Source organism: Bos indicus x Bos taurus, chromosome 15 (assembly GCF_003369695.1).
Source record: "Bos indicus x Bos taurus breed Angus x Brahman F1 hybrid chromosome 15, Bos_hybrid_MaternalHap_v2.0, whole genome shotgun sequence".
Classification (NCBI taxonomy): Eukaryota; Metazoa; Chordata; class Mammalia; order Artiodactyla; family Bovidae; genus Bos; species Bos indicus x Bos taurus.
Window position 1 is genome coordinate 10,698,503 of NC_040090.1, and position 72,089 is coordinate 10,770,591.

The following is a 72,089-nucleotide window of genomic DNA, read 5'->3' on the forward strand; positions in this document are numbered from 1 at the left end:
AGTGCCCAGTATGTATCAGTCACAATGCCATATGTTTGTATACGTTATATCATTTAATTCTCACTGTGTTCAGTCATTTAGTTGTGTCCTACTCTTTACAGCCCCATGGACTGTAGCCTGCCAGGCTCTCTGTCCATGAAATTCTCCAGACAAGAATACTGGAGTGGGTTGCCACTTCCTACTCCAGGGGATCTTCCTGACCCAGGGATCAAACCTACATTTCTTGTGTCTCCTGTGTTGGTAAGCAGATTCTTTACCACTAGTGCCACCCGAAGGGAAGTGAGGTGAAGTCGTTCAGTCGTGTCTGACTCTTGGTGACCCCATGGGCTGTAGCCGACCAGGCTCCTCTGTCCATGGGATTTTCCAGGCAAGAATACTGGAGTGGGTTGCCAGTGCCCCCTGGAAAGCCCCTTAATTCTCACTGTAGCCCTACAAAAGAGGTAATACTATTATTCCAACAGCCACAAGCTTGTTAGCTGTCCTATCACTGGGCGTCCATCTAACTCACTGAAGGCAGAGGACCCAGCTATGACAATAGCTACTATCTTTAAAGTGTTTCTCATGCATGTATGCACCAAGTCCTTTCTTTTATTTTATTATTATTTTAAATTTAATTTATTTTCTTTTTTGTATTATTTTATTTTATTTAATATTTGCAACAATCCTATGAAATGAATCTTAGTACTATAGAGATGAGGAAAATTAGGGCCCAGAAAACTCAAATAACTTGGCCATAGTCACATGGCTTAAAAGTGTCACAGCTAGTATTCAAGTTTGTCTGACTTCATGTCCTGGACTCATTAAACTAGCCAAGATACCTTGAAATTATACCATGAAAATGCCTCTGATTACCAGTATGCAGTTCCTAATGACATGAGATATTATGGTAATTTTGTTGTTAGAATTTTGTGATCCAGTATTACTTTGTATAAAATGAAATTCTGTGGCACTAAAGGGACTTTCTATATATCCATCATATCTTTTGATTTCTACTATATAAAAGGTCATGCTTAGTGAAACATGGAAAAATATTAGATATGATCTCATTTGCTTAATAAATCAATTTAGTACCCAGAAAATGCAAAACATACACAGAATCCAGGAAGAAAGAGGCAAGAATCCTCAAAAGGGATAAATTAGGAGAGCTGTGGAATTCTACAAAAGTGATAAACACATTAGAAAAATGGCTTAAAAACTTAGACAGATGTGCCCTTAGACTAATTGAACAAAAATCCTTGAAAAGCTCAGTGGTAGGCATAACTGGAAAAGATAGCTGAAGGAATGAAAAGGATAGACAAAAGGGACTCTACAGAATATTTTGTATATAAAATACATTGTATCCATTAAACAGGAGCCATATGCTCTAAATGCGAGAATGTTCTCAGATAAATTGAGGAAAGTTCCTTGAACAAAGCAGAAGGGAAAAAAAAAAAAAGAAACCTAAAAGAATGAATGTTCTCAAAATGGGCTGACACTGTCATCTTAAGTTTTGAAATGTTAGTTTGTTATTTAGAATTTTAGGCCAATGTATTAGCATGAGAACTGGCTTCAGGTAAATTGCTCTGCTCCCCTTCTGCTTCTCAATCTCTCAAATGTGTCCCCTCCTCTCCACATTGCCACTATCTCTGTTTAAAATGGTTGTTATTCTTAGAGCAGTCATCTACATGTAACTTCCTTACCTCTTACCTATCTTTCTCATTGCACAAAACTGAGTTGTTTTTAATGAGAGGTTGATAGGACGCTGAAGAAAGTGAAAATGTTAGTTGCTCAGTTGTGTCAGATTCTGCAACCCCATGGACTATAGCTCGCCAGGGTCCTCTGTCCATAGGATTCTCCAGGCAAGAATACTGGAGTGCATAGCCATTCCCTTCTCCAGGGGATCTTCCCGACCCAGGGATCGAACTTGGGTCTCTTGTTTTGCAGGCAGATTCTTTACCTTCTGAGCCACCAGAGAAACCCTTCTTTTCTTAAACTCTGGTAATGGTTTCCCATCACCTTCATGATAAAATCAGCCTCTTTAGCACAGCGAAAAAGCTTTTTGTGATTCGGCTCTTGCCTATTTTCTATTCTCCTGGCCTGCTTCTTCCTCACATGTAACTTCAGTCCAACCATAGTGAACTGGTATGAAATTTCTATATCCACTATAAGGACATGCTGCATATTCTGAGGAGGAACTGAAAATATGCCAGATCCTAGACAAATTACCACAAATATGGACTGTAAATGCACCACTGGGCTCCATGGGTTAAGGAAAAAAAGTGGGTGGAAACTTGAACAGTGAAGGATTATCTGACATAATTATTAGTGATACCTCATTTCATTCTCAAATATGATCTATTTGAACAATCAACTATATGGTAATTTTATTAGTAAGCTATTGTGTAACAAGTTTTTTCATAATCAAGGAACAAAGACACCATATTCCCAGTTTAAGAGCAACAGGTTCTTCCTCCCTTTTTCTTTATCTTATCTATCCAGCCAATTCCACATTTATAGATTCATTATTGATATTTCCATTTGTCCACTTCTGGTACCATGCTCTGTATCAGTTAGGAAACAATGTCAAAATTCACACCGTCTTAGATAATGATTTCCTGATTCACATAGTGGCAACATCCAGACTCAACTGTGGCTGATCTAGCAACTTAGTGCTGTTATTGAGGACCCAGTATCATTTTTTTCCTTTTTCCCTCCTATATTCTGCGCTTTACTGTGTCAGCCTCATCCCACAGGGGGCCTGACATCTGATGGTAAAAAGGCTGTGGCGGTTCCAGGCTTTGCATCTGCACACCAGGTCCCATTAGCATTCAAAGCAAGAATCTTGAAACTTACCTTCATAGACGTATTTGGATTACATGCCTTCCCTCATCCAAGCATTCTGGCCAGAATGATGGAACATGCTGATTGACTTGAGTAGATGAGGTTTAATCCCTGGAGCTGTGGGATGGAGTCAACCTTTCCTCAACTAGTAAAACATGGGCTGCTTGGAGATATAATCTGTAAGAGGGAAAGAGGACTGGATACTGGATCAGTAATCAAGGTTTTAATCCATGGTAGAAGGGCTTAGTGGGCCTACCAAGCCAACCTCACCAAGTTATCCAGCCTCAGACAACACTCACTGTGGAGGTTACAGTACAGGATATTTGATTTGCAACTGTTTTAGGCCATGAGAAGAGTTTGGGAGCCAATGAAGTAAGTGGATGTAAAGAGCATTTATTCTGCTCCTGAAGCCAACAGAGCTGAGCCTTGAATCAGGGTATGAACCTCTTAACCGGGTTTGAATCTGGGCCAAAATAATTATTTTTTGACCCTCATTTTTCCTTATCTGTAACTTGGGTATAATTCTTCTTTCTTATTCAGTTTCGTGAGAAATAATGATTATGCATATAAAGTGCCTAGCATCACGTGTGGTACAGCGTAGATAAGTTCCCTTTTAGTTTATAATCACTAAACTGACTCTGAAATCATAGCGTGATGACTTTTTCTTGGGTCATTTAGTCCACTGTGGCGGCTTTTTTGTCCCTCCTTATATAGTAGGTGGAGACACGCTGTGAGATAACTTGGTCTCAATCTCCGTATCTCTTCTTTGAATAATGGGAAAACCCAATTTCTTGAAGTACCTAATAAATATAAATGTATTTTAATATTAATAATAAACACTGAGCAGACCCCAGATCTGGAGGTCCTAGAGTAATTTTCCTCTCACCTCTGGAAGCTTCAACCATTTTATTTTGACTCAAATGTTGATCCTTTTTTGATGCCTTAGGAAACTAGCTGTTTCTTCATTTCTCACCAGGACCAAAAGCCATTTTGCTCCAGGGGAGCCCATTAACTCATTTGAATTAAGTGTCCAGATTCTAAGCCAAGAATCTCAAGGTCAGGGCAGGGAACATCAGCAAGGTGTCTATCTTACTCTTGATTCCTGCTTTCATCACCAGATTCTGACAGTGTTTATGTATACTGCTACCCTTTCCCCCCAATGAATCATTAGCTGACTGGTCACCTCAGGCTTGCAGGAAAGAGCAGCATAAACAGTGTTTTAGGTGAACTCCTCCAAGCAGTCAAGACCATGAGTAATTCATCAGCTTGCAGTGGCTGTCTTAGCCCCAGTGGTCCTACCAAGGGTTACAAGTGACTAGGCCCCAGAGAAATCCTCTCCCCAGACGATTAGTCTTCCTTCAGCTCCACTGAATTACCACTCCTACTTTATTGTACCCTTGGGTTACAGGAGCTTAAAAGTTATAAAACAGCAAAATATTGCTGAAGGCCTGCAAGCATATTATTTTGAAGCCCTTGCCACTGTATGAATGGGATTAAAGTTATCAGGGAAGTTTAGTCTGTGGCCTCATGTTTGGTGAATGTTTAGTGTTTTTTAATTTTCAAAGATAAAAATTTAGACATATTTCTTTCTGATCATAGAGATTATAAAGATAAATGTCTGCATACTAAACAATATAGAAAATCATAGTGAAGACAGCAACTCTAATCCTAAATTCCAAGCCCAGAGATAATTATTGGTAACATTTGGCTGTATGTGGTCCAGACCTCTTAATCCTTTTTTCTCTTTCATTTTACATAAATGGAATCATATTATAAAAGCAATTTAACAGTCACTGAGTTATCTTTTATGCCCATAAATTAGATCAATATCATCATTTTTATGACTAAATAGCATCGTGTTCATTTGTATACCAGATTGTATTTATCCAATCCCCTGTTGATGAGTATACACGTGTTCCCAAATTGTTCCTACTAGCAATAACACTGCAGTAGACCATCTTAAATACTTTTGCATTCATATCAGCTCATCTCCTTAGGATACATTTCTGAAAAAGTGGAACTGCTAAGAGCATCTGAAGCATCTTTGATTCATGAAGCTAAACTGCTTCTCAAACACAATTTGCATGTTGACTAACCGTACCTGAAAGCTGGCCAAAACGTCTGTTATACGCAACCCATTGGGAAGACGGCCTTCCAGGTCCTAAAAGTAAGTGGAACAGCTTGGGCTTCCAGCAGCCCACTCCAAAATCAATCTTAGAGAATCTATAGATGTAAGGATCCAGGACAGTGGAATCTAGGGAGAAGCAAAACAAAGTGTGAGAAGCCTTGGGGGACTGAGGACTATCTTGAGTGATGAGCATAAGAAGTAGCTGACTGTGGACAGAGACAGAGGGAAGCCAGACTGTGTCTGGAGACTGGAGAAAATCCTTGGGGATTGTTACTGGCCCAAATCTTGACTTTCTGTGCCCAAAGCTGAGTAAAAAATACGGAGACAGAGTTTGGAGGAAATAGAAAGTGGCTCTAACTCTCAACTGGCAGAGAGGAGGGGGAACACAGTTGGCTTACGCCTCAAGAACTGTGCACCCCCACCCCCATGCCCTGCACTCCGCCATGAGGAGTCTAGGAGCTTATACAAGATGAGGACTTGCAGTCAGGAGCCGGTGATGAGGAACAAATGTGGTAAGATCTTGATTTCTTTCTCTTGTATTGTTTCGAAGATAGTCAGAGCCTGGCATCAGCAACCAGGTAATTGAAGCTGGCAGTTTGGTGGCTCTGTGGCCTTCTTTCTAATATGTAACTACAAGGGGAAGGATGTTCTAAGGGTGAACACCAGATATAGGATGTATTTAGCATAGAGTCAAAGGAAAATAATTGCAAAGTATAGCCCCTGTACAGTTAGGGGGCAGAAAAGCAAACTTAGTTATAGACATACAGGGTTAGGAGCAGTTAAAGGTAAAAAACTAGGGATGTTCAGGCCTGCTCATTGTTCTTTTTACCTTTTTTGTTCTTAAGAAAGGGAAAGAAAAAAGTTCCTCTTTTTTTCCTTTTCACTGCAACAGTGAAAAGGAAACACCCATCTCCCTACTTCTGCCTTAAGACAAATTGATGTCCAATTCTTCCAGTGCTGGGCTAAGGTTTGCCGTTGTCAGGCAGAGACATTGGGACACTGAGACTCTGATCTTTAGGCCCTGCCAAGCTTCCCCACATTTTACTACACCTAGCCATATTCTTTGTAGTTATCTCTGGTGCTGGTTCTCTTCCTGGACAAGACCTCTGTCTGAATTCTTGTGCACAATTATGGTAAAAATCTCTCCAGGAGTCCTGTGGGCTTTCACTGACTTCTGCTCTAAGTGATTCAAAAGTGGCGCGTGGTGGGGTGGGGTGGGTGGGGTTGTTGCAGGAAGGGGGACCCCTTCCAGGGCCCAAAACTGGGCTCTCGTCTAACACTCGGGAATGAATTGTCCAAGGAGACACACGTGCTGACAAAGCAAGAGATTTCATTGGGAAAGGGCACCTGGATGGAGAGCAGCAGGGTAAGGGAACCCAGGAGAACAGCTCTGCCGCGTGGCTCGCAGTCTCAGGTTTTATGGTGATGCGGTTAGTTCCCAGGTTGTCTTTGGCCAGTCTCTCTGACTCAGAGCCCTTCCTGGTGGTGCACGCCGTGTTCAGCCAAAAAGGATGCCAGAGAGGATTCTGGGAGGTGGTTGGACATGTGGTGTCTCCTTTTGACCTTTCCCGAACTCTTCTGGTTGGTGGAGGCTTATTGGTTCCGCGTTCCTTACCAGGACCTCCTGTCATAAAACAACTTATGCAAATGGTTACTATGGTGCCTGGCCAGGGTGGATAGTTTCAGTCAGTGTGCTTCCCCTAACAGAGTTATTTCAAAAGTCTTTATTCCTAAATAAGGATTTAAAGGTGAAATTCTGGCCAGAGATCTCTGGTGAGGTGGCAGCAATCAGGAATGGTGGTTCTTCTTATGTACACACTGCTATACTTGAAATGGATAACCCAGGATCTACTGTATGGCACAGGCAACTCTGCTCAGTGTTATGTGGCACCCCAGATGGGAGGGGAGTTTAGGGGAGAATGGATACCTGTATATATGTATGGCTGAGTAGCTCTGCTGTGCACCTAAAATTATCACAAAATTGTTAATTGGCTATGCTGCTGCTGCTGCTGTTGCTAAGTTGCCTCAGTCATGTCCAACTCTGTGTGACCCCATAGATGGCAGCCCACCAGGCTCCCCCATCCCTGGGATTCTCCAGGCAAGAACACTGGAGTGGGTTGCCATTTCCTTTTCCAATGCATGAAAGTGAAAAGTGAAAGTGAAGACACTCAGTTGTGTCTGATTCTTTGTGACCCCATGGACTGCAGCCTACCAGGCTCCTCCGTCCATGGGATTTTCCAGACAAGAGTACTGGAAAGAGTACTGGGTTGCCATTGCCTTCTCCGTAATTGGCTATATTCCAATATAAAATAAATAGTGAGTGTGTGCATAATCACTCAGTCATGTCTGACTCTTTGTGACCCCTTGGACTGTAGCCTACCAGGTTCCTCTGTCCATGGGATTCTCCAGGCAAGAATATTGGGTGGGTAGCCTATCCTTTCTCCAGCGGATCTTCCCAACCCAGGGATTGAACCCAGGTCTTCTGCATTGCAGGCGGATTCTTTACCCTTGGGGCTTCCCTGATAGTTCAGTTGGTAAAGAATCCACCTGCAATGCAGGATACCCTGGTTTGATTCCTGGGTCAGGAAGAGCCATTGGAAAAGGGATAGGCTACCCACTCCAGTATTCTTGGGCTTCCCTGGTGGTTCAGCTGATAAAGAATTCGCCTGCAATGAGGGAGACCTGGGTTTGATTCCTGGGTTGGGAAGATCCCCTGGAGAAGGGAAAGGCTATCCACTCCAGGATTCTGGTTGGAGAATTCCATGGACTACATATACAGTCCATGGGGTGGCAAAGTTGGACACAACTGAGCGACTTTCACTTTTCACTTAGAAAAAAAATGGTGACTCTAGTGCTGGGGTTCTCTACCCCATGACTCATCATCTTGTCATCCTTAATCTTTTTTTTTTTTCATCCTAATCTTTGTTGTGACAAAGACACGGCCTCACCTCTGGGCCTTTCTCAGTATGTGTGGCCAGAAGAACTTGCTGATACTCCCAGGAGAACATGAATTCACCAGCCAAAATAACCAGACACCGGAGTAGAAAAATTTCCCCACAAAAGAGATGACACAAATCTGGTTAACAGTTACCATCTGAAGCAAAATTATTTGAACAGATAAAAAGAAAATTTAACAGAAGTATGACAAATACACTTAAGGAAATAAAGGAAGATATTAGTAATCTTCCAAAATGGAACCAAGTGAAAATAACAGGTTTGAAAAAAATGTAACAGTTTAAAAATAAAAGAAGAAGCTATTACTTTCTTTTACAGCAGAATCTGGGTATGGATATGTTGTAAAGAGATGAAGTGGGAAGAAGAGGAGAACCAGAGAAGAGGAGAACCAAAGCAGGTACCACATAACTGCTCATTCTTTGTTGCCTGTACATGGCATGTAAGCTTTTGCCAGTTAGCTTACATGCTCCAACCAGAGGTGTTCTTAAGTGAGTCGACTACCACCTTGGCTAAGTTAGGAGATAAGTTAGTCTGACTTACTCTCTACCTTCTATTGAATTTATCATCAATATCATATCATTTCACCTTAATTGGATACATTTTGCACTTGTTTTATTGCAGTTAACTCACTGGTAAAAATAGGGCTTCCCTGGTGGCTCAGCAGTAAAGAATTCCCCTGCAATGCAAGAGATGCGGTTTTGATCCCTGGGTCGGGAAGATCCCCTGGAGAAGAAAATGGTAACCCACTCCAGTATTCTGACCTGGGAGGTCCCATGGACATAGGAACCTGGCAGGCTACAGTCCATGGAGTTGCAAAAGAGTTAGACACAACTTAGCAACTGCTGCTGCTACTGCTAAGTCGCTTCAGTCGTGTCTGACTCTGTGCCACCCTATAGGCGGCAGCCCACTAGGCTCCCCCATCCCTGTGATTTTCCAGGCAAGAACACTGGAGTGGGTTGCCATTTCCTTCTCCAATGCGTGAAAGTGAAGTCGCTCAGTCATGTCCAACTCTTCGCGACCCCATGGACTGCAGCCTACCAGGCTCCTCCGTCCATGGGATTTTCCAGGCAAGAGTACTGGAGCGGGGTGCCATCGCCTTCTCCAACTTAGCAACTAAACAACAACAAAGCAGGATAATACCTATCTTGTCTATTACAGGCACTGTTTATTCCATCTAGCCACCCAACACTCATTTGACGGGTGCTGGAGCTGGTACAGAATTTTAAAAAATGAAATACTACCTCTGCTCTTAAGGAATTATTAATATAATCTAGTAATGGAGACGAGCACACACACATGAATATATCATGATGATGTTGTAATGAAGGTCATACAGCTGACTACTGTCAAGGTTAGGACTCAAATATGGGATATTTTGACCACTAGACTCTGTTCTTACCCTAGTGATCAGTGCATTGTATGTGTGTTTAATGAAAGATGCATACATTTATGTATTTCCAGTAGTGTATAATTTAGGAGCAGAAACTTAAACATGTTTATTGCTTATCTTGCCAACTGCAGCTCTCCATGAAGACTCATAAGGCTTTGTGTAAGCAGTCTTTCAAAGTTATGTGCACACACAGAAAGAATTATTCTTCTGCAGGAGTTTCAGAACCACTGGAGCAACATTTGAACAGATTCAGTGCTCTAAAAAACCCACATACAGTAACAATAAATTGAGTCCAAAGTCACACAAAATTTAGCTGCAAAATTGTAATAAAGTCTCATACTCACAGGGTATTCATGGTAGTTGGATTCCTACAGATTGATGATTGCTACGTGTTGCAATCTGGGAGGGCTCACTTCTGATTAAGAGAGATACTTCACTAGGTTGAGATTGGGAAAAAACTAGGAATTATTGATCCCTGCTATTTCCTCATTGGTTCATTTTGTTTGAGTTCCCTAAAGTGATTAGCTTCACAGGATTTTGCTGGTGCTTTCTTCCAAACTTTCTCAGCATATATGAGTATCGGAAACACAAGACAATCTTCCATCAATGTCACATTGTTTAACATATAGCAGTGTCAAACACACATGTCATAACACATCAGGTTCTTTTTTCAGGCCTTTCACGCATACTCTTCTCTGGCTGGAGTTGTCTTTCTCCCACTTACTATCCCCAGAGATAGCTGTGCATCTCATGCTTCAAGTCTCAGTTTTGATGCTACCTCCCATCCCAACATTCAACCTTGACCTTCTTTCATTCATTCATCCTTTTTACTGAACACATTCATAGATATCTCAACTGTTGAATGACACGCACTGTTAACTTTAAGTGTTAAAGGACACAATGGTGGGCAAAAGCAGAAAAGATTCTTGCCCTCTTGGGGCTTACAGTGAGGAGATGAAAGAAGACTAAGGAGTATCCATGCAAGGAAACATAAAGTTGCAACTGTGAAGGCACCGTGAAGAGGAAGTGTCCCACGCCATGAGAAAGAATCAGCGTCTAACCCTTCAGGCTGGATGGACAGGACTTCCCCGAAGAGGTGAGAACAGCACCTTGCTTTTCAACTTCATGGCTGTTATGGTTTTTAATTGTGTCCTCCTCCTCCACAATTTGTGTGTTGATGTCCCAATCCCTACTTCCTCAGAATGTGACTGTATTTAGAGATAGAGCCAAAGGTAATAAAGGTAATTAAAAAGGTAATTAAGGTAAAGTGAAGTCATATGCATGGGTTCTAATCCTATACAGCTGATGTCCTAGTATGAAGCGATTAGAGCACAGACAACACAAAGCCAGCCGTGGGACGCAGAGGAAGGGGACACAGCATAGGACACAGAGGGACGGCACTCTGAGAACCAAGGACAGAGGCCCCAGAAACTAACCTGTTGACATCTTGATCTGCGACTTTTATCTTCCAGAATTGTGAGTCCCTTGGACAGCAAGGAGATCCATCCAGTCCATTCTAAAGGAAATCAGTCCTGAGTATTCATTGGAAGGACTGATGCAGAAACTGAAACTCCAATACTTTGGCCACCTTATGTGAGGAAATGACTCATTGGAAAAGACCCTGATGCCGGGAAGGACTGAAGACGGGAGGCGAAGGGGACGACAGAGGATGAGATGGTTGGATGGCATCATCGACTCAATGGACGCGAGTTTGGGTGAACTCCGGGAGTTGGTGATGGACAGGGAGGCCTGGTGTGCTGCAGTCCATGGGGTCGCAAAGAGTCGGACATGACTGAGCGACTGACCTGAACTGAACTGATCTATATGGTTTGCGATATTTTGTTAAGGCAGCCCTAGAAAACAAACACAGTGGTACTTAGAATTTTTAAATTTTATTTAATTTTTCTTTTACTCATTTTTTTGGCTTCCCCCATTGACTTGGGAAGGTTGAATCTGTCCTCTTCACTATTGTATTTCAGCATCTAGCACAGAGCTGAACATAATGTTTCCTCAATAAATATTTGTTGCACGTTGACAAAGGACATGGATGTGAGTATCTCACTTTGTCACTGAGAATTCCTGGTTGACTTGGGACTCTGCATGGCCACTCTCTTCCTCTACTCACATGGATACCCTGTTCTATCTGTGAGACCTTGGGTTACATGTTTCACCTGGGTCTGCTCTTGGCATTTATTGAAACTCAGAGGAAAGTACTCACTTCACACTTTTTCTTGGAGAAGAAACATCTGGATGAGTCTCCATTAGGGTGGCTTATTCATTCCTTTTCCAGTTTTTGCCCACAGCACATTTTGAATTTTCTGATTCAACAAATTTTCTGATTCATCTACTTTTCTGATAGATCCCTGTGGAAGTGCTGTTTTCTCACTTCTGCCAGCTCCATCTCCAGTTATTGCTGGGGTCTGCTTTGCTGGTTCCACTCCCCAGGAGTCCACGGGCCTCATGTGTATCTCCAGCTGTCACATTACTTCTAGCCTGTACTTTGTTTGAAAGCTGCTTACAGTTTTCACAGAGAAGGAGACATTTCTTTCCCCTGGAGATTCAATTTTCCCCCTTTCTCCTTTGGAATATCTTAAACTGGTAAAAATTTGGGGTCCTGAAATCTGCAGCTTACAAGGAATATGAATTTGAGAAACGTATGTAAATCTCTTTAAGCTTAAGTTTCCTCCTCTTCAAAAGGAAGTATTAATAGTAATTTCATGAATTAAGAGAGAGGTTGAACCTAGACAGCTCAATATATTTAGCAAATAATGATAGGATGATAATGAAAAAATAGCTATTTTTGGCTTCTTGTTAAATTTTTTTTTTTTTTAATCATGGAAAATTTCAAACAACCCTATACACATAGAGAGAATATAATCACATAACCATCACTCACATGGCCAGTCTCACTCTCCATATACCCTCAGAGGACAATATGTTTACTGGAGACAGAGATTGTTTTCAGGCTCCTTTAGAAACCCTTTATCCTACAGTTAATCTGAAAGAAACTTTTGCTATGGTCCTCCAACATTTGGATTTGAGATTTCTGTTTCTTCCTTGTTTAACTCTTGCACTATTGGCATTGTGATAAATCCTTACTCGTTGAGATAAATTAGAGGAAAGAGGTTGAAATCTAATTTATTTAAGAACTTCTCAACCATTTCAAGACAATTGTAGTTTTATGATTTTAAAAATCTTATAGTAACTCAAGTTAAACTAACTACTGGGAAGCCAAGGTCTTAGGGGATCTATCTTGATGGCTATTAGAGAGATGTTTAAAGGAATGTTTTAATTGTTTGTAAACATGTGCTTATAAAAAGCTCCTTTTTCTTAAACGAGGAGGTTAAATATGTTCCTTGGAATTTATCTTTTCAGGAAATGTTGTTATCTGAAAATTTCAGAATATAGCCAATGGCGGGTCAAGATAAAATTGCCTTTCATTCACTGCACAATTATGCAAGTAGTTATAAACATTTCTATTATCTATTGAATATATACCCTCTGTCAGGTCTTAACCTAATCTTATTTCATTTAAAATTTCACTGCCATTTCCTCGTGGCATTATCCTTATTTTAAACTCATAGAGGAGCTTCCCTGGTGGTCTAGTGGTTAAGAATCCTCCTACCAATGCAGGGGATACAGGTTTGATCCCTGGGCTGGGAAGATGCCACACGCCACAGAGCAGCTAAAGTCTGTGCACCACAGTTACTGAGCCAGCGCTGCAGCTGCTGAAGGTCACATGTCTACAGCCATCACTCTGCAACAAGAGAAGCCACTGCAGTGAGAAGCCTGTGCACTGCAACGAAGAGTAGACCCCGCTCTCCATGACTAGAGAAGACTGACACACAGCAGCAAAGACCCAGTGCAGCCAAAAAAAAAAAAAAAAATCACTAAAAAATTAATTAAAATATTTGTCTAAGTTCATAAGTCTACGGAAGAATGGGAATCTGAACCAGTTCTTACTAACTTCAAAGCCCATGTCTGCTCTTCTATGCCTTGCTTCAAGCTAACAGCAGATGCAAACTCACATATGACTGACCATGATCAAATGCTTGAGAGCTCCAAGAGAGGTAAGCGTGAGGTGTTTGGGGACTCTAGGGATGGACAGAGCAGGGTACCACTAACTGACTGTAAGGCTTCCTTCAAGGTTGATGGGCCTTGAAGGATGATTAGGGGGAAAAAATTAAAACAATCTGTGTTCAGTGAAAAGTGGTTATGTTTTTGTGGGGCAAGAGGTGCTTTTGATAAAAGTGTATAGAGTGAATAGGATAGAAGTCTGTGCCCTGGGAGCTAACAATCTGGGTTCAGATCCTAGCTCTCTGTCTCAGCCAAGCTTGTCAAGTGCTTTAACTGCTGCAAGCTTGTTTCCTCGGAGGTAAAATGAAAGTAATGATAGTTCATATCTCATAAGGAATAAGTTAAAAGAGATGACACATATAAAGCATTTAGCACATTGCCTGGTAAATTTCAGTTACTTTCATTATAGGAAAAAAAATAATCTTAAAAAATGGTTGGGCAATTTGTTTTCTTAAGGATTGGTCACAATCTTAAAACAAAGCTTCTATGTCATCCTAGCTTTTTAAAAATTCTTTGGTGTTCCTAAGCAATACGTGAACCGTGAACTTCCAGATGTTCAAGCTGGTTTTAGAAATGGCAGAGGAACCAGAGATCAAATTGCCAATATCCACTGGGTCATCGAAAAAGCAAGAGTTCCAGAAAAACATCTATTTCTGCTTTATTGACTATGCCAAAGCCTTTGACTGTGTGGATCACAATAAAGTGTGGAAAATTCTGAAAGAGATGGGAATCCCAGACCACCTGACCTGCCTCTTGAGAAACCTATATGCAGGTCAGGAGGCAACACTTAGAACTGGACATGGAACAACAGACTGGTTCCAAATAGGAAAAGGAGTTCGTCAAGGCTGTATTTTGTCACCCTGTTTATTTAACTTATATGCAGAGTACATCATGAGAAACACTGGGCTGGAAGAAGCACAAGCTGGAATTAAGATTGCCAGGAGAAATATCAATAACCTCAGATATGCAGATGACACCACCCTTATGGCAGAAAGTGAAGAGGAACTAAAAAGCCTCTTGATGAAAGTGAAAGAGGAGAGTGAAAAAGTTGGCTTAAAGCTCAACATTCAGAAAATGAAGATCATGGCATCTGGTCCCATCACTTCATGGGAAATAGATGGGGAAACAGTGGAAACAGTGTCAGACTTTATTTTTTGGGGCTCCAAAATCACTGCAGATGGTGATTGCAGCCATGAAATTCAACGATGCTTACTCCTTGGAAGGAAAGTTATGACCAACCTCGATAGCATATTAAAAAGCAGAGACATTACTTTGCCAACAAAGGTCCGTCTAGTCAAGGCTTTGGTTTTTCCAGTGATCATGTATGGATGTGAGAGTTGGACTGTGAAGAAAGCTGAGCACCAAAGAATTGATGCTTTTGAACTGTGGTGTTGGAGAAGACTCTTGAGAGTCCCTTGGACTGCAAGGAGATCCAACCAGTCCATTCTAAAGGAGATCAGTCCTGGGTGTTCTTTGGAAGGAATGATGCTAAAGCTGAAACTCCAGTACTTTGGCCACCTCGTGCGAAGAGTTGACTCATTGGAAAAGACTCTGATGCTGGGAGGGATTGGGGGCAGGAGGAGAAGGGGACGACAAAGGATGAGATAGATGGCTGGAAGGCATCATTGACTCAATGGAGATAAGTTTGAGTGAACTCCGGGAGTTGGTGATGGACAGGGAGGCCTGGCGTGCTGCGATTCATGGGGTCGCAAAGAGTTGGACAGGACTGAGCAACTGAACTGAACTCAACTGATACAAACCTTTGTTGAGGGGCAGTGAAAATTCCAATGGACATGTGTTCCCTCTTTATTTTAGAAATCCTCCAGACCACTTTTTTTTTTTTTGTCAGCTCAAAGGAGATACTTCTTATTCTTGACTTCACTAATCCCTTGGCACTCTGTCCCCAAGACATTCTTGGCATGTTTCTGTGGTCCAGCCTTGGTTTCCCTCAGACATGATCGTGGGTATTCCTCTTCTGTGGCTGTGGAGTCCTGCTTTCATCACAGCCTCTCTATTAAGAGTGGGAATAGACAACTTCAAGGCTATGCTGGGAGGAAGTCCCAGCCTGAGGTTTCCTCTGAGGACTTGCTCCATATGTTATTCCCTTTCTTGTATATTTTTTTTCCTGTTTTTAAAACTCTCTCTCTCTATGTTCTTCTCCATAGCTCATAAATATGACCTGGTTAAGTTGAAAAAAATTGTCCCTTGACCCTGCGTGCACTTCTAGGCACCTCTAATAATCTGTTTTCTTTCCAATACAAGATCTATGCAGGCATGGTCTATAGATGCTGGCTCCACTTACCATCTTCTTTTTTTAAAAAAAATTATTGAAGAATAGTTGATTGACAGTGTCATGTTAATTTCTGCTGTACAGCAAATTGATTCATATATATATATTCTTTTTCATTATGGTTTATCATGGGATATTGAACTATATGAATATAGTTCCCTGTGCTCCACAGTAATATCTTGCTGTTTATCCATCCTAAATGTAATAGTTTGCATCTGTTAATCCTGAACTTCCAATCCTTCCCTTCCCCAAGCCCCTCTGCCTTGGCAACCATAAGCCTGTTCTCTATGTCTGTGAATCTGCTTCTGTCTTGTAGACGTTTTCATTTGTATTGAGTTTTAGATCCCACCATCCACTTTTATTCCTCTTGATGAATTTCGTCCCTTTCTTCCAGTTGGAATATCCCATCACCACCTCCTCTCTTCTCTACCTCAACTCCTGTGTATCTTATATTCATCTTTCATGATCTTGTCAAGCACCACCTTCCTATGAATTATTTCCTAAACCTATTGTCTTAGTTGATTCAGGCTGCTCTAACAAAACACCACAGATTGGGTGGCTTAGAAAGAGCGCACACTCATTTCTCAGCATTCTGGAGAATGAGAATTCCAAGATCAAGACATTGGTGGATTCAGTGACTGATAAGGATTAGTTTTCTGGTGCCTTCTGTCCTCAGATAGCGGAAAGGGTGTGGCAGCTTTCTGGAGCCTCTGTTATAAGGGCACTAATCCTACGCCCCTGCTCAGTAGTGTCTGACTGCGGCCCCATGGACTATACCCTGCCAGGCTCCTCTGTTCATGGAATTTCCCAGACAAAAATACTGGAGTGGGTTGCCATTTTCTACTCCAGGGGGTTGTCCTAACCCAGGGATCAAACCTGCAATTCTTGCGTCTCCTTCGTTGGCAGGCAGATTCTTTACCACCAGTGCCAGCTAGGAAGCCCTAATCCTATTCATGAGGGGTCCTCATTAATGGCCCAATCACCTCCCAAGATCTCATTCAAATACCATTGCATTGGGGATTAGGTTTCAACATAAGGATTTTGAGGGAATGCAAACATTCAGTATATAGCACCTGTATAGGATGAATTGTGAGACTGTTCCCACCTGGAATTTAAATCTGTAATAGCCCACTTATTTCCATTTGAATACTAACTTCAATCAATTGCTCGTGGTTCAGTGCTAGAATAATAGGTTGAAAAGGATTCTGAGGTCAGATCTGGGATTTGGGGAAGGCATACTGTGAGCAATCAGTAAAGTTTTCCTTAATGAGAAAGATTCTTTGTGAGCAACATGTAAACTATTTTGTTTTCATAAACAGACCTCTGTCCTAGCAACTATGTAACAGTGAAAGTGAAAGTTGCTCAGTCGTCTGACTCTTTGAGACCCCATAGACTATACAGTCCATGGTATTCTCCAGTCAAGAACACTGGAGTACGCAGGCTTTCCCTTCTCCAGGGGATCTTCCCAACCCAGGAATTGAACCTGCATTGCAGGTGGATTCTTTACCAGCTAAGCCACCAGGGAAGCCCAAGAATACTGGAGTGGGTAGCCTAGCCCTTCTCCAGGGGATCTTCCTGACTCAGGAATCAAACCAGGGTCTCCTGCATTGCAGGCAGATTCTTTACTAGCTGAGCTACCAGGGAAGTCCTATGTAACATTCAGTTCAGTTCAGTTCAGCTGCTCAGTCGTGTCTGACTCTTTGCGACCCCATGAATTGCAGCATGCCAGGCCCCCCTGTCCATCACCAACTCCTGGAGTTTACTCAAACTGATGTTCATCGAGTCAGTGATGGCATCCAGCCATCTCATCCTCTGTTGTCCCCTTCTCCTCCCGCCCCCAATCCCTCCCAGCATCAGAGTTTTTTCCAATGAGTCAACTCTTCGCACGAGGTGGCCAAAGTATTGGAGTTTCAGCTTCAGCATCAGTCCTTCCAATGAATATTCTGGACTGACTTCCTTTAGGATGGACTGGCTGGATCTCCTTGCAGTCCAAGGGGCTCTAAGAGTCTTCTCCAATACCACAATTCAAAAGCATCAATTCTTTGGTGCTCAGCTTTCTTCACAGTCCAACTCTCACATCCATACATGACCACTGGAAAAACCATAGCCTTGACTAGACGGACCTTTGTTGGCAAAGTAATGACTCTGCTTTTTAATATGCTATTTAGGTTGGTCATAACTTTCCTTCCAAGGAGTAAGCGTCTTTTAATTTCATGGCAGCAATCACCATCTGCAGTGATTTTGGAGCTCCAAAAAATAAAGTCTGACACTGTTTCCACTGTTTCCCCATCTATTTCCCTTGAAGTGATGGGGCCAGATGCCATGATCTTCGTTTTCTGAATGTTGAGCTTTAAGGCAACTATTTCACTCTCCTCTTTCACTTTCATCAAGAGGCTTTTGAGTTCCTCTTCACTTTCTGCCATAAGAGTGGTGTCATCTGCGTATCTGAGGTTATTGATATTTCTCCTGGCAATCTTGATTCCAGCTTGTGCTTCTTCTTGCATTCATTTGTTTTGCATATTTACCTTGCTATACATGTGAGTCCCCCCTGAGTAAGGCTCTGGTTTGTCTTTTCGCCTCAGCAACAAGCACAACCTTTCAGCATATATTAATAGTAACCCTCAGATTTTGCTGAATAAATGAAAATGGAGCTTTTGCTTTCCTGCTTCTAATTTTCTTGAGGTATGTTACTCTCACTCTGCCTTTAGTTTGCACAATCCCACATGTCGATTGCACCTAAAGAAGTGTTTTTCCAACCACTTTTAGTGCAGAAAACTTCACCCAAAGGAAATCTCATCCTAAAGCAGGATGCCTAAAACAGAGTTCTTGTTCAGGAGAAGGAGGTGGGGGATGGTCCTCAGTCTTGACCTTCTCCATTCCCCTCACCCTGTTTCTTCTTGAACCACCTGAAATCAGAGCAGTGGTTCCTAAAGTGCGGTCTGTAAACTAGCAGCAACTGCAGGACTTGGGAATCTACTAGAAATGCAGACTCTTCTCTTCCCTGTGCTGTGTGCTTAGTCGCTCAGTCATGTCTGACTCTTTGCGACCCCATGGACTGTAGCCCTCCAAGCTCCTCTGTCCATGGAATTTTCCAGGCAGGAATACTGGAGTGGGTATTCATGCCTGCTTCCAGGGTATATTCCCAACACAGGGATCAACTTGGTGTCCTAAGTCTCCTGCACTGGCAGGTGGATTCATTATCACTGAGCCACCTGGGAAGCCCCGAGTAACTAAACTTGCCATCAGTTTGCCTGCTAAGTCGCTTCAGTCCCATCCAACTCTTTGCAGTCCTAAGGACTGTAACCTGCCAGGCTTCTCTGTCCATGAGATTCTCCAGGCAGGAATACTGGAGTGTGTTGCCATGTCTGCCTCCAGGATATCTCCCCCACACAGGGATGGAACCCACATCTCCTGCGTTGCAGGCTGATTCTTTACCACCAGTGCCACCTGGGAAACCGCCTGGGAAGGCCGCCGTTTAAACATTGGCTAAACTGAGCCGCAGGCGCATTGCTGAGCGGGGCGGACTTGGGGCGGTGCCTTTAACACCCCTACCCTCCCAGCAAGGGAACAACGGAAACGGAAGCTGAGCATGCTCTTCTCTGAGCCCCGAGGCCCGGTGGGGCAGCTGCTACAGAAGGAAGCGTTAGTGTGGGGCAAGAGGAATGACTGTTAAGGTAAATGATTATTTTCCTTATAGCGTGTAAACACAGCACACCCCCCCTCTCCCTCGCTTCCAAGACTATAAACATTGTCACTCATGAGGCCTCCTTAGATGTCAATATAGTGTCAAAAGTGACAAGTGTTTTCCGTTTGAGTTTCTCTCATCTCACCGCAGGTGAGAAATTTCAGGAGGTAGGGCTGAAAGTGACAAAGTATACGCATTCCCTGCCTGGGAAGAATGATGGGTTAGTGCCCATATTCATTTAGACCAACAGCGGCGTCTTCCCTCCAGTGGATCCTCTTTCTTGGAACTAGAGCGCTGCTGAAGCGCCGCTGAAGCAGTGACGCCGCGGAGCAAGGAAAGAAATTGTTACTACAAGACCGTGAAGCCACCGAGGAATAAAAAGGGCACCCGCTTCAGCAGTCTGAGCCCAGCAAGCTGAGTTTTGCGGTTGAAGCTGTGCGTGGCAAATTCCAAGCCAAGGTGGATCATTTAATGTGTTTTTTGCTTGGGAACCCTGGCTCTGGGTATAACATTATGGACTAACTTCTGACCACGTGGAGCTCACTGAAGATTTTACGGTGACCTGTTACCAGATGTATCATTGGCTTCGGAGTGGGCTGAGTCCACAAATTTTGTACTTCAACTTTAACCCCAAAGCTAGCCATAAGGATATGGGGATCTGGCCGGAAGACAGTTTCAATCTGCTTTGACCAGAGACAAAGGAGCGTCTACCTGTACTGTTGAGTGGGGGGAAGGAATACCAGGATCGGGGAGGGGTGATCCTGCAGTATTTCAACAAGTATAGTAGCATCCATTTAGATGGCTGTTCTTTAGTCTATAATGTTCAGAATCCAATCCCAAGAAACAAGATGGAATGTTTGTTTCTGGGAGAAACTCTTCTGTACGTGTATCTTCTCTTTCCTGATGACGCGGACTTGCTCAACCTTGACAAATATGTGTTTAATATAGAGAGTCTTCCCCTGCCTATCTGGACTTTAGCTTAAAAGGTTTGGAACAATCCCCAATTATGAGACTTGTCTAGATTGAACTCTATGTATGGTAGAATTTAAAAAAAAAATCATAAATGGGCAAGCCAATTGCTTATGCATAAAGTTAGTCATCATTTGACCTTTAGCCATGAGGATGTGCAGCCTAGCTGACTACTGTGAGCCAAACAAGTTCCAAATCTGGACTGAAGATGTCAAGTCGGATGGACAGCTGGAGTCCAGGAAGGCAAGGTACCTATGGGTTTTTCAGGGCAGATGTTGGTGGTTTTGAATCCGTCCTCATGCATTTCTTTAGGGGGTAATTTAGGTTGACTTCAGGGTTCATTTCTGTTTGTGTTTTCTAAATCGGGACCACTGTAAGGAGGAGGAATAAAATCAGCAAATTTTTGATTTATAGGAAACAAAACAAAAATCTACCAGCAACACAAAAATCCTGCCAAACAGCCTGATTTGTGTTTTCAATTAGCTCCTTTGGGGGGAAGCTGTACTGCTGTTGGGAGAAGAGAAGGGCTTGTAGCTGGTGACATAGTTGAAGGACCCTGGTGATGGAGGCTAATGAGGAAGGCAGAGACGGACTAAATATGCCCCATGGAAGGACATGGCTCCTGTTGAGCTCGGTCAGCTTGTGATTTAAAAAGATATTAAGGAAAAAATAATTGGTTGCAATTCCAGTGACACTTCCCTGTGTCATTCTCACTATTAATTGAGTTACCATACTGTGCCCAATAAAGTTTTAACAGAGCGAAGCATGGCAAATTTGTAGACCCAGCAGGTTGCTTATTGGGGCCGCACAGTCTGGCTTCTGCTATGAGCATGGAGTGATGGGCTATCAACTTTACATTTACCCTCCAGCTGGGCTCTCTCAGCTGATGGGAAGAGCCAAGCCAGGTGACTGTACGCAGTAAGTAAAAGGAACAACCTAGGAACCCATGCAGATCCATTGTGAGAGGTTTAATAATGATTATTTGGTTAGGCAGGTACTGGCTCAGAACAGAGGTTTTTGCAGGACAGTGAATGAGAGCTCAGGTTCTGGAGTTGGTGATACCTGATGTGACAGTCTGAATTATTGTTCTGAAAATATTCCTCCGTCGGTGTATAGCACTGTAGAGTTCTATACTTCCCTTCTACACTGGTGTTGAACTTAGCTGTGTGTGACCTGCTTTGGGATGTTAGCAGGGGTAATGGGAGCAGAGGCTTGAAGTGTGCTTGGGCCCGCCCCCTTGTGCTTTGGTTACCCATTATAGGAAGGACACGGTTCTGGTAGCCGCTCTTCTTTCAGCCTGGGATCCAGAGTAAGATAATGCAGCTGATCCATGGTCTGCAGTGAGGGTAGCATATCAGCTGAATCAAAGTCGACCAGCCTGCACATTCCTGAGCTTTGGCGTAAACGCTGATGTTGTAAGTTGCTGAGCGTGCAAGTGGTTTGTTACGTCGCTGGTGTGAACCCTTGAATACAAATATCCCACCTGCTGCCTTCTTTTAGTACAGTTCTGGCAACATACCACCCTATTTAATCGTGTTATGTAAGCCTCAATTGTGTTAGCCAAGCCTCAATTGTGTTACTGGCAGCTGGGGGCTTCCCAGGTGCTAGTGGTAAAGAGCCCACCTGTCAATGCAGGAGATGTAAGAGAACTTGGGTTCGATCCCTAAGTAGGAAGGATCCCCTGGAGTAGGGCATGGTAACTCACTCTAGTATTCTTGCCTGGGATAATCCCATGGACACAGGAGCCTGGTGGGCTATGGTCCATGGGGTCACAAAGAGTCGAACACAAGAGATCAAGCACCCGTGCACACACCCAGTATGGGCATGTCTTGTATTTAATGAACATTATCGTTTGGAGCTATAAATATAATAATCATGGCTACAATTTATTAGGACCTGTTACTCCTGCCTGAATCTAACACAGATAGTTTGCCTCTTTGATATTTTGATTGATATTCCTTATAACTACAAGAGAATTATCAATATAACATTGTGGATGTAATAATATTATTACTATAGTATTTGTAATATACTATACAAATACTATAGATTTGGGTTCTTTTCCTAGTCTGCTTTACTCTGCAGCTTATATTCTTTGCGCTATGCTAGACTTTTCCATCCACGTTTATTTCTACAATTACTGCCAGTATAATGCACCATGATTAATGAGGCACTTTCACATTATCACATATAATCCTTCCAAAAACAAAGTTGGACGAACAGTGCTGTGGCCCCCCCAAGAGACTTTTCCTCTGGCTTCTAGGAAATCAGCTTGGAATCAACACATGCCGATCCCTCTTGTTCGGAGTAATCACTTTAACATCACATAGGGAGCATCCTTCTAGAAGGGTTCAGTTCAGTTCAGTCGCTCAGTTGTGTCCAACTGTTTGTGACCCCATGGACTACAAGCATGCCAGGCTTCTCTGTCCATCACCAACTCCCAGAGCTTGGTCATATTCATGTGCATAGAGTCTGTGATGTCATCCAACCATCTCATCTTCTGTCATCCCCTTCTCCTCCTGCCTTCAATCTTTCCCAGCATCAGGGTCTTTTCCAAGGAGTCAGTTCTTTGCATCAGGTGGCCAAAGTATTGGAGTTTCAGCTTCAGCATCAGTCCTTCCAATGAATATTCGGGACTGATTTCCTTTAGGATGGACTGGTTGAGTCTCCTTGCAGTCCAAGGGACTCTTAAGAGTCTTCTCCAACACCACAGTTAAAAGCATCAATTCTTTGACACTCAGCTTTCTTTATAGTCCAGCTCTCACATCCATATGTGATGTGTTTAAAGCCATACAGGTTATTCTATTTAGGGTGGTTGGGTTTGTGTTTCTCAAGTCCCTGAGTGCATGCGTGCGTGCTAAGTTCGTTCAATTGTGTCCAACTCTTTGCAAACCTTTGGACTGTAGCCCACCAGACTCCTCTGTCCTTGGGATTCTCCAAGCAAGAATACTGGAGTGGGTTGCCATGCCCTCCTCCTCCTGAGGATCTTCCTGACCCAGGGATCAAATCCACGTCTCTTATGTCTCCTGCATTGGAAGGCATGTTCTTTACCATTAGCACCACCTGGGAAGCCCCTCTTAAAAGGGTAGAAAAACTAGTTAATTATATATATATGCTGAAATGTTTAGAGATGAGACTTAAAGTTAATTCGAATATGCATCAAAGTTTGTTGATGGATGTATAGAGGAAGAAAAAATGGACGGATATATTCTTAGCTAAATATAGTCAAATGTTAATTAATTGATGTTTATTAGTAAACCTAGGAGGTTGTAAATTTAAGAATATTTAAAACTTTCAAACATATAAACAAATGTTTTTCAAAAGAGTTTTGTCAAGTTACATTTCAACCAGTAATACATGGGACTATTGTATGCTTGTGAATAGTAACTGTTCTACTTTTCATTAGGGTAATATGAGAAAAATTCAATGTTATTTTTATACTTTGAATTTGTTTGGTTTTTAATGATTTGGAACATTTCCCATGTTTTTCATTTATATTTGCTCTGTTAATTGTCTGATTCAGGTATGCCTGTTCTCACATTCAAATTATAGTATTTTTCTCATCAAAACAAATTAAAAAAATGGGTAGACGAGCAGTTCCATATTTTAGAGGCAGTGACTGTAATCAGACTTTTTTAGTTTTGAGAGCATCAGAAGAAAAGCATCCTGTTTCCTGGGTCAGGAAAGAAAGTGAACAGGTGGTTCTGGTTGGAGAGACAGAGATAAACAAACGAGAGTGATCCAGTGCTCCTGGGGCCGGATAGTTCCTTGGAAAGTGGCTAAATATGGGAACTACAAGCGTTGGTCATTAGGTCTGTAACTGGCAGAATTCCAACTTTGTGGCTTTGTTGGTTGAGCCTAACTTTAAAGGGACTGAGACTTCCTTCCTTCCAAGAGTGACTGCAGGCTGTGCTGAAATCTGAAGCAGTGTTTCCCTGCTGATATCACAGCAGTGGATCCACGGCAATTTTGGTAAAGCACCAGCTCCAGCAAAGAAATGAGGGCAGGCCTTTTGGCTGATCAGACACTATTTTCCATTCCCCTGGGTAATAAAAACCTTTTTATGGGCTTCAAAACCCCTTGAGTCCCTTGGACTGCAAGAAGATCCAACCAGTCCATCCTAAAGGAGACCAGTCCTGGGTGTTCATTGGAAGGACTGATGCTGAGGCTGAAACTCCAATACTTTGGCCACCTCATGTGAAGAGTTGACTCATTGGAAAAGACCCTGGTGCTGGGAGGGATTGGGGGCAGGAGGAGAAGGGGACAATAGAGGATGAGATGGCTGGATGGCATCACCGACTCGATGCACATGAGTTTGGGTGAACTCCGGGAGTTGGTGATGGACAGGGAGGCCTGGCATGCTGTGATTCATGGGGTCGCAAAGAGTTGGAGATGACTGAGCGACTGAACTGAACTGAAACCCCTTGAATTTCTTGGATAATTCATGGGAATGAGGAGATTCAAGAGGGAGGAGATACTGGCTTTATTGCTAATAAAGCTGATAGAAGTGATGTGACTGTATTTGTATCTCCAGTGTGTGTAGCTGTATAGTCCGGAAAAACCAAAGCTTGGAGCCATGCCCACAGAGTGATAGTTAAGAAGTGATGGCACCAGGACTCAGATTCTAGTCTTTTGATTGTACCTTCTTTCCCTTTTGCCTGGTTCTCTCAATCTGCCCAGGTGAAAGAGCTCACTGTTATGAGCTGTCGCCATGCCTATGTAAGATGCACATAAGGCAACATACAAGTATGACAAGATTCATGCATTGAGGAAACATGAGAAGTTGATCAAAACAACTTCAAACTGAACATTGGATACCTCTGTTTATAATAAGTTTTGTTTTTCACCTGGTAGGAGGAGGAGCCTGGTAGGCTATAGTCCATGGTGTCGCTAAGAGTCAGACATGACTGAGCGACTTCACTTTCATGCATTGGAGAAGGAAATGGCAACCCACTCCGGTGTTCTTGCCTGGAGAATCCCAGGGACGGGGGAGCCTGGTGGGCTGCTGTCTATGGGGTTGCACAGAGTTGGACACGACTGAAGCGACTTAGCAGCAGCAGCAGCAGCAGAGTTTTTCCACTGGTCATTTTACCTCTTTGGGCCTCATATGCACACCATTTACATAGCTCCCCCTACTTTATCTGTCCCTTGTTTTATCTCTCCATTTCTCTCCATTTCATAAGAAGAACCAAATTCTTCTTATTTCATGAGTTTCTTCTTTGTTCCCTTGGATCTTACTTACACCCATGACCCCAAGGCTTCACCTTCTGTCTCAAAGACTTATTAGGGTATTTACCAATAAAGTCATTTCTCTTTCTAAGAGGAATACTGTTACCAGCTTCTAAAACAGTTTATTCATGCATCAAGTAATGCATACATTTTCCTTACTGGGGAATTACTATGGGAGTGTAGCTATAGGGACTGTTCTTGTTGGCTCAGATGGTAAAGAATCTGCCTGCAGTGCGGGAGACCTGGGTTCGATCCCTGGGCTGGGAAGAACCCCTGGAGAAGGGAATGGCAACCCACTGTAGTATTCTTGCCTGGAGAATTCCATAGACAGAGGAGCCTGGCTCGAAAAGAGTGATTAACACTTTCACTTTTTCAGGGACTGTTCTAGGTACTAGGAATATACCAGTGAAACAAAGTTATGCTTTTATGGAGAGAAATAAACAAGAACACTTTGTTATGTAATATAGTGAAAGTATAAGGAAAAAATAAAGCAAAGGGAAAAATAAAGCATGGGAAGGGAGTAAGGAGTCTTGAAGGAGAGTAGTTATTTCATACAAAATGTTATACGTAATCTGACATATCAGAAGGAAGTGAGGAAATGAACCATACTGCTAATTTAGAGGAGAGTGTTCCTGGAGGGCAAAACATCAAGTTCAGAGGCCTGGAGGTAGAAGTCTGCTTAGCTGTTTTAAGGAAGGGCAGAGACCGCTATGGCTTTATTAAAGCAAATGTATAGGAGTAGGGTGGAGTGTGACAGCTGTAATTCATATCAAGAAGAGCCTTAAGGGTCACTGAAAGGACTTACGGTCTTATTTGTATCTCTCATTGTGTAGAGATGTTTGTATCTGTTATGCACATTTGGGGAAACCAAAACTCTGCATGAAAGAGGAAGCTGTTGGAAGGGTTGAAACAAAGGAGTGAACTGATCTGATTTATGTTTTTAAAGGATCTCTCTGGTTGTTGTCTTGGAACCAAGGACAGAACTGGGGAGGTAAGTTGGGACATAGGATAATCCATGTGAGAGTTGAAGGTGGCTTGGTCTAGAGAGATTTGGTGGTGAAAGGGGTAGGAAGTGGTTGGAGTCTCTATAAGTTTGAATGTAATACTGGTGGAATTTGAGATTGGTTACTTCTGGTAACTTAAGAGAGAGGTGGTATAAAGATGTCCTAAGCTTTTTGGATGAGCACCTTGAGGGATGATGTAACCATTCATCAAATAAGGAAAACTGTGGAAGGAATATGCTTGGTGGAAGATGATCAGCAGCTTAGTATGGGGCATGTTTAGCCCAGAGACATAAGCATGTAGATACCAATCAGGGAATGGAATATTCGAGGCTCAAATTCAGTGGGGGTGGTCTGAGCTAGTAGAAATTTTTAAAGCATCTGAAACAGATGGCTTTGAAAGCCATGAAATTAGGTGACATCACTCAAGGAGTAGGTGTCAAGAGAAGATACGTGAGACTTGGGGCAGGATGGAGGTGAGAAGACAGCAGAAGAGTGGCCTCTTGTTTCCACTAAATACTTAAAAAAATAGTCATTCATGAATATGCAAAGGAATATATTGTTCAGTCCATAAAGGATTCTTGGTGTGTATATGAACTTTATAATATCTGCAGGCACGGAGTAGATACTTAATAACTACTAGTTGAATGAAGAGCAAATAAAAGAACGACTGAATTACTTCATTTTCCCCACATTGTCAGAGACCCACAGTGCTCTTTTTAGCATATCATTTGGAGTGTTTGCTGTTCCTTTGCACATACACTGGAGTGGACCCCAAAGTACTGGAGGAGAATATTGACCCTGAATGTTGCACGTCCTTATCCCTCCCCTCTGGGGACATGGGTGCTCTGTTCAGGTAGAGCTCTCTGTGTGTCAAGAGCCTGTTTAGAACTAGTAATATCACCACTGTGGGCAAATGCCAAGACAAATCACTCAGGCCATAAGCAGAGAAGGAATTCTTTTGCAGGGGGGTGTTCAGGGAATTGAACTCTTTTGCTGAGAACCCTGCAGCCTGTCCAAGGCAGGGCAGATAGGTAAGAGATCAGATTCACTCCTGACCCTCCAAAGAAATGGCTCTCAATCTGTCAGTCCAGCAGGAGAGGCAGCAACTCTGAATGCCTCCCCAGTGCCTTTCCACTGGGAATGCCCAGTTGGCCATGCTGATTGCTTGCCTTTCTTCTGATTAATATCCTCTTGGCATTGAAATTCCCCTGGATTCCAGCTGCCTCCCCTTATAGACTTCAATTTCAAAGCAAAAGGGAAATACAATAGGATTCTTATTATATAGGGTTTTAAATATCACTGATAATTTCCCTCCTGCCCTCTGCTTGGCCTTGCTCTTATTTCATTTGAAAAATGAGATTTTCAGTTCTCTGTGGGTCCTGGAAGCCCAAAAGCCAGGGAGCTCCTGCCTCCAGGCCCTGATCAATCAGTAGAGGGGAGCTCTTCTCTTTTTCAGTCCACATTACTAAGCAGCATGTCTGTTCTTCTCAAGTCTGGAGAGGAATCTTTTTTTTTTTTTTTTCATTTCCTTCACCTCCTTACTTGGCTCTCTCCTTGGGAGGAGAAATGGCTAATAAGATTGTTCCCAGTGGCCAGTGTGGTCTCCAAGAGTTTGCCAGAACCAAGCACTTCCCTTTTGCTCTTTCTTGGAGAGCGTGTGCTCAAGGGGGTGGGCTGGTTTCCCTTCTGGTCTCCCCTTGGTAATTAGCCAGAAGGGGCCTGCTTCTACCTAGGCCTGTACTTTCTCTGTTTTAGGCTCTCTGCTTCTGTAATTGGGTGGTAACGTTTAGAGACGAGGTGGACGTGGGGAAGCCCAGCTGTGATTTGCAGCCTAGGTGTACCACTAATAAGGAGGACGCTCGAACTTAATGCTGGCTTTGTCCCTTGTGCTGGTCTCAGCTGGTTAGAACTTGGGAAATGGAATGATTTGGTTCTCTGGTGTCTCAGATAATGGACAGCCAGCTTCAAGGCCTCACCCCTGAGCCACTGTGAATACAGCTAGGAGTGGGAAACTCGTGGGGTAGGTGGGGAAACCTACAGTATATAGCTAATGACTCATGATGTATGTGTAATAGCCTTAAAAATTATTTACTCTCTGGAAATTTGAAAAAGGACTGGGGGAGACTTGCCAGTAGCGTTTGTACTTAAAGGTCACATAACGTTTGTGTTGGGACAGTCATTAGGGAAACACATACAAACCAACTGAGAGAATGGTGCTCAGGGACGTGTGATCAAGAAGGAAGTGAGAAGACTTTAGGAGAGAAAGAGGGAAACGGGAAGGTGAAGGAATGATGGAGACCAAGAGTAGCTCCTAGGAGCTTCTTCAATTTCTGCTATTTTTGAGGTATGGTTCTCAGCTTTCCCTGGATTTCCATGAGATATCACATGATATTTACCACCAACTACCCTTTTACTTGAGCTGGTCCAAGAGGATATTTTTTTCTTTTTCTTTATAACTGGAAGGGTTCTCTGAAGAGGTCTTACAAGTAAATGCATGTTACTTCGTATTATAGATTGTTGTTCCGTCGCTAAGTCCTTTCCGACTCTCTATATAGACTGCAGCAGCCCGCCAGGCTTCTCTGTTCTTCAGTATTTCCCAGAGTTTGCTCAATTCATAGGTAGGATAGGTAGGACAGTTGGATTTACTCCCAAGCAGAAATATCAGGGAGGAATCATGTAAGCTCTGTGAAATAGGAAATAAACAGCTACTCAGTTATAAAGGCTGCTCACATTTCTGGAGCCCCCACCTAGACTGTGGCTGGAGATGGGGTTGGAGACCAGGATCTACTGGTTGGTCAATGTGGGATGCGCACCTTGGCAACCCAAAAGTTTTCTTTACTGTTTTTTTGTAACAGTCCTGCTGAATTGGGAGTTGGATGGTGGAAGTGCTGACTGTAGCCAGCATCAAAATTATTAAAAAAAAAAATCTGTTGGCATTGGAAGTCACAGAAATGTAGCACAAATCTGGAATTAGTGGTGAAGTGACATGTAATATGTGTCAGAGACTGACTACTGTGAAACCATTTTTCATTTTCTCCAAAGCACAGCTGGATCACATCCCCAGCCTTTCTTGCAGGTAAGTGGGGCCATGGGACTGAGTTCTGGCCAATGGACTGTTGGCAGATTCTAGGCAGTTCTAGGCTTGGCCCACCTCCTGTGAGTGATTCTCCATTCTTTGTCCCAAGTTTATAGCTGAACTGGGAGGATTCCAAGGACTTAGAGGACTGTGGAGCCCCAAGATGGAAGGAGCTTGAGTCACTGAATGAGACATCTCCCAGTCTAGACTGTGATAGGAAAACTTGCCTGTTACTATGTTAAGTTACTTACATTTGGACTTGTTACAGCATTTAACCCCCTTTGACTGATATTTAAACATTACAGGGGTGCTCATTGAAAACAAAACATTTCCTTCCTGACTGATCTCCATAATAGACACACATGGGAATGTAATCTGCACAAAATTGGTGCATGCGGACAAGATTATGGGCTTCCCTGATGGTTCAGACAATAAAGCATCTGCCTACAATGCGGGAGACCCAGGTTCGATCCCTGGGTCAGGAAGATCCTCTGGAGAAGGAAATGGCAACCCACTCTAGTACTCTTGCCTGGAAAATCCCGTGGAGGGAGGAGCCTGGTGGGCTACATCCATGGGGTTGCAATAGTTGGGCACGACTTAGCGATTAAACCACCACAACCAGACAAGAATATATTTAATGGGCCTTTTTATTTCCTACAACAATTCCCTTTCATCTCTGATGGGAAAGGTTTCTGAGAGCAGTTGATGGGGGAAGGTTGCTGAAAGCAGTTTCTTTGGGCACGTGGAAATGCTTTATGGTTGCAGCAAAGGGTAAGTGAATACCTATGAGTGTGTGTGTGGTAAGCCCTGAAATAAGCCTTCCCAACCATTATATGACCTTCAACTTACCAACCTTTCCCTCCTCTCCTTCTGTCTTCCCCCTCCCCCTTCCCTTTTACTCCTTCCTTCCTTTCCTGAACATTATTGACACATAATCTATGCTAGGTAATAGAATCTACTGGTTTAGAGTCTAGATATTTCAAGCCCCAGGAGCCCTTGTTACCAGTAATTATAGTTCACTGGAGTCATGAGATAAATAAGGTACTTTTCTGGCAGAATCTTAGGAGATCTTATTGGTACCATTTTCTCATCCAAGCTTGACTCAGAGAATAAGGCTTTCACAAGATTATATAAACTTTAAAATTACAATAACTTATCACACTCCCATTACAAAACCATCCTCATCCACTTCCATATGTCAAGATGTGGGTGTAGGAAACATTATTTCTATCTTGTGAGAACAGCATCATCTCTGTTTTTGATACCAGGTAGGCTAGGACCAAACTCCCACAGTCTTTTCACTCCCTCCATCCCCTTCACTGTGTCATAGTGAGTCTCAACTATTTATATTTTGAAGAGATGCATTAATTTTTATAAGGAGTACTGAGTACTATATGCATACACTGTATTGATATTTATTTATTTATTTTTTTAGTGTCTGGTTACATTTATTTATTTTTTAATTTAATTTTATTTTTAAACTTTACATAATTGTATTAGTTTTGCCAAATATCAAAATGAATCCGCCACCGGTATTGATATTTAAAAAGTAAAGATTTGGAGCAAAGTAGTCACATGGCCTGATGCTTTCATTTTACAAATGAGGGAGGCGACTCTCAGATCAAATGAAGAGAGGTATTCTAGGGTACCCAGCAAACAAGTTGCTGTTCTGGGTCTGGAACTGTGATGCCTCAGATGTACGATATACCTTTCTTATTTGTAGAACAAAGACATCAGATCTTGTTTCTTTTCCAATATATGTAAAGTCCATACACATGTACTTGACTGTGTGGAACTGGGTTCCCCTCTGCTAATTAGGAACATCCATTCTGGGCTTCCCTGGTAGCTCAGTTGGTAAAGAATCTGCCTGCAATGCAGTAGACCCCAGTTCGATTCCTGGGTTAGGAAGATCCCCTGGAGAAGGGTTAGGCTACCCACTCTGGTATTCTTGGGCTTCCCTTGTGACTTAGCTGGTAAAGAATCTGCCTGCAATATGGGAGACTTGGGTTCTATCCCTGGGTTGGGAATATCCCCTGAAGAAGGGAAAGGCTACCCACTCCAGTATTCTGGCCTAGAGAATTCCATGGACTGTATAGTCCATGGGGTCACAAAGAGTTGGACACCATTGAGTCACTTTCACCTTCTTTCATTCTGAACTCATGTTTGGTCAAGAAATAAGCTTCTCACGTTTCTGAGATTTCAGGGTTGTTATGCTACCCTGGTACAAGGGTGTTACCTTTAATAATAAAGGTGGGCAGGCTGGACATTTTCTAACTGACCATTGTGATTAATTTAAGGAGTGATTGTGTGTTTTAAGCAGACCAATCTAAATATGCTGGGAAACTTGATGTGTGACTCAGAGGTATGGTATTTTAATTTGGAGGGGATCATAAGTTATAAAGGTAATATATTAATAATTTTAACATAAACTGGAATTGCTGCAGTTATTCTTATTCCTTATGAAAATAATAAAGCCAACCCAGGGAAAAGCAGACATGAGTGATGGTAAAAGTGGGCACTTACACCGTTTGAACACCTGGAATTGTGTTTGTCTGAATTCCTAGGCTTTGCTACGTGACTTAATTAGTTTTTCTGTTTAAGCTGGCTTGAGTTGAGTTTCTGTCATTTAATAGCTGCAAGAGCCCTGACTAATATTACCAGAAGCTAAGTGAGAGTTGTATGTAACTTCAGTGCTTTATGAAGTCTTAGAATTCTTTGACTTTGTACCCTCAAATATTTTTATTTAATTAGCTATGATATGAAAGAGTGAATAACTGCTCCTGGGGGAGTCTGGTTTGGGAACCTCTGGATGGATTTCATGTATCCCTTTCAGTTTCTAAATCCTTGAAGGGCTTCAACAGTAACTCGATGTTGTGTCTTGATAGTTTGAGGGAATACAATATTTCTGTATTTCCTTAAAATGATTTGAGCCATGTTACCACCCTTGCAATTTTCCTCTGAGCTCGCCTTCTCTTTTTGTCAACCCCTTGAAGCAGCAATAGATTAAACTAAGCATCGATAAACACATTTCCCTTCAACTCTAGTTGCCAGAAGCCATTTCTCTTGGGTCTGTTGACAGGTAGCAGACATGATTCCAGCGTGGAATACACTGTAGAGTTATTGATTTTTCTGTGATAATAGTAATAGAAATTTATTAAACTATCACCCTCGACTGGGACCTATGCCTTACGCACAAGAGATTACTTTCCCTTAAGAAGCAATCCGAGGTTTCTTCTGAATGTCCATGCTAATTGAAGTCTAAATCCCGTAGCTTGTCTGAAGTTTAAAATCCTCCACAAGCTAACCTGCGCCTTACCTTCCGACTGTATTTCTGTCTGTCCTTTAGTCAGGATGCGTTGCGTGTGTTTCCAGAATGTGCCTCTCCCATTCCCTTTATCGTGTGCTGTGTGTGTGTTAGTCGCTCGGTAGTGTCTGACTCTGCCACCCCGTGGGCTGTAACCTGCCAGGCTCTTCTGTCCGGGGAATTTACCAGGCAAGAATACTGGAGTGGGTTGTGTTCTCTTCTCTAGGGGATCTTCCCCACCCAGGGATCGAACCCCCGTCTCCGGTGTCTCCTGCACTGGCAGGCAGATTCTTTACCGTCTGAGCCAATAGGGAAGACGGACGTTCCCTCTACTTTGCTTCTGTTCGTGATGTGTTTTTTGCCTGCAGGGCCCCTTTCCTGGTCTTTCTCCTTAGGTCCATAATCACTCACGTCTCCAGGCTAAGCTGGAATGTCACGTTCTCCACGAGGCCTTTCTTGATCCCCTCAACGAAGTGAACCTGTCCCTGCTTGGAGACTGGCAGCACTTGGTGTGTGCTCCTCTTTCGTGAGTCGCCGCATCCACCCCACACTCATGCAGTCCTGACCTCCACACCCCCACGCCGACCATCCCAATCTAGTTGTCCCCAGTACAGTGACAGCTATCACCGCTCCGCCTTCCAGGAACAAAGCTGGAGTGCCAGGGCCAGAGTCCAGCTCTCAGCTGTCGGGGCCCAAGACTGGAGGTTTTAACCACTGTGCTTTACTGCTTTGCCCATGACACATAAATTGATAGTGATGAATAGGTCTTATTTTCAAGACTGCATTATAAACTCCCCAAAAGTAGGGCCTTCATTTAACCTTGTGAATGCTTAGTGAAGGACCAGGCAAGTGGTAGATACTTAATAAATACTTGGATGGATGAATGGTGAAATGGAGATGGCACATTTCAATAATGGTATTTTTTTCCAGGAACCGAAACATTTTTTTGGTGATGTGGATATAATAATTAAATCATCTTTAACGGCGGGTTTGAGAACAAAACTCAGAAGCACAGTGGGTATAAGAGGAAAGATAGTGTGAGAATAGTATTTGAAACCTAATCTGTAGCCTGGATGTGTAGTTAACTGAATTATTAATATTATGTGTTAATTTGAATCAACCTGTAAGAAAAGTGCACAGTGATATCAAATGATGCCATATCTATTATATATATCTTGATGTCCTGGTTCAAGATAAATATCCCTTTCATTTCCCCCTCAAAGATCAGTAATTCTCAAACTAATTTTCTGACTTAACGTTTATGTTGGATGACTGTCATGTGAATAATTTCTACTGGGCCAGTCATAATCCCACCCTTGTCTCAGCAAGATGTATTATAAAATTAACAATAAGAGTTATACTCTTTTAGTTGTGATGATGATGTTCACATTCATGAAAAAAAGCAGCGATGATTTTGGTATTTTAACTGTTATTGATAATTAATGGATTGTGACTGTGTCCTCACAAGAATGGGGACATACTGCATTTGGGACATCTGCTATCTGCCTTTTAAAGCCCACACAGTATCTAGTGGGGGTCATGGTTGTGGCAGGAAGTTTGCTGCATTTCCATTGATTGAAACTAAGTCTTAGAGCAAGATTTTGGATGATCTTTTCGTCTTCATAGGTAGGGGACCTGTGAAGGGAGGGCACTGTATAAGCTAAAGAACTAAGGGCAAATGAAATGTTATATTGAATCAAATCAGTACATCATCTGGCCCAGAACATTGCCCTAAGGTGGATATCAAATCACCACTAGTTAGTTTAGAATAGTTCCTCCACTTTATGGATGATGTGAAATCGATTGTAAATATTTTAAGGGCAAGGCTGAGTTTTATAATTTTGGAGTTTCACATTACTACCTAGCACAGCTGTATACAATAGGAGCTCACACTTAACTAAAATCCTACGGTGAGATAAGCCTCTATTGGGCTAGGGTGGTGCTGGTGGTTTAGTTGCTAAGTCGTGTCCGATTCTTGTGATCCCATGGACATGGGGTTCTCCAGGCAAGAATACTGGAGTGGGCTGCCATTTCCTTCTCCACTATTGGGCTATGGTTTCATGTATTTCTCTTAACAGCCCAAAGAGGCAAGTGCTTATCCACACTTCGAAGATGAAGTTGAGGGTCCATAGCAATTCCCCCAATTCCCACATCTAGTAAGTACATTGGGTGAGGATGAGGGCTGTGTGGGAAGGATAGAGAGGAAGAAACCCAGCCTCTCTGGAAGTGCTGGATCCCCCAGGCGTCTGGTCTGTTCGAAGGTCTTTGTGATGTGAGAATAGATTTTAAAATCAGATGGACCAATTAGAATGCAGGTCTCACTTCCTTGTGTGTCCTTAATTTGAACATAAGTCAGATACTTATTACGGCACTTGATATAATAAGCAATTAATACATGCTAGCAATAGTAATAATTGTAATTATTACTGCTAACTGGAAGAGTAAGATGAGATATTGGGTCTGTTTGGGCCTAACGTTTGTATACTTTTGTGTACTATGTATTATATTCTGACTCCCACATGTTTGTTAAAGGATACTTAAATATTTGTTAAATTAGAATTCCCCCTAATTTCTTTTTAATGGTTTCTTTTAATCTTATCCTGGCTGTGTTCTCTGCATATTTATCTATAGCTATAACCCTGGTAGTAGTAGAGCCTCAACTGAGCCTTAGGCTCAGAGTTTGATTTCCCTCACTGCAGATGGTCTCTAGTTTTACGATGGGTAGATTTTGTTGATTGCTGTAAAGACTGTATTTTAAGAAACTGGATCCTTGGCTGTCAGTCAGGAACTTGAAAGAGGTCTCCTTGCTCACCTCTCTGCCTCCGTAAATGCAGTGACTTGCCAGTCACCATTAAGACATCACAATGAATGAGTTTGGAGAATCTATTACTACTTTGCTGCTGATTCTCACTTGTCAGTTGCCTTTTTGGTTCCATGTCAGGCAGTTTTAAAATTTTGATGTTATTTATCTGGTATGGTAGTAAAACTTTGGCCCTCTCCCATATAATCTCATGGGCTTTTATAAGTCAAACACCATTAGATTTATAGGCTATAAAGACCCTACTTTGATTCTTCCATAAAGCAAAGTTAAATTGATATTGGCTAGTCTAGACCTAGATTTGGTAGTTAGGAGAATAATACTCTTGAGTTATTAATATATTCTGTATTTGAGCTTATCCAAAACATTTCTTGATCTTAAAGCAGATGGGTGACTTTGAGATCCTGTATCTAATTCTTGATCACTGATGATTGGAATATTCGCTTGGTAGAGAGAATAAGCAAGAGACAATGTGAAGTAATGATAAAGAGGAAAGATTCTGGAGCGAGACTGACCTGTGGTCTAATCCAGGGGCTGCCACTTAGGAGAGGGGCCACGTTAGGAAACTACATTAACGCATGGAAACTTGAGTTTTCTCATCTGTAAATGGAAATAAAAGTGGTACTAATCTCATATGGTTATTAGCATAAATACTCAATGAGAAATTCCTCGTGAAGTGCCTATATTATGCCTGGCAAAAGATAGGTTCTCAGTAATTAGAAGCTATTGTTATCATTACGGATCAAAAGAGACCTTTATGTGCCAATTATAACTTAGTACCAGTAACCCCTTTAACATGAACAAAGTCATATCTCCAAGGGCAGAAGCTAGGCCTTCAAGCGTTAGGCTAGTTTTGTTATAACCTAGCTTCTGTATCCATGTGAGATTTTGACCTTGGGAGTTTTTCCGTAGGTAGTGTGAGCAGCTGTTCTGGAATGCCTAGGACCCAGGGATTTCCTGAGATGTGGAACGTTCATTAGTAAACCAGGGGAAAATTTGAGCTGGTCACTCTGTCGCTCGTTCTGTTTCTTAGCTTTACTGGATCTTTCTTGGTCTTAGTCATGTTGCTCTTTCTGTATTGGTTTTCCTTTCCAACTTTACAACTTCCCCACAGACTTATAGAGAAAAGGTAGGATAACTGCCTACTATTTTCCTTTTATTTACCAGTTTTTAGTAGAACGAGTAGGGTACCTTCCATTCTCTGAAAGTTACCCATGAATATTTTGTGTGTTTAATTATGATCTTATGCATTTAAATGTGTATGATGTGTCTAAAATAATTGCAGGTATCTCTGTTGATACTCAAATGGTCCCAGCTTTGGCCAGTGGCAGCTTATTCACATTTGGTTCTGTAATCTTTTTGACGTGGTCCAAGAAAAAAATCCATGTTTCCGTATCATGGAAATTTTTGTTTTCAATGATGAGATAGTAGTTTTGTGCCCTAAATCTAGATTCAGCCTTTTCTGCAAGGACACCTGTTTCCTTTTAGTGGGAAATAGTTTTGGGGGCCTCTGTGTGGGTACTGTGAAGTGTTAGTTGCTCAGTCTTGCCTGACTCTTTGTGACCCCGTGAATTGCAGCCTGCCAGGCTCCTCTGCCCATGGATTTTCCAGGCAAGGATACTGGAGTGGTTTGCCATTTCCTTCTCCAGGGGATCTTCCTGAACCAGGGATAGAACTCGCATCTCCTGCACTGCAGGCAGATTCTTTACTGACTGAGCTACCAGATGGAGTGGGTAGTCTTTCCCTTCTCCAGGGGATCTTCCCAACCCAGGGATCAAACCCAGGTCTCCCACATTGCAGGCGGATTCTTTACCAGCTGAGCCACAAGGGAAGCCAAAGAATAGGGAGTGGGTAGCTTATCCCTTCTCCAGCGGATCTTCTTAACTCAGGAATTGAACCGGGGTCTCCTGCATTGCAGGCGGATTCTTTACCAGCTGAGCTATCAGGGAAGCCAATGTGCGTACTAGGAGTGCTTATTACTACTGCTTGGGTTATTATTTCTAGGCGTTTATAGAAGCTTAAGGAGTATATATTTTTAATTTTCAGTGAAAAAGTATTTCATAGTCATATTGATTCTTTTAATTCAAATTTAGGATTACAAGGTATTTGCTTAATCTCATTATTCTTACGTCGGTATGTTATCCTCCAGTATGCAAATCCTGATGATCAGTAACAACTATAACTTATTTGTTTTATCCTGCACTATATAGAAATCAGCCTCAGAGTAATGGTACCACAACTATCATCAATGATAGGAAGACTCAAAATAATTTTTAAAAGTATTTTTGTGTGTTTCTACTAGGAATGTACAGCCAAGTTACTATAAAGTCACTTATTTTTTGGTAGGTATACCACTAATCATGTATAGTTAGGCTAACTTATTTAATTAAAGTTTAGGAGTTGCTCTTAGTTTAATTTTGTTTTTATAATTATGTAACATTTTTACACTATTCTAAATTATAATATATAGCACAAGATTTTTTCTAAGAATTCTAGCTTCAAATCTTATCTTTTCCAGTCTGTTCCTTCTCAACTCTGTAGGTAATTTTTTAAAAACTATATTTACTTAACTTTAAAAATTTTTAACGTAAGCATATATGTCAGTACCTAAACGAGTACACACACATATAAAGTGATTCATTATATACTTTATTTACTTGATCTCTTTTGTCTCTTTTTGGGGGTATGTTTTTTCATTTATTTTGGGAGATTTGTATTTTTGTTTGAATGGGAACCTTTACTCAAAGACATTTTTGTGGTGCTCTTAGTCTCCTTATCTTTGGTCTACTTCTTGTTTGTTCCCAACTACAAGCAGTGTTGAAATCAGCTGGCAAACTTTCGTTTCCACTCCCTCTTTATATCAAGCATCTGATTTGAAGTTCATGTGGGTGAGCTGCGTCGCTTCAGTCGTGTCCACTCGGTGTGACCCCATGGACCGTAGCCCGCCAGGCTCCTCTGTCCATGAGATTCTCCAGGCAAGAATGCTGGAGTGGGTTGCCATTCCCTTCTCCAAGGGATCTTCCCGACCCAGGAGTTGAACTGGCATCTCCTGGGTCTCCTGCATAGGCAGTCAGGGTCTTTACCACTAGCGCCACCTGGGAAGCCCCTAATTTGAAGTAGTATTTTTTTATTCTCGTTAATATCTATAAGACAATAAGTGAATTTAATCTACTTTTCAGACACTCTCTCCATCCTATGCTAGTTTTTGGTAGTTGTACTATGTCTGCTTTGTAAGGGGATATACCCATTATATCGTCTCCTGTATAAACATCATTTAATCTTAGTTTTACAGGTAAATACAAATTTATGTTCACCTTTAGACTATGGATTTATTTCTAGTCATTTGGTCCATGAGAGAGTCTTCAGGAAAGGATTACAGAAGCAATGTTGCCTTAATTATTGCCTGTTCGTATAATTCTGTATCTGCCTTTAGACTTAAATTGTTTCACTGTGCATAAAAATCAAGTTTTGACCCGGTGTTGTTCCTTGAGGGCCTTAAATATGTCTTGTCATCTAGCAATCTGTTGTGCTATTGCAAAGTTTGATGCCTTCCTGATTTTCATTCCTCTCTAAGTGACACATTTCTTTCTGGAAAATTGTAGGGTCATCTCTTTATGACTGATGTTTTGAAATTTCACATGAATGTGCCATGATGTAGGTCTTTTGTCATCTCCTATGCTGTGTACTCAGTCTGCCCTTTCAATATGAAAACGCAAATCTGCTCTGCACGGGTGTGTGTGTGTGTATGTGTGCAAATCTGCTTTGAAGGGGTGTGTATGTGTGTGTGCGCACAAATCTGCTTTGCAGGTGTGTGTGTGTGTGTGTGTGTGTGTGTGTGTGTGTGTGTCTGTCTGTCTGTGTGTGTGTTAGGGAGACTATTCCAAATGCTGACATTTAGCCAATCTTCCTGTTTTCAGGCCTGCAACCCTTTGCTTGGAGAAGGAAATGGCAACCCACTCCAGTGTTCTTGCCTGGAGAATCCCAGGGATGGCAGAGCCTGGTGGGCTGCCGTCTACGGGGTTGCACAGAGTCGGACACGACTGAAGCGACTTAGCAGCAGTAGCAGCAGCAACTCTTTGCTAACATTGCTTGTATCTGCGACTCAGCCCTGACAGCCTCTCTGAGCTTCAGTGAAGAATAAGCCCTTTCAGCCTTCGCTTTTCCTTCTGCGTGCGCTTCAGCTGTGACCTCTTCCCCTTCTCACTTTCTGTTCTCTTCCTCTTTCTGTCTTCCAGAAATGGATCACACTATTATGTTTACTACTATCTCTCTTATTCACTTTGTCACTATGAATTTATATATTTTTGATCCTTATACTACAATTTTGAGAGTCTGGAGAGAGATAGTAATTAAAGTTATGTGGCCAACCCTCTTTTAGCTGGAAGTCCTAGGGTTCTTTGGCTTCCCAGGTGGCTCAGTGGTAAAAAAAAAAATTCACTTGCCAATGCAGGAGACGCAAGAGATGCAGGTTCGATCCCTGGGTTGGGAAGATCCCCTGGAGAAGGGAATGGCAACCCAGTCCAGTATTCTTGCGTGGAGAATTCCATGGACAGAGGGGCCTGGTGGGCGACAACCCTGGGGTCGCACAGAGTCGGACATGACTGAACACCACCACCAGCTCTTAGGGTTCTTTGGATTTATTTTGAAAGGCAGGAGGAAGTCAAACTCTCAAATGATGTTTATAGGTAAAGCAACTTTTAACTTAGATAAAATCATAAAGAAAAAATAGAACAGAATACAACTTTTAATCATGTTTAAAGAGAGAAAAAATGGACATGGGTTAAATTTCAGGAAGAGGGTAAGGGGGCCAGAGTAAGGGAGCATTGTAAATGTGAGTGTACAGAATGACACTCATAATGTTGTGACTGCCTTCCAGGGGAATGAACTCTTGAGCGGTGAGTTTCAAGCCTGAGTCTGGAAACCAAGCTTGTTTCTTAATTTGGACTTACTGTGTTGGTTGTTTATGTCAGGAATATAGCAACTGATGCTTCCATTATAGAATATTGATTGCACTTAATGAGTATGAATGAATAGTCTCTGGCTCTGTGGAACAATGAATAAAGTGTAAACCAGTTCGGTCTTGTTCTGTTGTGTTCCTGCTAATTTTCTATGCTCACAGATGAGATCTGTTGGGAAGTAGATTTCCTGAAAATGTAGTGTTACAGATTTCATTTATCTGGCTTTCTTCTTTGCCTTTTTTTTTTTTTCCCAAGGAACCTGTGTTAAGGCTTGGGACTGGGGGAAGAGTAGGGAGGAGGGAAATGGGGTAGTAATAGGAGCCTGTTTTCCTTGGATAAGAATTCTGATGTTTGGCCTTAGGATGGTGCCGTGGGGAAATAGTATGGCTCAGCAGAGGTTGATGAACTCTGTGAGTCTGGGTAAATGACAGTCTTCTCTTGGCTGTCGGTCTTATAGAATGAGGGGGTTGTGTTAGATTATCTGCAGTTGTTTTAAAACTGTTCTGTGGAGCTCCAGGTTTTTGGGTTATGTCTTAGTGGCCTGTGAGCAGGGCCTTAGGGAAGTTGAACAGAAAGAACTATCTTCCCTTGCCCCAGTCCAGGACTCACTTGGGATAGTTCCATTTTTAGTAAACCTATAAACTGAGATTATCTATAGGATTCTGTATGACAAAAGGATTCTCTTGCTAAAGTAAGTTAAAAAACCACCAAACTCATAATTCATGTGTTCTAGTTAAAAAATGTTACAGATTTATGTTGCCCAGACTGTGGTTGACAGAACTCATGTGGGCCTCCATCTGCCCTCAATTCCACAAATGCGCTTGTGTTACGACTTTCCTTTCTCTACTGGGCATGGTTGATTTTAGTCATTGTTTAGAACGGTAAGTCAATACTTTTACCAAAGAATAGTTATCCTTGTAAATCTGTCAGTTTGTTTACCCCTATGCATCCGTGAAGAAACTTGGCCAAATAGTTCATGATTATTGTTATCTCTGTTTTTAGGTGAAAGAACTAAAAATAGAGAAAACTACTCTCCCACATTTATATTTTTAATGAGTTGTGAAGTTTGAACAGCAACACCATGCTACATTTACTTATAGTTCAGTTCAGTTCAGTTCAGTTGCTCAGTTGTGTCCAACTCTTTGCGACCCCATGAATCCCAGCACGCCAGGCCTCCCTGTCCATCACCAACTCCTGGAGTTCACCCAAACTCATGTCCATCGAGTCGGTGATGCCATCCAGCGATCTCATCCTCTGTCGTCCCCTTCTCCTCCTGCCCCCAATCCCTCCCAGCATCAGAGTCTTTTCCAATGAGTCAACTCTTCACATAAGGTGGCCAAAGTACTGGAGTTTCAGCTTTAGCATCATTCCTTCCAAAGAAATCCCAGGGCTGATCTCCTTTAGAATGGACGGGTTGGATCTCCTTGCAGTCCAAGGGACTCTCAAGAGTCTTCTCCAACACCACAGTTCAAAAGCATCAATTCTTTGGCGCTCAACTTTCTTCACAGTACAACTCTCACATCCATACATGACCACTGGAAAAACCATAGCCTTGACTAAATGGACCTTTGTTGGCAAAGTAATGTCTCTGCTTTTGAATATGCTATCGAGGTTGGTCATAACTTTCCTTCCAAGGAGTAAGTGTCTTTTAATTTCATGGCTGCAGTCACCATCTGCAGTAATTTTGGACCCCCCCCCCCAAATAAAATCTGACACTGTTTCCACTGTTTCCCCATCTATTTCCCATGAAGTGATGGGACCAGATGCCATGATCTTCATCTTCTGAATGTTGAGCTTTAAGCCAACTTTTTCACTCTCCACTTTCACTTTCATCGAGAGGCTTTTTAGTTCCTCTTCACTTTCTGCCATAAGGGTGGTGTCATCTGCATATCCGAGGTTATTGATATATAGTAGGTCTTAGAAATAGCCATCTTTCTGGTCAGTGTGCCCTATGTTTCTGTACTACTTCTGGTTGTGCTGCAATTCAAGTGGCTGCCCATTGGTGATAAATTGGGCATTTTTACCTCATTTCTTACCACTTCTGTCTTTTCATTTCATGAGCCTGAACCATCAAACTTGAGTTTTCTGAAACCTTCTATGCTGTTTCACTTCTCCGTGTTATCACATGTGCTGTATTTTTTGCTCTGAATTCACTTCCCCTCTCTCTACCACTTCATCTGCCTTTAAAGCTCCTATTCATTCTTCACAGCCTCTGCACTATCATCTTGTTCCTGCTGGGACACCACTGCCGTTGTGCACATCAGAATGCACTGTAACTGGTTGGTTATTTGTCTGTGGCTATTGAAAGGGCTTGAACTATTATTGCCTGTATTCCTAGGACTTGGCATTCAGTAGGTATTGAACAAATTTGTACTGGAGGATACTTTTTTACTGACTGTAAAATCTCATAGTGATATGATACATTTTCATTATTTTAAATACAATTTTTATGCTGGCAACAACCAAATTTATTTCTCGTCACTCTTTAACAACAGTTTCATGTATTCATCTGTTTACTTGACATCAACACTTGAATGTCAAATAGACGTTACATACTTGACATCCCATCTAGGATGACTAGCTGTCTTAGTTTGCCTGGAGCTGGGAAGTTCTGTGGGCTTCCTTGGTAGCTCAGCTGGTAAAGAATCTGCCTGCCATGTGGGAGACCTGGGTTTGATCCCTGGGTTGGAAAGATCCCCTGGAGGAGGGCATGACAACCCACTCTAGTACTCTTGCCTGGAGAATCCCCATGGACAGAGGAGCCTGGTGGGCTACAGTCCATGAGGTCGCAAAGAGTTGGACATGACTGAGTGACTAAGTTCAGCACAGGGGAGTTCTGTGGCCCACGGAACTTTCAGTACTAAACCAGGAAAGTCTCATGTGAAGCAGGATGGCTGTCTCCTAACTCCCCTGGGGTGTAACTTCTGCTGTACCGTATTGTCTCCTCACAGCGCCATTCACGGCCCTCTGCTAATGTCTGCCCATTGTTTACATCATGGGGTCATACTTATTAAAAAAAAAAGTACTGAGTACTTATTACTTCTAATAACCAGTTAGTAATACATGCACATTTTTAGATACCTGTATATATTTTACTATTTTTAATGCATATGTACCCCCTACCTTTTTAACTTCCTTCATTATAAAGCAGAAGTAGGGAGTTTTGTGAAACCATGACCTTTACCAATGTAACAAAATGAGACATTCCTTAGAGCCAAATAAAAGCACCATAGAATGGAAGATCTGGAAGTTTCCTTAACATCTTATTAAGGTGGGAGGTGGTAGAGCACACACCGACACTCTCCATTCACCTGGTACCACTTCTAGTCTTTCCCATCTCGGTGGCAACTCCATCCTTGCAGTTGCTCAGGCCAAAAACTTTGTCATTCTTAGCTCTTCTTTCTCTCACATCTCATATCCACACACATTGACACTCACCATCAGATTGGCAATATGTGTTCAGTCCTTAGCATCTCAGCTGGTGGACACTCAATCCTTACCATTGGTCAGGTGAAAATCTTGGGAGTCATCCTTAACACTTCTCTTTCTCTAACACCCCACATTCAGTCCTTCAGTAAATCTTTTTGTTTCTACCTTCAAAATCTAGAGTTCTGTTTAGAACTATTTCTGGTCACCCGATTTAAAATTGCCCTAACTAAATCTGGTTACCATATCTTAAAATTGCAACTAGCAAACCATCTCCATCTACCCCCTTCCCAATCTCCCTTACCTGGTTCTACTTTTATTTCTTTTGAGGGATACTTACTACATGATTTACCTGTTTATTGTATTTCTTATTTATTGTTTATTTCCCCAGAGATGTTTTTTGGTAGGTCTTTTTTCTTCTCTGATACATCTCAAGTGTCTGGTACATATTGAACTCAGTGCGTATTTATTGAATGGCTAGATAGTTCATTCATAAGTTTTAAGTCAGAATCAAGTTTCCTTTTCTCTCTCCTGTTTATTGAGCACATTATTTTTCAGCCGTTGTTCTAAGTGTTTCATACATATATAAATATATGTGTGTGTGTATCTCACAGTATTTCTCAGAGGTTGCTTTCATTTCACTTCAGGGGGATTAATTAACAGAGATCAGTGGTGATGGCAAGTTTTGAATCAAGGTTTGTGGCTTCAGAGCACGAATGTTCAACCACTGTCGTGTTGCCTAACGCATAGGCCAGCGTGATCTGACTGGATAATGCTAGGGTTCTGCTTCATTAAATCACAATGTCTTCTGTTGTTGCTCAAACCAACACCTTCTAATTAGAGGGGGGAATGGTGTAACTTATGAGATCTGTCTTTTGAGGAACTATGGTGGATGGAAACCCATTAAAATGTCATCGAGCAAACAGAATGCTTATTTGGAATAAGTTTCCAACTTACTGAATAGTACTGCTAATGAAAAAAATCATATTTAACAATTTTCACAATAGCTTAAAACCTACTGAGCACAACAAGTCAAGCATTTAGCTATACAGAGGGATAGATTGAGCGGTGTGGTGGAAAGGGAGACTGCTTTAAAATATGACTATTTAAAAATTTAGTTTGTCTCTCCTTCTCTTTTGCCATCAAGTAATTAAAGTTCTTGACTTGTTTGAAAATGGCTCAGATTTAATTTCATTTTGTTAAGCACCTCAATTTTTCAGCTCAGGAGAAAAAGGCTATTAGCAATTTGCATTATCCATTACAAGCTCCTTTATAATATGAAATTTATATGGGAAATGCTAATTGGATGTTCATCATCGTAAAGATAATGATTTCTGTACTTTAGGTGGTGATAATGAAGATGAAATATGAAAATGATATGGGGTGAAAGTCAGATTTTTTTTCATTTTCCGCTGGTTGGAGACTGGGGAAGGCATTCTCTTCTCTTCTTAAGATGGGTGACAGTGGAGGGCAGAGCCATAGGGTCAAGGAAGGGTATGTAAGCCGGAACTGCCTTGATGTCCGCAAACTCCCCGGTTACCTAATCCCAGGCAGTTAATCCAGTTTCAGATGAAAAAAGTGGGAAATGTGATATTTCTCAAAGACAGATGTATCAAAAATATCTGTTCCATTTTAGCCTGTTGCTTTATGGGTAAGAGTTCTGTAGAGTTACTGTCTCATCAATCCTTGTTCCTTCCTCTGTGATAGGAAGAGAAGGCTGGAATTGACTGCCTTTATTAAGAGTAATGAGAATGACTCCAAGAGGTTTTTCCATTGGGCGTTGTTGAATTCCTTGGCTTGCCAATGTACTCACGATTAACCTTTTGAATTAACTCCTAGTGAACAAGGTATGGTAACCATTATATCTATTATTGTGACCATTGTATCTGCTACTGTAGATATGACCAGATGACCATTATATCTACTACTGTGGGCAAGAATCCCTTAGAAGAAATGGAGTAGCCATCATACTCAACAAAACAGTCCAAAATGCAGTACTTGGATGCAATCTCAAAAATGACAGAATGATCTCTGTTCGTTTTCAAGGCAAACCATTCATTATCACAGTAATCCAAATCTGTGCCCTGAACAGTAATGCTGAAGAAGCTGAAGTTGAACAGTTCTATGAAGACCTACAAGACCTTTTAGAACTAACACCCCCAAAAGATATCCTTTTCATTATAGGGAACTGGAATGCAAAAGTATGAAGTCAAGAGATACCGGGAGTAACAGGTAAATTTGGCCTTGGAGTACAAAAAGAAGCAGGGCAAGCCTAACAGAGTTTTGCCAAGAGAACGCACTGGTCATAGCAGACACCCTCTTCCAACAACACAAGAGAAGACTCTACACGTGGATACCACCAGATGGTCAATACCAAAATCAGATTGATTACATTTCTTTGCAGCCAAAGATGGAGAAGCTCTATACAGTCAGCAAAAACAAGACTGGGAGCTGACTGTGGCTCAGATCAAGAACTCCTTATTGCCAAATTCAGACTTAAATTGAGGAAAGTAGGGAGAACCACTAGACCATTCAGGTATGACCTAAATCAAATCCCTTTCAGTTATACAGTGGAAGTGAGAAATAGATTCAAGGGATTCGACCTGATAGACAGAGCGCCTGATGAACTATGGATGGAAGTTCATGACACTGTACAGGAGGCAGGGATCAAGACCATCCCCAAGAAAAAGAAATGCAAAAAGGCAAAATGGCTGTCTGAGGAGGCCTTACAAATAGCTGTGAAAAGAAGAGAAGTGAAAGGCAAAAGAGAAAAGAAAAGATAAACCCATTTGAATTAAGTTCCAAAGAATAGCAAGGAGGGATAAGAAAGCCTTCCTCAGTGATCGGTGCAAAGAAATAGAGGGAAACAATAGAATGGGCAAGACTAGAGATCTCTTCAAGAAAATTAGATACCAAGGGAATATTTCATGCAAAGATGGGCTCGATAAAGGACAGAAATGGTATGGATCTAACAGAAGCAGAAGATATTAAGAAGAGGTGGCAAGAATACACAGAAGAACTGTACAAAAAAGATTTTCATGACCCAGATAATCATGATGGTGTGATCATTCACCTAGAGCCAGACATCCGGGAATACGAAGTGAAGTGGACCTTGGGAAGCATCACTACGAACAAAGCTAGTGGCAGTGATGAAATTCCGGTTGAGCTATTTCAAATCCTAAAAGATGATGCTGTGAAAGTGCTGCACTCAATATGGAGCAAATTTGGAAAACTCAGCAGTGGCCACAGGACTGGAAAAGGTCAGTTTTCATTCCAATCCCAAAGAAAGGCAATGCCAAAGAATGCTCAAACTGCCACACAATTGCACTCATCTCACACGCTAGCAAAGTAATGCTCACAATTCTCCAAGTCAGGCTTCAACAGTACATGCACTGTGAAATTCCAGATGTTCAAGCTGGATTTAGAAAAGGCAGAGTAACCAGACATCAAATTGCCAACATCCATTGGATCATCGAAAAAGCAAGAGAGTTCCAGAAAAACATGTCCTGCTTTATTGACTATGTCAAAGCCTTTGTCTGTGTGGATCACAACAAACTGTGGAACATTCTTCAAGCGAGGAGAATACCAGGCCTGACTTGTCTCCTGAGAAATCTGTATGCAGGTCAAGAAGCAACAGTTAGAACTGGACATGGAAGAATGGACTAGTTGCAGATCAGGAAAGAAGTACATCAAGGCTGTATATTATCACCTTTCTTATTTAACTTATATGCAGAATACATCATGTGAAATGCTGGGCTGGAAGCACAAGCTGAAATCAAGATTACCAGGAGAAATATCAACCTCAGATATGCAGATGACACCAACCTTATGGCAGAAAGTGAAGAATAACTAAAGAGCCTTTTGATGAAAATGAAAGAGGAGAGTGAAAAAACCGGCTTAAAACTCAACATTCAAAAAACTAAGATCATGGCTTCTGGTCTCATCACTCCATGGCAAATAAATGGAGAAACAATGGAAACAGTGAGAGACTTTATTTTTTTTGGCTCCAGAATCACTGCAGATGGTGACTGCAGCCATGAAATTAAAAGAGACTCGCTCTTTGGAAGAAAAGCTATGACCAAACTAGACAGCAGATTAAAAAGCAGAGACAGTACTTTGCCAATAAAGGTCCATCTAGTCAAAGCTATGGTTGTTCCAGTAGTCATGTATGGATGTGAGAGTTGGACTATAAAGTAAGCTGAGCACTGAAGAATTGATGCTGTTGAACTGTGGTTTTGGAGAAGACTCTTGAGAGTCCCTTGGACTGCAAGGAGATCCAACCAGTCAATCCTAAAGGAAATCAGTCTTGAATATTCATTGGAAGGACTGATGCTGAAGCTAAAACTCCAATACTTTGGCCACCTGATGCAAAGAACTGACTCACTGGAAAAGACCCTGATGCTGGGAAAGATTGAAGCGGGGAGGAGAAGGGAACGACAGAGGATGAGGTGGTGGGATCGCATCATTGACTCAGTGGACACGAGTTTGAGTAAGCTCTGGGAGTTGGTGATGGACAGGAAAGCCTGGCGTGCTGCAGGCCATGGGGTCACTAAAGTTGGACACGACTGTGTGACTGAACTGAACCAAGTATGGGTAAGGAACCTTGTTTTATTTGCCTACCACATTCCTAAAATGGTTTTAGGTGAAGCAGAAGTCACTGGCTTTTCTACATGCAGGGAACTGCATAGGAGTTGAATTTCTTGGAACTTGAGGAAAATGACCCAAGCATCCTTTTAAACAAAATTCTGTTCATATGCTTTTTGAATAAGATGGCAGATACTTATTGAGCATCTGGTATAATCTAGGCCTTGATGTTGTGTAGGTATTACTGTACTTAGTATTCTTGCTGGATAAGTATCTCCATCCATGAAACTATGGTTAATTAAAATTCACTTAAAAGGTGCATAGCCTAGTGTTGGTCTTATAGCCAGTGGTATCACTTTGATTTCCTGAATTCTAGAAATAAATCACCATGAAGAGACTCTCTACTAATTGTTAGATAAACAGCCCTGAAGCAACACAATAATAATCTTTCTTTAGGCTTTTTGTGTCCACAGTGCAGTTTATTTTAAGATTATTTAGTTATTCATTCATTCTTCAACAGATTATTACCTACTATATATTTCAGGCACTGGGATATGGAGCTGATATTTGCTTAAACTAGTGAGATGGACACCTCTTGAAACTCTCAAATATCTTCTTGATCAGCTAGGATCATTTTAAGTTGATACCATTTTAAAATAAAGGTTTTTTTTTTTTTTTTTTTTAATGCCATAGAGCACCAGGATGTAAGTGCCTGTGCCACAGGCTTAGAAAAATCTTGCCTAAAAAAAGGAGTTTGGGAAGCTGATGATGAGTAGAATTTTAGAACTTTTAAGTGTTGAATAAAATGTTAATTATGAGACATTACATTGGATGGGACCAGTGGTTTTATTTGGCCCTAGATTCAGCCCTGATGTGAGCAACAAGAAATGAAGGAGGAGACATGATGAAAATTCTTCCTGCTGCTTTGCCTTACTGGACTTTTTAAGGTCCTGTTTATTGAAAACTTGTTGTATCACTCTAGTGTTCAGCTCTTTACCTATATCAGTAGTCTCCCAAGTGCTATCTCAGCTCTCCTTGTCTCCATGTCCATCGTCCACACAGCAGCCAGCGATACCTTCCTGAAACACAGGTCTGATCATGTCATTGCCCTGTTCTTGTCCCTGGCCGCACTTTAAGTAAAACCCTGGCCCATGGCTCACTTTCTGACTTCATTTCCTACCACTCTTCCCCTTGTTCACTGTGGCAACACTCCCCAGAGTCCAAGCATGTTCCCATCTCAGGATGTTTGATTTGCATTTAGTTCTCTTTTCCCGGAAGACTGCTTCCCCAGATGTTTGCAGGATTTATTCCTCAACTTCATTCAAGTCTGTGCTTAAATCTTACCTCCTCAAAGAATCCTTGCCTGGAAACCCTGACAGCACTCCTTACCACTCTTCATTCTATAAATCTACTTTATCTTTCTTTTCTATACTTATCACTCCCTGACAATCTAGGACACATTTGTTAATTTATGTAGTTATTGTCTGTTAAAGCCTAAGTTCCAAAGAGAAGGAAACTATTTCATTCACTGCTCTGAGCATCCCCTTGCCCAGGCTGGGCACTCTATCAATATTGTAGGTATTATTCCTGTACACTTCATAGAAGAAGGCCTGAGGTTGGGTGAAGTTAAGTGATTTGATGATAGGTGGTGAATTTTGGGTTCAAACTCTAGCCTGCCCGTAGAGCTGAAGCTCTTATCTTGTGTACTGTGTGTCTCAGTCATGTCTGACTCTTTGCAACCCCCTGGACAGTAGCCCTCCAGGCTCCTCTGTCCATGGAATTCTCCAGGCAAGAATACTGGGGTGGGTTGCCATTCCCTTCTCCAGGGGATCTTCCTGACCCAGGGATCAAACCCAGATCTCCCACATTGGCAGGCAGATTCTTTACCGTCTGACCCACCAGGGAAGCCCAATCTAGGCCACTTCTTTTAACACTCCTTAAGGGTCAGAGCTCAGAGAAGGCAATAGCACCCCACTCCAGTACTCTTGCCTGGAAAATCCCATGGGCAGAGGAGCCTGGTGGGCTGTAGTCCATGGGGTCGCTAAGAGCTGGATACGACTGAGTGACTTCACTCTCACTTTTCACTTTCATGCATTGGAGAAGGAAATGGCAACCCACTCTAGTGTTCTTGCCTAGAGAATCCTAGGGATGGGGGAGCCTGGTGGGCTGCTGTCTATGGGGTCGCACAGAGTCGGACACGACTGAAGTGACCTAGCAGTAGCAGTAGCAGTAAGAGTCAGAGCTGGGCTTTATACTTCCTTGTGCTGGTAGGTGCTCATTCTGCTCCAACCATAGGCGTTGGCTTTGGCCCATTGCTTCCTCCTGGGTCATCTGGGGACAGCAGGGATGTGGTTGCTCAGGCACAAGAGTCTGCAGCAGGTTTCCTGGCAACAGAGGTGAGGTCAGCAGTCTTGCACAGCAGGCTTTTAAATATCCTCAAGTGCCCGAAGGATGCACTCACAGAAGATTCCTGTTGAGAGATGGATGAAATCATGTCTGCCTCTCCCCACAGTGTGCCACGTTTTCTGCTGAGATGAAGGAAAAGGCTAAGGGCTGGAATGAAGAAAGAAATGTCTCCTTTCATCTTGGGTTGCTTTACCTTAGACAGTCTTCAACCTAGGTGTTTTGGGTAGGCTGTTTGCAGGTTCTTCCTGAATCGGAAGCCATTCTCAGGTTTTTTCTGGCATCGTTCCAGTCCTGATTCGGATGTGTTTTTCATGTGTGTGCTGAAGTCTTCTCTTTGCCCCTCCAGTTCCACTTCCCACCCTTCTCCATCCTGCTGTCTGTGGCAGGCAAACCAGTATGGACCATGTCAACGGTCTCCTTTGCCTTCTGGCTTTTAGCTGGATTTGGCCAAGGTGGAGCCCTGACAGGAAGCAGAGGAAAGGAGGAGAGGGGCTAGGTATTTATTTCTCTTCCTGGTGACTTTGTGTGCTCAGTCACCATGGATTGATTGATCCTTTGACTGGGTTTCAGGTCTTTTCAGGGTGTCCCTCTCCATGTGATTCTCTATTTTGGGGTTCTGGTAACCACTTCCTTTCTTGTTCCTTCAGGTCAACAAGTATGTATTAATCATGTTTCTTATTTACTGTATTTATGATGCTTTAACATATTTGAGCCTAGTGAATCCAAGGAGGGGATGAGACTGCCCCTCTATAAATTAGCACATTCTTAGAGATAATTCTTGGATTTGCCTGGAGCATGCCTTTGACAAGTAAACCAACCAATAAGGAGTCCTTACCCTCATTGCCTTCTTTTATAACATAGAACTCCTACAGTGAGAAGCCCTACCCTTCTTGCTCTAAATCACCCAAGCACCAGGAGCCAGACAGCTAGGACACACTTCTGTAGTGAGAGGCCATTCAAATTATTCAAACTAGTCAATTCTGTGGAGAAGACAATGGCAACCACTCCAGTGCTCTTGCCTGGAAAATCCCATGGATGGAGGAGCCTGGTAGGCTGCAGTCCACGGGGTTGCGAAGAGTCGGACACGACTGAGCATCTTCACTTTCACTTTCCACTTTCATACATTGGAGAAGGAAATAGCAACCCACTCCAGTGTTCTTGCCTGGAGAATCCCAGGGACAGCGGAGCCTGGTGGGCTGCTGTCTATGGGGTCACACAGAGTCGGACACGACTGAAGCGACTTAGCAGCAGCAGCAGCAGCAGCACTTAATTCTGAATCTGCCAAACTTGCTTCCCCTGCCTCGCCTATTCTCTCTTGAGGAAATCATAATGAAGGCTCTTACCCACTTTTCTTTCTGCTCCTTTGGCCTCCTGACTGGCCCTGGGGCTTCCCCACGTGACCCCCGCATGTTGCAGCACACCCCTTCCCCTTGGGAACTCTGAGTAACAAACTGTCTTTTCATTGGCAATGATCTCTTGGTCACCATACCTGACTAAAACCCAAATCCGAGGAATATTTAAGAGTGGGCTCTTAGTTTCCCTGTACACACTGCCCTGCCCTTTGTAAATAGTCCTTTTAGTAAACTCTTGTTGAATTACCTTATTGGATATGCAGCCTCTCTCCTATGACTCACATGGGTGTATTGTGTATGTTTTCTGGACTTTGAGAGTCAGTGAAAGGCATAGGGAAGATAACCAGCTTCATATAGCCAGGGGCTTATGTTTTTTTTATTTTTTAAATCTATTGTTAATTGAAGGATAACTGCTTTACAGTATTGTGTTGTCTTCTACCAAACATCAATATGAATCAGCCATAGGTTTACCTATATTCCTTCCCACTTGAACATCCCTCCCACCAGGGCTTATGTTTTGATGTACATAGACTCAACCCACTGTCCTCCTTTTACTGCCCCCAGCAGATAGCAGTGCCTAGCACAGGGCCTGGCACCCATGAGGTGCTCAGTAGACACCTGAATTAATATCTTCTCCTTGGTGTCCTGTACCATGCCAGACTGTGCTTGAATATATCACACTTCACTGAGTACAGCTCTAATTGGTCATAATATTTTAGTGCTGGAAGGAGATTTAGAGAAAATTCAAGTCTCCCTTCTTATTCCTCTAGTTTACAAATTAATAAATTTAAAGACACAGACCAGAATGGCCTCGGATAAGAGGAAGCACTGAGACTGATTTCCTGATCAGTATTTTGATCACTGATAGTAACTGTAATAATACTCCCCAAATTTAGTGTAAATAAATAGACGTGCCAGGCCCCATGTTAAACTGTTCTCCTATATTAACTTATTTAATTCTCATCCAGCCTTCTTAAATACTAGTACTAGCCTTGTCTTACATATGAGGCATAAAGAGGTTAAGTACTAATTCAAGGGCGTTCAGCTAGTACGTGGTAGACGAGAGTGCCTATCAGGCAATATGGCTCCAGAGTCTGCATCATTAACCTTCCTGACCTAAGAATTACATTGTGTACCCTTTTCATGTGGGCAGTCTTTCTCTTTTATGCAAGGACTTGACGGCAGGGGGCTTAATAACTTAATATATCACATGCAGACACCAGGTGCTCAGTTATCGCTGACTCATTGTTTGCACAAAACCCTCTGAGCTTCTCTGTTGAACTCTTGGATCCAGCCAGCAACCAGCCCTTACTCAGTGGCAGTTGTTTTTCTGTTATCCACCAGCCCTGAGTAACCGTCACAGACTGAGTAGAAGCCTCCCTGGAGTAGAGGGAAATCCAGCCAGCTGATCTGAGAGTACACTCTCACTGGGCTGCAGTCTGCCTTGGAGTCAAGTGTGAGCATAACTAGAAGGGTTTATTTCCTCTTGCCAAAGAGAGAGACTGGCATTTTTACTTGCCTTGTCTTACAAAATTTGTTGCAATAAGGCAATTTAATTAGCACAGCAGTTTGAGGTTTTAATAGTTACTGTATTTAAGCAATTTCTCTGGCACTCCTGCTGTTTTATGAGGCTATAATTTGGCTCCCAAATGGAGAAACAATAAGGCCAAATAAAGGAAAAAGATGGCAGTGTTATTCTGGAGGTTAAGCTCCTGTCCAGCCCGTGGAAAGGTACAGTGAAGTAGGGCAGCCATCTCTGCTGGCTTCCTCCAAGGACACTCTAATTGTGCAGCATGTTTCGTTGGGTCATTTGCTAAGAATTACACTGTGCAGCTCTTGCCAAAGCTCAGAGATGATAAGGGAGTTCCTAAGAGTTGAATCCAGGTTGGTTTGTCTCTATATAACCAAACAAGGACCCATGTCTGCAGTGATGTAAGCGTAGGAACCATATAGTACCCATGTACAGAAAGATGGTGTCTAGTTTTCCTAGAGCCCAGGGTACAGGAACCATGTGGTGTCCATGCCGGAAGGATGGGACTCTTTTTCTTGGTACAGAGAATAACACCATGCAGTATTCATGTGGGAAGAGGTGGGGTCCAGTGTCCTGGAGCAGAGAATGTGGAAGCAGATGATGCCCATGAGGAAAAGGTAGAGTCCAGTCTTCCTGGTACAGAGGATGGGGGAGCCACGTGCTGTGTATATGGGAGGGAATGGAGTCTAGTTCTTCTGGTGTGGAAGAGGGGGAACTGTAAAGTGTCTTTATGGGAACGAGTGGGGCCCAGTTTTCCTGGAGCAGAGGATTTGGAGACTGTGCAGGGTCTGTGCAGAATTGTGTGAAACAGTTTTTCTGGAGTAGCAAATATCTGCTTCGGTGAACTGGAAATTAACCCTTGATGTGAGGGTTTCACCAGGAAGAGACTGGGCAAGGTGGACACTGAAAAGCAGGAGGTTTATGGTATTGTAAAGGTAACGTTGTGTTTTGACTGGAGGTGGTGTTTGAGGTTAAGATTGGAATGGGACAAGTAAGATAATAATAAAAACTATCATTTTTTGACCACCTACCAGGAGTTGGGCACTATGCTAAGTGTTTGGATCATCTTATGTAATCCTTGTAGCAGCATTAGAAGTAGGTGCCATTATTAAGCCCATCTTACAGAGTGAACTGAGGTTGATTAATTCCTTGAAACATTTACTAAGCACCTGCTGGGCAGTCAGGATACAGCAGTAAAAACATGAACAGGTTACTTTCAAATAGTCATTTGGCAAATAAGTGGTGGAACACCCCAATTGGACTTCAGTCCATTTCTGTCTGATTATGATGTCTGTGTTGATTAGAACAGTTATTAACTAGCTATGTGACATCAGAACACATAATAATATCCAGCTTGTAACAGTAAAGTGGGGCTTCCCAGGTGGCACTAGTGGTAAAGAATTTGCCTGCAATGCAGGAGTTGCAGGAGACGTGAGTTCAATCCCAGGGTTGGGAAGATCCCCTGGAGGAGGGCATGGCAAACCCACTCCAGTATTCTTGCCTGGGAAATCCCATGGATGGAGGAGCCTGGTGGGCTACAGTCCATAGGGTTGCAGAGAGTCAGACACGGCTGAGCGACTTAGCATGCATGTGCTTGTAGAGTAAGGATGGGGGAAATGCTGGTTCCCTCATTCCTCTGCTCTTTTGAGGTTCTGAATGCCTTTCCCTCAGTATTCTAGGTGATACTGATTTTGACAAAATGCAGCTTCCATGCCCCTAGCACTTTACTGAGGTTCCACTTTATTCTCATTTTCCAACCAAGACATCCAAAGGCCTCAAACTTCATTTCTCCGTGAGCTCTACAGATTCCACTGAATCTGTGAAAAGAGTCTTTTTCCTTTTGCTAATTTGTGTTGTGTTAGGCAGATTTCTGGGGCTTCCCTGGTGGTTCAGAGGGTAAAGCATCTGCCTGCAAGGCGGGGGACCTCGGTTCGATCCCTGGGTCGGGAAGATCTCTTGGAGAAGGAAATGGCAACCCACTCCAGTACACTCCAGTATTCTTGCCTGGAGAATCCCATGGATGAAGGAGTCTGGTAGGCTACAGCCCATGGGGTTGCAAAGAGTAAGACACGACTGAATGACTTCACTTTCACTTTTCACTTTTTCAGGCAAATTTCTAAGATGACCTCCAATGATCCCCACCTCCGGATTCTCATTTCTTTCTTTATTCTCCTTTCCTTAAGTGTGGGCTGGATATAGTGGCTTGTTTTAGCCCATAGAATCTGATGATGAGATGTCATTTCTGTGATTAGGTTACAGAAGATTGAGCCTCTCATCTTGTTGGCAGGCTTTCTATTGCCTTTCCTCTTGCCTGCTTCAATGAAGCAAACTGCCATGTTGGAGAAAGCCACGTGGCAAGGAATTGAGGGTGGCCTCTGGCCAACAGTCCTTGAAGAACTGAATCCCTGTGAGTGATTTTGAAAGTGAATGCTTCCCTAGTTGAACCTTGAGATAATCAAGGTCAGTGCAAGCTCAGTGGGCACTGATTACAGCCTATGAGAGACTCAAAGTGGAGGACAAGCTGTGCTGTGTCCAGATTTCTGATCCATATAAACTCTGGGATAATAAATATGTGTTGTCTTAGCCTCTAAGTTTTGGGGATAATTTGTTATGCAGCAATAGAGAGCAAATACATGCACTTTTAAAATAGGAGACAAAACTCATGTGTTAAAGGGAGTCAATTTCTAATATTTAAATCTTTAAAAAATTGAGATGTAATTGACTTATAACGTTGTGTAGGGAACCTCTGGTAGCTCAGTGGTAAAGAATCTGCCTGCAAAGCAGGAGAAGCGGGTTGGAGTCCTAGGTCAGGAAGATCCCCTGTAGGAGGAAAAGCAAACCCACTCCAGTATTTTTGCCTGGGAAATCCCACTGATAGGGGAGCCTGGCAGGCTACAATTCATGGGGTCGCAGAACAGTTGGACACAACTTAGTGACTGACCACTACCACCACTATAATACTGTGTAAATTTAAGGTGCAGAATGTATTCAATTGATACATTTATACTATTATTTAAATCTTTAGGCATTAATTAGCCATGTAGAAAATTTATCTTGTTTTTGTTTGCTTTTTGCTAATGCATGCTATAGAACTCATATGGTTTTACACTGAACCCGAGTTGGTGATGCCATCCAGCCATCTCATCCTCTGTCAGCCCCTTCTCCTCCTGCCTTCAATCCCTCCCAGCGTCAGGGTCTTTTCCAATGAGTCAACTCTTCGCATGAGGTGGCCAAAGTATTGGAGTTTCAGCGTCAACATCATTCCTTCCAAAGAACACCCAGGACTGATCTCCTTTAGAATGGACTGGTTGGATCTCCTTGCAGTCCAAGGGACTCTCAAGAGTCTTCTCCAACACCACAGTTCAAAAGCATGAATTCTTAGGCCCTCAGCTTTCTTCACAGTCCAACTCTCACATCCATACATGACCACTGGAAAAACCATAGCCTTGACTAGATGGACCTTTGTTGGCAAAGTAATGTCTCTGCTTTTCAATATGCTATCTAGGTTGGTGATAACTTTCCTTCCAAGGAGTAAGCGTCTTTTAATTTCATGGCTGCAGTCACCATCTGCAGTGATTTTGGAGCTCAAAAAACAAAGTCTGATACCATTTCCCCATCTATTTGCCATGAAGTGATGGGACCAGATGCTGTGATCTTAGTTTTCTGAATGTTGAGCTTTAAGCCAACTTTTTCCATTCTCTTCTTTCACTTTGATCAAGAGGCTTTTGAGTTCCTCTTCACTTTCTGACATAAGGGTGGTGTCATCTGCATATCTGAGGTTATTGATATTTCTCCTGGCAATCTTGATTCCAGCTTGTGCTTCTTCCAGTCCAGTGTTTGTCATGATGTACTCTGTATATAAGTTAAATAAGTGGGGTGACAATATACAGCCTTGATGTACTCCTTTTCCTATTTGGAACCAGTCTGTTGTTCCATGTCCAGTTCTAACTATTGCTTCCTGACCTGCATATAGGTTTCTCAAGAGGCAGATCGGGTGGTCTGGTATTCCCATCTCTTTCAGAATTTTCCACAGTTTATTGTGATCCACCCAGTCAAAGGCTTTGGCATAGTCAATAAAGCAGAAATACATGATTTTCTGGAACTCTGTTGCTTTTTCCATGATCCAGAGGATGTTGGCAATTTGATCCTGGGTTCCTCTGCCTTTTCTAAAACCAGCTTGAACATCTGGAAGTTCACGATTCACATATTGCTAAAGCCTGGCTTGGAGAATTTTGAGCATTACTTTACTAGCATGTGAGATGAGTGCAATTGTGCAGTAGTTTGAGCATTCTTTGGCATTGCCTTTCTTTGGGATTGGAATGAAAGCTGACCTTTTCCAGTCCTGTGGCCATTGCTGAGTTTTCCCAATTTGCTGGCATATTGAGTGCAGCACTTTCACAGCATCATCTTTCAGGAATTTACAGTGGGTTAAATATACTTTAATGTGGTAGTTTTGCACACAGACTTCTTGTATCAGTCAGGGTCTAGGTAGGAAAGGAATAAGTATACTTAACTTTGATTATTTGAGAAAAGTTTGGTGATGGGACCATTAGCAAAAGTGTAGAAATGTTTAGATCAATTGTCCTCAACCAGGGGTGATTTCTGTCCTCTAGGGGACATTTGGAAATCTCTGAATACATTTTTGGCTGTCCCAGCTGGGAAATAGTGTATTATTGGTGTCTAGTGGGCAAAAGCTGGGCATACTGCTCATCAGAACAGCTTCCCCCAATGATCTGCCATAAGGTTAAGCGTGCTAAAGTTAACAACACTTAATTTAAAGACATCATTAAGGGATATTAAAGTACACTGAGGCTACCAGCAGGGGATGTTTTATCACTCATAGGCACGTGTGTGTGCACACTCAGTTGCTTCAGTCATGACTCCCTCTTTGTGACCCTATGACCCTTTGTTATCCTATGAACTGTAGTCCGCCAGGCTCCTCTGTCCACGGGATTCTCCAGGCAAGAATACTGGAGCAGGTTTCCATGCCCTCCACCAGGGGATCTTCCCTTCCCAAGAATCAAACCTGTGTCTCCTGCATTGCAGGTGGATTCTTTACCCACTAAGCCACCTGGGAAGCCCATTACTCTTAGGACTGGAGGGCAAGTAGAGGGAGAGGTTACCAGAATCCAGAGAGGGCAGCTTGGCAGGAGCTGTGACCTTCAGTAAAGCGATAGTGGCAGAGAGAAAAAGGTAGGGCAGGAAATACCTTGACCTCACTCTCCTTGCTGCCCTCTGATCTCTTGTTAGTTGATCCTTGAGAGAGTTTATTCATATAGTTTATTCAGGTTGACCTTACAGGGCATAGGACAGGGAATAGAAAGGTGGAAAGTAGATCAGGGAAGGTGAGTAGAAGAAATCTAGCAGGATGCTCCATGTGGGTGCCTGAATTTAGATGAGAATTCTGTTATTTACTTGTAAATTTCTTATTAGGAGGAGGCTAACCAATAGGAAAAGGAGTACATCAAGGCTGTATATTGCCACCCTGTTTATTTAACTTATATTCAGAGTACATCATGAGAAACACTGGACTGGAAGAAACACAAGCTGGAGTCAAGATTGCTGGGAGAAATATCAATCACCTCAGATATGCAGATGACACCACCCTTATGGCAGAAAGTGAAGAGGAACTAAAAAGCCTCTTGATGAAGGTGAAAGTGGAGAGTGAAAAAGTTGGCTTAAAGCTCAACATTCAGAAAATGAAGATCATGGCATCCGGTCCCATCACTTCATGGGAAATAGATGGGGAAACAGTGGAACCAGTGTCAGACTTTATTTTTCTGGGGTCCAAAATCACTGCAGATGGTGACTGCAGCCATGAAGTTAAAAGACGCTTACTCCTTGGAAGGAAAGTTATGACCAGCCTAGATAGCATATTCAAAAGCAGAGACATTACTTTGCCAACAAAGGTTCGTCTAGTCAAGGCTATGGTTTTTCGGGTGGTCATGTATGGATGTGAGAGTTGGACTGTGAAAAAGGCTGAGTGCCGAAGAATTGATGCTTTTGAACTGTGGTGTTGGAGAAGACTCTTGAGAGTCCCTTGGACTGCAAGGAGATCCAACCAGTCCATTCTGAAGGAGATCAGCCCTGGGATTTCTTTGGAAGGAATGATGCTAAAGCTGAAACTCCAGTACTTTGGCCACCTCATGCGAAGAGTTGACTCATTGGAAAAGACTCTGATGCTGGGAGGGGTTGGGGGCAAGAGGAGAAGGGGACGACAGAGGATGAGATGGCTGGATGGCATCACTGACTCGATGGACATGAGTCTGTGTGAACTCCGGGAGTTGGTGATGGACAGGGAGGCCTGGCATGCTGCGATTCATGGGGTCGCAAAGAGTCGGATACGACTGAGCGACTGATCTGATCTGATCTGATCTGAACCTCCCCTATGAAGTACAATAAAAATTTCATAAACCAGTGTTGCTTTTTTACTTTCATGTTTTTATTTCTGAGTGCCCGCAGCGAACTTTTGGATCATCTCAGGTGTGGGTGCAAATACAGTGAGAGTTTTGATTTTTAGGGTATCCAGTAGAAAGGTTGTTAGGATGTGAGAGGTTGTAGCAAAGACAGAAAAAGAAGTGGAGAAGAGCCACATATGGCTGGCTCCAGAATTTAGCTGTGGACTGGACCTGGTCAGTTCGTTTGTTATGGTGAAGCCCGCTAGTTTAACTCTTGTTGATCTGGGTTAGGAGAGCAGTAGGGATGTCAATATATATTTGTTGACTGAATGGATGGAGGCACATTGGAGCCCATTTCAAAACTGGGGAGAATGATACAGGTCATTTATCTTCCTTTTTTCTCTATGTGTGTGAATGTCCTTTTTGCTTATCCAGCGTATAGCCTTTTCTTCTTATTAGTATCTCCGTCTCCTTGCTGGAGGATTCCTGGTGTTGGTAGTAGGGTTATTTCTGACATTGCCTGTCCCTTTTTCCTTTGGAGGCAAAGGAAGTCAGAGCCTTCCTCCATACATGGCCTCTTTGTCAGTGGCGGGCGTGTTGTGCTCCAAGTGCTATTAGATCTAGGGGCACTGAGCCTTGCGTGAGGGACCCTGATTAAAGATCAGATTCATCGTGGTGGCAGGTGTGTCTTGCACACCGACTTGTGCCTGTTTTGTAATTCTTGCCGGGGGTTTCTGCTGTCAAATCTGTAGCAAACATGGTTCCTGCCTGGTTTGCAGGCCTGGACCTTAGAACCTTAATTGACCCTTTCCATAAATTTCTTTACCTAAATGTATAAAGTTATCAGTTTCCTAACGGTCAGTTTTTATGACTTGCAACAAGAACCCTTCCCAATATGTGTTGGGAAAAACTTGAGGATGTGTGGAGCATAGGAAGGATATTGCATATATAATTTCCATGTGGTGACAAGGATCACACAGCTGATCTAATTTCCTTCCCTAGATTCTGGAAAAGACCTAATCCTTAGGTTGGCTGGAAGAGGAGTGCTAGAGAATTGGGTGCCTTGCTGTATCAGGCGCCATATAAAAGAGAATTGGATGCCTTGCTGTATCAGGCGCCATATAAAAGAGAATTGGGTGCCTTGCTGTATCAGGCGCCATATAAAAGCTCTGTGTCTGTGTCACCCAATCTAGCTCAGTAAGGTATCGTTTCCATTTTTTTTTTTCTGTTGGGAAAATTGAGACTCAAAGAAAGCAAATATGTTACCCAACTTCTCATAGACAATAGGTGTTAGGACAACAGATTTCAAACCAGGAAGCTCTGCAGACTCCTCTCCTCGCATCATTCCAGGTGGACTGTCAGCTGCGCCAGTGTTCAGCAAGTCCTGGGTGAGACTGGGAGCCCTTGGGCCTTGTGCATGTCTTTGTATGCCCTTATAAGCTGCAGCAGACTTTGTAATAGACTTAGTAGTAGCAAGGGTAGCCTCCTTTCCCTTATTCCAATATGTAGCTCTTTAAAAATTGTCATTCTGTGATAAAGCCCTTTAGTTTCGCTGGTTGTTTTCCCTCCCACTGTTGCTGGTGGTCAGCAATTCTTACATAAGTAAGAGTTCATTTAGGATGAAAGAGGCATTTAAGACCCAATTATCAAAGGTGCTCCATGGTGGTGTTAATCTTTCCTTTTGAAACTTGGTCTCAGAGGAGTGGTGGGTTACTGGATAAAGGAGGGTATTTTTATGCCAGTGTTTTGACACTTCATAACCATTAGCTTTTGCCTAAGTTTTTCTTCCTGAGAAAATATTTCTGACCTTTGTCAGTAATATTTGATGAAGGTTAGTGGTACCAATTTCCATTTCTAGTAAAAAAAAAAAATTGGACTTTTTGGGCACTTAATAAAATTATCTATTTTGTTATCCTAAAGAGAAACATCCCAGATTTCAGCTTTTAATAGCTCTCATGAAATATTTGCTTCCATTAGCAATATAACCATGCAATATTGTGTTTATTTTATTTCACAGACATTTGTAGAGTGTTTATGACGTGCCAGGCTCTCTTCTCTGTGTGTATATCTACAACTGTCGACCCTATTAATCTCAACAACTTTACAAGTTGGGACCTATTATTATACCCATTTTCAAAGGAAAAAATTGAGGCACAAAGAAATGAAATAATGTGCCCCAGGTCACATGTCTCCTAAGTGGCAGAGCTGGACTCACACCCAGAAAGTTTGTCTTCTGAGTTCACACTGGTAACACTGTCCCAGGTTGCCTCTCTGATATGCCGAGAAATGATACAACACAAAAGCCCTATAGGCAGAGGGATCTCTTCTTAGAATACTAGAGCTGACCAACCAGATCATTCCTTTCATCTTGATTAGGATTCTGCTTGTGCTTAGCTGCCCTTGGTTGGTGTGCTGCTTTCAAAGTGAGTTGAAATATAAGGACAATTTGAATGACTGAGCTCAGACACTGCAGACATTCTCAAATGCAGAGCTTGATGTTCTCAGTTCAGTTGCTCAGTTGTGTCCAATTCTCTGTCACCCCATGGACTGCAGCACGCCAGGCTTCCCTGTCCATCACTAATTCCTAGAGCTTACTCAAACTCGTGTCTATTGAGTTGGTGATGCCATCCAACCATTTCATCCTCTGTCGTCCCCTTTTCCTACCACCTTCAATCTTCAGGACTTTTAGCATCAGTCCTTAAAATGAATATTCAGGACTGATTTCCTTTAGGATGGACTGGTTGGATCTCCTTGCAGTGTAAGGGACTCTCAAGAGTCCTATCCAACAACACAATTCAAAAGCATCAATTCTTCGGCACTCAGCTTTCTTTATAGTCCAACTCCTACATCCATACATGACTACTGGAAAAACCACAGCCTTGACTAGATGGACCTTTGTTGGCAAAGTTGTCTCTGCTTTTCAATATGCTGTCTAGGTTGGTCATAGCTTTTTTTCCAAGGAGCAAGTGTCTTTTAGTTTCAAGGCTGCAGTCACCATCTGCAGTGATTTTGGAACTCAAGAAAATAAAGTCTCTCACTGTTTCCATTGTTTCTCCATCTATTTGCCATGAAGTGATGGAACTGGACACCATGATCATTAAATCTTGAGTTTTAAGCCAGCTTTTTCACTCTCCTCTTTCACTTTCATTAAAAGGCTCCTTAGTTCCTCTTTACTTTCTGTCATAAGGGAGAGTCATCTGTGTATCTCAGGTTATTGATATTTCTCCTGGCAATCTTGATTCCAGCTTGTGCTTCTTCCAGCCTGGCATTTCACTTGATGTACTCTGCATATAAGTTAAATAAGCAGGGTGACAATATACAGCCTTGAGGTACTCCTTTCCCGATTTGGAACCAGTCCATTGTTCCATGTCCAGTTCTAACTGTTGCTTCTTGACCTGCATACAGATTTCTCAAGAGGCAGGTCAAGTGGTCTGGTATTCCCATCTCTTTGAAAAATTTCCACAATTTGTTGTGATCCACAGAGTCAAAGGCTTTGGCATAGTCAATAAAGCAGAAGTTGTTTTTCTAGAACTCTTTTGCTTTTTCGGTGATCCAATGGATGTTGGCAATTTGATCTCTAGTTCCTCTGCATTTTCTAAATTCAGCTTGAACATTTGAAAGTTCATGGTTCACATAATACTGAAGCCTGACTTGGAGAATTTTGAGCATTACTTTGCTAGCGTGTGAGATGAGTGCAATTGTGCAGTAGTTTGAGCATTCTTTGGCATTGCCTTTCTTTGGGATTGGAATGAAAACTGACCTTTTCCAGTCCTGTGGCCACTGCTGAGTTTTCCAAATGTGCTGGCATATTGAGTGCAGCACTTTCACAGCAGCATCTTTTAGGATTTGAAATAGCTCAACTGGAATTTCATCACCTCCACTAGCTTTGTTCGTAGTGATAACGTCTTAAGGCCCACTTGACTTTGCATTCCAGGATGTCTGGCTCTAGGTGAATGATCACACCATCATGATTATCTGGGTTGTGAAGGCCTTTTTTGTACAGTTCTGTGAATTCTTGCCACCTCTTCTTAATATCTTCTGCTTCTGTTAGGTCCATACCATTTCTGTCCTTTATTGTACCCATCTTTGCATGAAATGTTCCCTTGGTATCTCTAATTTTCTTGAAGAGATCTCTAGTCTTTCCCATTCTATTGTTTTCCTCTATTTCTTTGCATTGATCGCTGGGGAAGCCTTTCTTATCTCTCTTTGCTATTCTTTGGAACTCTGCATTCAAATGGGTATATCTTTCTTTTTCTCCTTTGCCTTTTCACTTCTCTTCTTTTCTCAGCTATTTGTAAGGCCTCCCCAGACAGCCATTTTGCTTTTTTGCATTTCTTTTCCATGAGGATGGTCTTGATCCCTGTCTCCTGTACAAGGTCATGAACCTCTGTCCATAGTTCATTAGGCACTCTATCCGATCTAGTCCCTTGAATCTATTTCTCACTTCCACTGTATAATCATAAGGGATTTGATTTAGGTCCTACCTGAATGGTCTAGTGGTTTTCCCTACTTTCTTCAATTTAAGTCTGAATTTGGCAATAAGGAGTTCATGATTTGAACCACACTCAGATCCTGGTCTTTTTTTTTTTTTGCTGACTGTATAGAGCTTCTCCATCTTTGGCTGCAAAGAATATAATCAATCTGACTTTGGTATTGGCCATCTAGTGATGTCCATGTGTAGAGTCTTCTCCTGTGTTGTTGGAAGAGGGTGTTTGCTATGACCAGTGCATTCTCTTGGCAGAACTTTGTTAGCGTCTGCCCTACTTCATTTTGTACTCCAAGGCCAAATTTGCCTGTTACTCCAGGTGTCTCTTGACTTCCTATTTTTGCATTCCAGTCTCCTATAATGAAAGGGACATCTTTTTTTTGGGTGTTAGTTCTAGTAAAGTTAAATAATAAGCCCTGTATCAGAGTTTATGGGAAATTGGTTATGACTTAAAACAGGACATGGAAGCATTGGACACTATATGAGTCTTTCTCTCGTTGCTGATCTGGCATGACTGAAAGATGAGCAAAATAATAAATCATCACAGAGTCTGTTGAATCGCAGTCAGAATGGCTGGCAATAACATTATTGACTCAAAGAGGTGACATGTAAACTTTCATGAGTCTAAGGAGGGATTTGATGAGTTGACAGTGAGAATTGGTGGGACTGGAGTATAGGTTGTGGATAGAGTCAGGGAGTGGCGAAAGATGAGGCTGAAGAGGTGTAGTGAGCGAGGGTGAGTTAGGGTGGATTTTAGCTTATGGGAAGTGGGGCACCATTGAAGGATCTTAAAGAGAAAGTGACATAATTAAGTATGGATCTTAAGGCATCCCTGCAGAAGCAGTGTTGCGGGTTGATGATTTTCTAGAGGCAGGGAATCATTTGTTCATTTCTACATTCTGGTTTATTTTGTGACTGTGCCTGGCTTGGTTTGCCCTTAAGGATCCTCTGGATAAAGATGGTAGATCCTAATCAACCTTGCCTTCTGCATTCCAGAAGGCCCCAGACAATGCTGTTTGGAGAAATTCTGTATGTGAACAATGGTCAATTTTTATCGATGCGATAATTTTCTGCCATTACAAAGAAATGTCTATCGACCTTTGCGACTCACAGATGTGGTAAATCAGATTTGTTTGGAACCCCCAAATGCCAGGAGTCTGCCACCGAAATAATGAAGGGTCATTTATCCTGCTGAGAGTCTCCTTAAAGGGAATCGATAACCTCATTGTAAAGAAAAATTGCATCATTTCTGTGAGGCCCCTTTCCAGATGAGTAATGTCCTATGGGTGCTGTTTAGCTACCATTTATAGAATGTTTCCTTGTGACAGGCCCTGACTACATGCTGATAGACAGGAACTCATTTTATTTAAGATGGGTTTTATTGCTCCCATTTTAAGATGAGGAGACTGAGGCTAGCAAATTCAACAATTTGTCCATTATCGCACACTTATAAATGGTAGGGGATTTGAACCTGGGTTTATCAGACACAAAAGACCTTACACTATATTGTTGTGTGTATGTGTGTAAATGTGTGTGTCTGTGTGCATATGGTCATAGAAGGTTTCAGAGCAAATCATGAGTCAATATCAGACAATACTGCTAAAAATTATCATGGCCACCAGGAAGCTGTCATGTTCCCTGAGGTGTTAGTTAGGCTCTAGCGGGCTTGAAGGAGAGGAATAACTGGCTTTGGAGTGATCATTTGAATTGTGTATTGGAAATAATTATTTGAAGAGTCAAATATAAGGAATTTAATTGATTATATGACATGCTTTAGAAGCAGGTCAGAGTGATTGAGTCCCTCTAACCCTCAGCCTTGACATATAAAAACATCTGATACATAAATGGTGCTTATTTTATCCCAAGCATTATTCTAAGTGCTTGGCATTTTTAAGTGAAGTCTTTTAATCTTTAACAGCACTCTTTGAAGTAGGCAGTATTATTAAGCATACTCACTTTACAGAAGAGAAAACTTAGTCATAGGAGATGAAATAACTTGTCCGAGGTCATCCAAACCCTCACTGGAGGTGACAGCCAAACCCTCATTGGAGGTGAGAGCCAAACCCTCATTGGAGGTGAGAGCCAAACCCTCATTGGAGGTGAGAGCCAAACTCTCATTGGAGGTGAGAGCCAAACCCTCATTGGAGGTGAGAGCCAAACCAGTGAAAGTTTGGTGCTCCAACACGTGCTCTGTGCTGCCTCTGTTTATCATTCCCCTTCCCCCAAACTGGAGCATCTCAGGGGCCTCCTTGTCCTCTCCAGAACAAGGCTGCAGTCTCGGGCAGATCCATAAATACTGGATACAGGTTCCTGTCTCTAAGGTGGTTCTTCTCGTTTAGCCATGATCCCTGGGGCCCAGGGCTGCCTGGGCACATAGCTGCTGCGGATGGCTCCTGACCCCCAGGGTGTGGGCCACCTTTCTGCTTTCCTTTCTTTTCACCAACCTAGATTTCAGATCTAGGCTGATGGTAATACATTCAGGTCACTTACTGGCCGTTCTTTTTGGCGATTTATGTGTTTAATGGATGGAGAGGAGCTGGTGGCTAGGGTGGAGGCATACAGTGCCCACTGGGGATTTAAGCTGTACTTAACCCATAGATCACAGGTGAAGTCTGAAAGTGACCTTGTCTTTGACACATGTCTTGACTTCTACTGGTGTGTAGGTTGCTGGAGGGCAGGGATGGCATCTACCTTGTGTTTGTTTGTATGTCTCAGTCTCAAGCATATTGCTTGGTTCATAGTAGATAATTTATACAATGCCTAGATGATCCATCCAGCTTTTGCTGGCCCTTCAACACCCAGAACTTCATCGTGCTCATAGGTTTTCCTGATGTCTCATACTTCCACTCCATCTTTACAGAACTAATTGCTTCTTTACCTGGGTTCTTAATACTGTGAGACTCTTGGCAGTTGTGTTGTCTTTGTCTTAATATATAAATTAGGGATAAAGCTCTCATAGTGGTAAACATTTTAATGAAAATATATAAAAAGCATTTTGTTAACTTCAGCATGATATGGAAATGATAATAATTTTATCTATTAAATACTGAGTTGCTAAAGGCTAGAGATCATTATTTTACATTTCTTTGTCTCTATTTCTTTGCCTTAAATAACCTAGACGAGGCTTACAAGTTGAAGGTATAAGTAATTTGCTTATTTGAAGGGAAATAATGGCACAGAGACTCAGTGGTTCTAGAGACATTTTAATGATTCCTCAGTAATCTTTCTATTGGCTGAGAAATATGAGTAGCCTAAGAAGACTCTGAAAAGATTAATCATGAAGTGACTGCTTCTGTTCTCACATCGCTAAGTCAGATCAATATACACTTTCTCGTGGCTAATTCTGAGGGCTGGTTAATTTAGTGACACTAATGGGTTCAGTGACAATCCTAAAGTTGAGGTTCCCAGAGTCTTTTATTGAGGAAGGCAGAGACCTAAGAAATCATTTACCACTCCCAGTGAGACCTGTAAAATTCTTGGCCATGTAATTAGGGGCTTGCATATTAATTCTCAATCTGGGGGATTACAGTAGGCTGCAGAAATGATGTCAGATTTGGAGGAAGGGGCCTGAAGCAGGAAGAAGCTGTGTGCGTATTTCCTGTGTTGGTTGAATCTTTTAGAAATTGCTCTGAGGTCATTCTGAAAAAAGAAATCCAGTCTCATCGTTCATGCCTTGACCTCTTTGCCTCACATTTAAGCAAGACACACACATACCCGTTTGGTGGAATGGCCTTTATTATTAATACTGATAATGGCTACCATTATTTAGCACAACAGCTAGGATCATTTAGAAAGGCTGGCCATTAACCCTTGGCCTTGCTCTCAGCACACATGGCTGATCTTTAGAATTTTGTTCTGGCTCTTCCCATCAGAGGAAGTAGCAGGACAAAGATTGAAGATGGCTAACAATATCATGCTAGGTTGCATTATACAAGCTACATGTTGTCTCTGCAGAATTTCTACTTGGGGAAGTTTTGCAAGAAATCTTGTGTGACAGTCCTTTAAGTAAATCAGCCCCAGTTTAGCAAAGGAATGTATGAGACGAGGGAGAACATATTCTAATACTTTTCAGGGTACCTGAAGTTGGAGACCTGTGGGATCATCTTTCCCAGCATCGCTATAATCGGAAAAGTAGGTATTAACTTGCATTAACGGGGACTCAGAGGTGAAGAGACTTGTCCAGTGTCCCATGGCTGGTAAATCAGCCTTGAAGCATAGTCCTTCTCTGGTCTTTTCCACTAGGTGGTGTTGGGAGCTTGGAGTTCTAGGAGATACATTAAGCGCCTCCCTTCTCACTACCTCTCCTTCCAACCTAGTGGGTGGAAAGATGGGAAGGACTCAGAGTGGAGAAATAGCAGAGCCATTCTTTCCAGCATCTGAGTGCTTAAGGCCAGTGGAGGGCTGCATCATCTATGAGTAACTGTCCTGCAGTGTCAGTTCAGATGAAGTGTCGGTACGGTCAGGAGGTTTTGCTCTCTGACGCTGTGCACTTCCAAGCACAGTTGCTGCCTCTGGGTTCATAGCTGTCTTTCTTTCATTACTGCCCATCACAAGGGAGCTGGAGTGTGTAAGCACTGTGGGCATCTCTCCACAGGCATTAGCTGTTTGTTTGGAGAATTAATTTATGTGCCTCTAAAGGGTTATTGATTTGAGTTAGGTGATGAAAGGCACTCGATAAAGAACCTGCTCCAGCTACTCACCTGTGTTCCACTGATTATGGAAAGGAATATATCAATCTTTTCTCTTCCTCTGCCTAAACCCCTCTTCTCTTCTGCTGCCTTAGGACTTTTAATTAGGCTGAGAGGCAGCCTTCTTTGTCTCCTGAGTGGATGTGGCAAGGAGGAGCCTATTGCAGGGCGCTCTGGAAAGCGGAAAGAAGAAACAGCTGAACCTCTCAACTAGTTGGATAAGCTTGGGAAATAATAATTCCCACCCCCTTCATCTTCTCTCTGTCTCTCATCTAATCAGGTTCTGATTTTACATCCAAAGTGTCTCCTGATTTGTCCCTCTCTCCTTGCTTGCTTCTGATGCTCTCCTGGCTCAGGTCGTGGTTGGTCTGCCTGAACTCCTGCCATAGCTCCTGAATTGACCCTCCCACCCTCCTCTCCCCAACATCCCTCCAGTCTTTCCTCCACCCTGCCGCTGGATGTCTTTTCAAAATCAAGTTCTGATGATATTTAGGATATCTCTTGCTCCTCTGTTTGATACTATCTATCTGTCTCTTCATTGCCAAATAGGATGAGTTCTGAACTTATCAATATGGTCCGTAGGGCTTTCATAACCTGGACTTACTAGCTTATAGGACTGATTTTGTCCTCAGCTACCCTCACATATACTGGGTTCTAGTCGTAACGTGTGATCCATCGTTTACTGAAGAGAATATTTACTCTCGTTCTTGTGCATCTTTATCTTTTCCCCTGGAAACTTATGTTTATCTTCAAATATCACCTCAGGCACTCAGATGTAAAGCCTTTGCTGGTTCCTTCAACTCAGGAAGACCTGGACTCCTTCATCCCGTCCCTCTTCTCACATAGTATTTCAGATGGGTCTTTACTTAACAGTTCTGCTGCTGCTGCTGCTAAGTCGCTTCAGTCGTGTACAACTCTGTGCGACCCTATACACGGCAGCCCACCAGGCTCCCCCATCCCTGGGATTCTCCAGGCAAGAACACTGGAGTGGGTTGCCATTTCCTTCTCCAATGCATGAAAGTGAAAGTGAAGTCACTCAGTCGTGTCCGACTCTTAGCAACCCCATAGACTGCAGCCTACCAGGCTCCTCCGTCTATGGGATTTTCCAGGCAAGAGTACTGGAGTGGGGTGCCATTGCCTTCTCCGACTGAACAGTTCTAGCATTGTCTTTTTAGTACTTTTTTCTCTAAAATGTGAGTTCCTTGAGGACAGAAGTCATGGCTTATTCATTCTGATATTTCCAGAATCTACTGGAGAGTTTAATACACTTAAAATGATATATTGGAGTGTTTTTGAGCAAAAATTTACCTTCATTCTTCTTTCCTTCTGGAGTGGGGGATGTTATGCAGTTTTTTTGCCTCGTTGACTTTGAACTTGGCAGTGTGACTTCCTTAGCCAGTGGAATGTGAGCAGACATGAGGTAAACAGGTTTTCTATGGGCCTGGGTGCTTGTCTTGTCTTCCTGTGCTCTTGTGCTCCACTGGAACTGCTGGCTGAACTGGGGGCCGCTAGGGGCATGTAAAGAGCAGAATTGAACAAGGTCTAGAGCTTGATCTGACTTCAGCTAAGTTGAGGATCTGTGTGCAGGACATCAGTGTTGTTGCTTTAAGTTGTTGGGCTTCGAGGTAGTTTGTCACTCAATATTGTTACAGGGGTGATTGACTAATGGACTCAGAGGTTTGAACCAATATATGGATGAGTAATACATAGTTCAACAAGATGATTCTATGGTCTGAGTGTTTGTGTCCTCTCCAAATTCATATAATTCTTTATGTATGCTCAGTTGTACCCAACTCTTTGCGATTCTATGGACTGTAGCCCACCAGGCTCCTCTGTCCATGGGGTTTTCCAGGCAAGAGTACTGGAGAGGGTTGCCATTTCATATGTTGAAATCCTAATCCCCCAAAGATGATGGTGGAGCCCTCTTGAATGGAATTAGTGCCTTATGAAAGAGACCCCAGAGAAATCCCTAGCTGCCTCCACCAAGTGAGGACACCTAGATGGTACCAGCTATGGACTAGGAAAACAGCCCTCATCAAAGTAAATGTGACCATCCTGGTGCCTTGATCCTGGGCTCAGCAGCCTTCAGAACTGTGAGAAAGAGATGTTCATTGTTACCCAGTCTGAGGCATTTTGTTACAGCAGCCTAAACAGACTAAGAAAGATGAGTTAAAAGAATGAGAGAGAGGAAAAAAAATTATGAGAGAAGAGCTCAAAAGTTATGAGTGGAATCCTTGTGCATATATTTCTTGGGCAAGCATGACATTAGGAACCTCATGATAAGTCATCATTCATGGAAAGTTCAGGATGGGATTATCTGAAGTTGTGGTAGTATCATAAACTTTAATGAAAGACATTTTGTCTTAGTTTTATAAGCCTGGCATGGAGGCTGAAGCTTACAAATTGTAAAACTCTTAAGATAGAAATTAAGTTTCTCACTTGAATATTTATCATGGAAAACATAATCAGAAGGCAAATCTTCTGGGAAGAAAGTCACATAATGAATTCCAAATCC